The 64,298-nt window shown below is 35.7% G+C and overlaps 2 protein-coding genes across 3 annotated transcripts in view; one reads left to right on the forward strand and one right to left on the reverse strand.

The window, feature by feature from the left end:
• Positions 1-11,376, forward strand: part of LOC136030534 (uncharacterized) — a 55,074-nt gene extending 43,698 nt beyond the window's left edge. For both annotated transcript variants that reach the window (XM_065709577.1, XM_065709578.1), the window contains exons 3-5: positions 1-4,463; positions 7,620-7,831; positions 11,182-11,376. The exon at positions 1-4,463 is cut by the window's left edge and continues 1,456 nt beyond it. In XM_065709577.1, the coding sequence (XP_065565649.1) occupies positions 1-4,463; positions 7,620-7,831; positions 11,182-11,307 (4,801 nt within the window). In that variant the 3' untranslated portion in view covers positions 11,308-11,376. The remainder of the gene's footprint in view (positions 4,464-7,619; positions 7,832-11,181) is intronic.
• A 4,928-nt stretch (positions 11,377-16,304) lies between these two features.
• LOC136030535 (carboxypeptidase B-like) lies at positions 16,305-45,304 on the reverse strand. Its single transcript, XM_065709579.1, has 6 exons — positions 45,118-45,304; positions 38,644-38,844; positions 29,596-29,896; positions 26,154-26,412; positions 23,777-23,963; positions 16,305-16,561 (listed from the first exon to the last, which is right to left on the reverse strand). Exons 1-6 carry the CDS (start codon positions 45,275-45,277, stop codon positions 16,395-16,397), a joined length of 1,275 nt encoding a protein of 424 aa, XP_065565651.1. The 5' UTR covers positions 45,278-45,304; the 3' UTR covers positions 16,305-16,394.
• Between the last annotated feature and the right edge of the window lie 18,994 nt (positions 45,305-64,298).

Consider the following 64,298-nt stretch of genomic DNA (forward strand, 5'->3'; position numbering starts at 1 on the left):
GCCTATTCCTTCACAAATTTATACACCTCCTACAATAGAGTACTATCCACCAAGTCCTCGAATGCATTTACCAAAATCTAATGACTACATAAGTGATACTGTGGAAGATTACATAAGATTTGATGAATTCGGAAGAGAAACAGCTGTCGCTAATACTAGGATTGTTTCTAGGGATGAAATACAAGAAGAGAAAAATAGATTGACAAGCGTTGATAGATATGAAAAAGAAATGAAAAGAAATGAAAATGAAAAAGGATATGAAAAAGAAATGGATAAACAATATGGATCTGGTGGAGAATTCAGCTCAAGCAGTCCTCAACAGAACTTCAACAAAATAGTAAATCCAAGTGCAGCAAATAGCAAAAATCATAAATCATACCAAAGAGTAGAATACCCTTTACCTCCTCCTCAGCATTCTGTCCCTGTTAACCGCTATTCACAAGGAGAAGGCTTTCGTTTCCGAGACACTGAGTTTGAATCGTCATTGTTTAAAGGTGGAGGTGATCACTCACTTGCTTTTGAGCACAAGCAAAAATTTCGTGACGATTCTCCTTCACAACTACACAACTTTAAAGGAGAAACGATCTCCACACAGCCCAGTGATTACAAAGTTCCGTCAGCATTTTCTCCGGTAGAGACCAATCGTGACAGATATATGGATGATAGAAACTGGGGCTCATCCAAAGGCTTGTCCTCGGGATTCAAAACTGTCGTTAAAATGTCTGGCTCGTCATCTAGACAACCGACAAGGCATCAGTCTCAGAACTCAAGGCAAGATTATGATGAAGTACTATCATACGGTGAAGAATCTTACCCCGAAGCACCATCAGCTGTGCCAAATATTATAAGGCAGTCATTTTCAGCTTCTCTCGAACCTAGTCTAGGTCATTCAGACAAGGATATTTCTAAATATGCTGCGGGTACTTACGTGAGTAGTGCAAACCCTAATTCTCCACTTGCGCTTTATGAAAATATAACAAGAAAGACTCAAAACAGACCTTTAAGACAGGGAAGTGCCAATAGACGAGGTCAGATGCCTTTAAACGAAAATAGAAGATCAGTCTTCGCTAAAAATTCAGAAAATGAGGTATATGTACAGAAAAGTGAGCCTTTGGTTTATGCAGACTCTGCATGGACACCAGATATCAATGTTAAGAAGCCACCTTTACGGCCAGAGGAAGAAATATTAGCTGCTCTCACTCGTCTTGGACCAAGAAAAGAAGTGAATTCTCAAGATGTGAGAACAATTAGAGAAGAAACAGTAACAATACCACGTGGACAAATACTAATTAATTCAGATTCACCACCATTATCTAGGCAACAAATAAGCTCAGGGGTCTCAGAGGAATCAAATAATTACCAATTAACTGGTACTACGGAGAGGTCAAGAGAACTTCTGAAGATTTTGGAACAGATGAATCAAGATGAAGACCTTTATCAACTAATTAAAGACAATGGTGAAATTTTCTTTGAACAGTCTGGCGGTAAAGGAAATGGGCCAGATGATGTAATAATACGAGCACCCATTCGCCAATATGCAGTTGGATCTATTTCTGGCAATCAAGATCGTGAAGGTGATTCACTTTTAGATAATGCGCAATTTCAACTGCAGGAAAGTCAAAGATCGATACCTTCTCGGCAATATTCTCTTGACGAAATTAATGCACCTTTATTGCAACCTCTTGACGAAGATTTATTTAGAAACCAAGGAAATGGTGACATCCCACAGGTTTCCCTTAAGAACACAGAAGAACTTCCGTTGATTTTCCGTGAAAGTGTTGAATTGCCAGTTGAAGAAATAGAAGTTCTTCAGCCAGTTGAAATACAACGACTTCCAACTAGACAGTTTGTTGTCAATGACCAGACCCGTGAGAACCAGCCCTCCAGACAATATATTCTCAATAGAAAGACACCAGAGACAGAGCTGGCCAGACAATATTCTTTGAATGAACAGATCTTGGCAAGACAGCCAACCCGACAATACGTTCTTAACGAGGAGACTCCGGGAGAGCAGTTGACTAGACAATACACTCTGAACGAACAGATTCTAGAAAGACAACCAACTAGACAATACGCTCTTAATGAGAAGACTCCGGGAGAACAGTTGACTAGACAATACACTCTGAACGAACAGATTCTGGAAAGACAGCCAACTAGACAATACGCTCTTAACGAGCAGACTCCTGGAATACAGCCAACAAGACAGTATATTCTAAATGAGCGAACTCCAGGTGAGCAATTGACAAGACAATACATTCTTAATGAACCTCTCCCAGATAAACAGCTTACAAGACAATACATTCTCAATGGTGAAATCCCAGAAAATCAACTGACGAGACAGTATGTTTTGAATGAAAATAATCCAGAACAACTTATAAGAGAAAATCAAAATGGAGGTGCTGCAGATGCAGTGACTGAAGAGCGAGGATTAAGACCAACTAAGCAATACTTACTTCAAGTAGATTCAGAAACCGAAAAGCTATCTGGTGGAAGATTAATTGAAATAATTGATTCATCTGTCAGGAGCATACCAAATCGTCAATACACGATAAATTCACCTCAAGAAGAATCGGATATCAATCAGTCTCAAAGTCAAATTGATCAATCTATGAAAGACATAAAAGAAGGACCTTTGTTTGAAAATTTAAAAACTAATAAGGATGAAACACCGGGTCGACAATATGCAGTAAACACTAATACCCCAAATGAAGCACCAAATGATCTTCAGAAAACTCAATTGACGCAACAATCGTATGCCACAGACAAAGATAATGAGGCAAAGACTTTAAGAAACCAATATTCAATAAACAATAATAATAGTCCATCAAAACAAAACAAAGAGCCGTCACCCAATAACAATCAGAAAAATAATTTTAGTTCAGAAAGTATCCCCGGGAAAACCTCAAGTGGGTCAACAGAAACTGAACCTAGTGAGCAAAATAATGATCCACCCTCACCAGAATTATCCCGGCAGTATAAATTAAATGAAGATGAGTCATTAAGCGAGCAATATAGAGTAAAGAGTGATAAATCAAAACCAATGATGATTGACACCTTGATTCCTACACGTCAATATTTACTAAACCAGGACAACAAAAATGAACAAAAAGATGTAGAATCCTCCAATCTATTGCAACCTTCAAGACAGATATCAATTAACAATGCAGAATCTAAATCCAATTCTGAGTCAAGTCAACTAACTAATCAGCCTAGCAGAGGCTACAAAACGGGGGAAATCATACAAAAAGAGCAATCAGAAGTAATTTCGAGCCAATCCATAAAAAGTGACACCAACAATCTTAATGAAGAGCCTGCTAAAGAGCTGACAAGGCAATACAAGGTCAATCAAGATAATTCATTGACTCGCCAGTATAGCGTTAGTGATGGAGAAAAAAATTTGTTAACCCTATCCCGTCAGTACTCTTTGAACAGTACGGACGTTCAAGTTGATATAGGTCAAAAAGATTCTGATGACCAGTTTGTCTTCTTCCCTCGGCCTGACCCCCCGAAACTAGAAGTATCGTCAGATGTTAGGCTAAGTGAGTCAAAGACAACAAACTTAAATGACAACAATTTCGGATTGACTAATAAAGACCCTGAGATTCCACTACACCCTGTAAAAGAGATTGTTATTGTCACCCCTAGACCTGAGAAAGGATTAATCCGTACAGAAGAACCGTCTTTTATTTATGTGGAGAAGAAGGTAAGACCAGATAGAGTTATATTGGAATCACTTAAAGGGTCTGGATCTCCATATCAGGAAAAGAATAGTCCAAGTTCAACTCTTATAAGGTTGCCAAATTTGGATTACATTGATGGCCCTGTGACATTAGTACTTCATGACATTAAAGATTCTGGCAATCAAATAGGAAATACCGATATTCAAACATATGCACCCTATTTTAACAAGGAGCCAGAATATGTCACATCTTCAACTCCTTCGTATTTTTCAAGAGTATACTTTAGTCCTGTGCCATCTTATCCTAGTTTCACTTCAGAAAGAAAAGTTTCAACTCCTCTTCCAATTTCTCAATGGCAACCTTTCAATGGTCCAGTAACACCTCCGCCTCCAAGAAAAGCTGCGTTGCCTAGGCCACCAATAAAGACACCGGTGGGCTTACCATTAACTCAGAAGAAAATAAAACCATCACCATTACTACATCAAACACATCACAAGGCAAAAATCTTACCAGGCAAACACCCCCATCCCCGTCCAGTGAAAGCTTACAAACCGCCAAAGTACGGCTACCCAAAACCAGTAAAACATAAAAGTTTCTCGGAGGTACCCATTTCTGCCCCCATTACCTGGAACTCTGGTCCAAAATGGAAAGGAACAGTGATGTCTTCCGCGGTTGTCAAGGCTCCAAAATTAACAAAAATGGTGGATCTTTTTAGTCCAAATTTAATTAGGTCTTCAAGAACGCCAAGTAAGGACAGTGGGCTGAAAGCTCCTGATTTTATAAGTAAGTTTGATTTCAGATTTATGATTTGTTGTTCCCCATTCTGACTTTACGACACAAGCATAAATAACCGTCTTTGTATAGGATTAAGTTTTTGTTTTTACTCATTATCTAAATTATTCTAAACCTTGCAAATTATGCTAAATATGTACTAACTTATTCTTAAGACACAAAATTTTTGAATAAGAACCCTTCAACTTTCTTTGTTACTGAAAGCCATAGAAATTAAACATAAAAAGAGATATAAATTAAAAAATTAAACATAGACATAAAAAGAATATTGCTCCGTTTTTTTCTAAAGGTGTTGTTTTTGTATATTTGAAAATATTCAAATATTCCAGGTGAAAAATCTCAGCAAGATGTCCACGGAAATCTTTTTGTGATGGAAGGGGAGATGTTGGGAAGGGAGGCCAAAGGCTTTAAAATAAAGCTTTTAATGCAGAATAAGATAAGATAAGATTTATTCGCAATTAATTTTCATACAATGAATACATTCTTCTAACCCCACAAAGCCTCCTAGGCCTGTAAAAGAGGGGGTATACACACGTTTCAGTTAAGCACTAAAACAATAGAAGAAAAATGTTAAACATATTAAATAAATAAAATATAATAAAATGAATTAAATAAAATTTAATCAATGCTACATGAAATAGAGACAAAAAACATATAGGATATAATATATATGACCAAATAGAAACAAATAATCAATAAACCAGTTATAAGGAAAAGACCTTATAAATAAGAGGAAATATTAAGGAAAGATTATAAATGAAAAAAAAATCAGCATGTAAACAAATGAATAAAAGAATTATGATAAAAAGTATTATCTTTTTAAGAAGTCATGTTCTTACATGTTTGTCTATTTTATTCGGTTTTAGTTTTGAAAAATGTTATTTTCTTTGTCCATATGTTATTTTGAAATTTATTGAAATAGGCAGATCAGAGACATTTCTCTTTTCGGCTTTTCGGCTTTTTTTCTTTCTGAAAAGTTTGAAGTCTTTCGCTTTTCTAAGCTACGGTAAGGTGTGCTATATGCTAATTTCACCAAAGTATTTGAACATGAAATGCTATTGGGCCACGAAAAGTTTGACTGGTGGAAAGATTGGAGGAACAAGTTACAAAGGTAGTATAATCCAGCTGAAGCAAACGTTATGAGACATAAATCTCACATGATATTATGCTCAGGTGTGCCCATTCACGAAAGTGAAGAGGGGAAGCGGAAGTATATTTCCCATTTTTAAATAAGTCAAAACAGGTACTTTAAGAAAACCTAGGGGAGGGGGTAGTTTTGGGTTTTTGACATTTCCAATAAAAATACCAAAAAGATTTTTCAGAATTCTAAAGGGACTATTTCCCCACCCCTTCTAATTGGCACCCCTTCTTAAGCTCTGGAGAAGCCGTCCTTGTCACAGGCTCCAAGGCAGGGAGGAGGGTATAAAAGAACTTTTTCTGAGGGTTTTACTATAAGAAAAAGAGTTAAAAAACGATCAGAAATTGGTTCATATCCATTTTTTACCTTTTTACAAGTCGGACAAAGATTTCGAGGGCGGGTCAAACCTCCTAAGCCCCCTGGATACGGCCTTGCTTCAAGGGCCTTATGAAGCTTACTGTTGCTTCTCTTGTTTTTTTGCAGCTAGGCTTTCTTAAATCTGAGTGAATTAAACTAGGGATATTTCTCCCTTCTTGGACAAACGTACACCTGCATTTTTTTAAAGATCAGCATGGATATTCTTGAGGCTTATGGTCTAATAACAAGCGTTCAATTATAAATTTGGTCGTTTTCCAGGACTTTGACTTCCGGTAAAAATATATTCAGGCAAGAATCTTTAATTAAAACAAAATAATCGAACGAGTTGTAGCCAGTGGCACAAGAAATCAGAGACAGAGAAAGACTAAAATCAACCCTTCGATAATAAGTTGGTAATTTTTGGAATATAAAATTAGGACAAAAGCTTGCTAGTTTTAGTATACAAGAAGTTCAAAATTACATACCTTTATAATACTGGTACCCAAGTAAAAAAAAAAAAAAAGAAGAAAAAAAAACTTGCACATGGCACGACTGTACTTTCATGTAAATAGGGTAGGCTACTAGTAGCCACAGTTAAGCACAATGAGGCCTTTGGTCGATGATTAGCCCAAAATATCAACATTTTTGCGATTGTTTGAGACAAATGTTTCCTTTCTGTTTATATTTCCAAATTAACCAATTTTGGTGCTTTTCAAATGTTGCCGCATAGGAGCCAGTCTGTGGAGAAAATATTTGGAGATAAAAATCGGCACACTATAAAAATGGGTCAATGTTGTAGGTAGTAAAAGCTAGAGTTTCTTGGAAGTGATCTCTCGGGAGGTATGTCTTCCCCCTTCAAAGAACAAGCAACAGAAAATTATAACGGTAAAAATATTTATGAAGCTAAAAATTATCCATGGTTGGTCTAACACAAAGTAAGAACAGATATAAAGTTCCCTAAGGGACCCCTTCCTTCCTTGACCAAATTTCAAAACATACCGCAACTAAGAAATTATCTTTCTACCCAACACCTTATATAATATACCTGATGTCGGTATTTAAATCAATATAGTTATCTTCGCCAGGTACCCGTAAATGTGTAGCTCTTTTCCTGATTTAAGATCTTAAAGGGTTGCAAATCCGTGCCAAAGAACCAATTTTAGGGAGAAAACACACAGTCAAACTAAAATTAATGCTTGATTAAGGATGTGGTTAACCCCTATGGTTAACCCTATGTGGTTGACCCGACTATGTGCTTCGATACAGGTACCTTAGGAAAATGATTTGCTTAATTTCGATGGAATAGTGCTGCCTTCATGCCTAAATAGTCCCGGAGACTTTAGATACATACCCAATGGGATGAATGGACCACAGTCCTCAACGATGTGTCGTGATTTTTCCAACTTGTCGTAAAGTTTCTTACATTTTCCAAAACGAGTATTTTTGGTATTTCTTTTTATTTAAGTTTTGTAAGTTATATTTTCTAAAGTGTCACATACTTCAGAGATGAAGCCACAAGGCTACTTGGAAATGGGTAGAATAATTATTCCTGTCTTTTTATCCATAAAAAAGTTCTGTCTTTTCCCAAAAAGTCAAAAGAAATCTTGATCAGTCCTGCGAACCAGTTTTTTATTGTATAAAATAAATTTTAGAAAAGATAAAGCCAAGAACATCAGAAGAGGAGGAAGGTTTCCCAATAATAAAGCTTCGAATACCCATACCAGTTAATTATACAGCTGATGGAAAGTCTATTATTGGCAAACCTGGAGCTGACTACCCAGCATATGACCAAGTGCCACAGACACCTTTCACTTGTCAAGGACCAGGACATAAACTTGTGGCAGATAATTTTGCGAGGTGTCAAGTAAGCTTTTAAGACTATTAATTTTGTGTTTTATTACATATTGTTGTATCGTATTTAAGTGTAAGCTTCTTGAACTATGTGATAAATACCTATTACCAAAATTCGGAACTTCGAAAAATACAAATTTAAATTGTCCATATATACAGTTTGATTTTTCTCAACCAAAGAGCGCGACAAAGTTATACCTCGGAGGAACAAAGGGAACACTAGTAAACAATCTATGATTAAAATGGTTTTTTTTTTTTTTACTAGCTTAAATTCTTACATAGAAGAGCCAATAAAGTGAGTTAAATTTATGTTCTTTGTACTGGCTTAAAATTTTACTCAGAAACACAGGAGGGCAAATCAGGCTTTTAAAAAGTAGAATTATTTGTCTTTTTTCTGACATAGATTTAAGGATACATTTGCTTCAGTTTGGGTTCTGTATCTCTGTAGTAAAGAAGAAATAGTCAATTAAAACTTTTTTGAAAATCGAAATATTAATGTTCTTTTAATGTTCGAAATATTAACGGTTGTGTGCAAGAGAATTATCGGCATCTTATTGTGGCCTTGATAATGTTCATGGTTTTAATAGTCGGTCAGAATGGAATAGACTCGAGCACATCATAAGAGGTTGATTCGAAAAAAAAATTAGGCTATAATCAGAAGAAGAAGTTTTTTTTAAGTAGAATAAAACCTTAGCTTAAAGATTGAGGGATTGAGGAGGGATTAACCCCCATCATAGGGGTTAACCACCCGCAGTTGAAAACAATTAGCTTTTTCTACTTAATTTCTGACAGTTTTTCAAATCAAGCCAGAGAATCCTCCTACCCCTCCATGAAAATCTCAACAGCTTGAGCTTAAAAGCTCTACACTAGGGTTGTCTAATATGCCGAATCTGATAGTATGGTCTTAGTGAGATCCCTTGACTATTTACTGATGTTTACCCAATTCTCGAAAAAATCTGGAAAATTTTCTTAAACTCATAGATTTTGACTGGTAAAATTAAAATTTACCGTTTGTTACTGTGGACTGTTTCATCTTGCATGTTCCTCAACCAGTTGTTAACGATAAATAATTACGGATAAATTCTTAAGTTTTCACAGAATCACCGGTTGTCTTTGGCTAGCTAACCGTTGTAATTCCCGTTTACCGAACATCATCTTTATGGTTGTAAATATTTAAGTAACCGTGTTATTTTATCTTTTATACATTTCTTTTGGCTAATCTAAAACATGATATGGTAAAATTACAACGTTTACTAACTTAGAACGAGATTTCGACACATAAAATTTCACTGGTTGTCAATTCAATTTTTTCTTCTTGTTTAGTTCACCTGAAAATTTCCTTCTTTCTGTTTATTAAATTTAAATAAAAAGCCGGGAAATTTGGGGCGCTTTGTGCTACGATTACTACCGACTCACGTTTTTTTTTATTAAGGTACTAAAAATACTGCGGGTTCTTTACCTCCCCCATCCCCCTCCCACCATATGTTTTTTAGGAGTCGTTCTTAAAAAATTGGGGGGGGGATTCAAACCTTAGCGTAAAGAGCTCTGAATTGAAGAGGCAGCCCCCTTACATATGGAAAAAAGCTTCTGTCTACTTTAAGTTATAATGTTGATCCTTACTGAAAGTCAAAAAACTTTTTTTTATTATTTATTGAATATCAGTAGTTAGTTTGAATTTTAAGTGCAAAGGAACAATGAACTGAAAACAACAACTGAGCTTAATAGTTGTTTTAACAGCAGCAGCAGAAGTAGTAGTGTCAGTAGTAGTACGCATTAAATACCTTTAGGTTGGTTCAAAATCCTCCTCAACGTGCGTTGAAAGTTTCAATTTAGTGTTTTAAGCTGTTTAATTCTCTAAACTAGCTGTTATGCCAATGTGATGGGCAGCACCATGCCCTGCTAGGAATGGTGCTGCAATATATTGTTGTTCTTCAATAAACTTGCAACTACGTAAAAATAAAAAGGGACAATATTTACACATGGACATACCTGACTGGCTACTACTTCTACTGCTACTATGTCGTGAAGAACAATAAAAATGTTGCGAGCATACCTCTCCTCACTTAGAAAATTAAATCCAAAACACACAAAATTTCAATGTTTTCAATTTCACACCAGTATTTTTTTTATGTGAGCGTTTTGTAGGTAAAACCCTCTTTAAACATTGCCCTCTCCCCCACTAAGTAAAGTATTCGTGACTCTTGTGTAGAAGGGGAGAAAAGGAATGCTAATAAACGGAAAAAAGAAAGGATCTTGAATCCTTTTTGGATAAATGTGATGTAAATACTTCACTTTCATTTGAATTTATGTATGGGCTTAACATCTTTTTTAAAAATTAAGGTGAAAGACTTTTTTTTACATAATTATCTAAGACATTTAGAAAGTATTGTAGGTTATATTATAAAGCCCTGTGGCTTTAAGTGAAATAAATGAATAGATATACTTCTAAATAGAAAATAAACATGCTAATTTGAAACTAGACTCATTTACTGAATTTCATTTATTGAATTGATTTATTAAATTTGCTTTAAATTAAAGTTAGGCTTAAGGAAATGAATTTTATTCTAAAGATTAACGTTCACTTCAGATAAATAAAAAAAAGGGTTAACGAAGACGACCAGGCAAATCTTGGGGTTAGACTGGTTGCTTTTTAGCCCAAAATATTGAATGACTAATTAATGAATATTGGTATGTTTCTTCAGTTTTTACAATATTTTTTAACCTCTTTTCTTTAGAAAATCGCACAGATTAAGCAAGCTTTAAGGGTGGTAGACTTTGGCCCCACAACCCCTTTCCAAAAGCTAGAGATATCATAATGATAAAATAAGATATTACGAATAAAATTTCAAATATTGTAGTATTATAATGTATTCTATAGACAGCTATTATATATGACAGAATATTATTTCATAGCATATTATAATATGAAATGTTATAATAAATAAAATATGATATAATCAATATAGAAGTATTATTAATAAACAGATAGGAAAAAATATATTTTGGTAACAAAGATATTGCAATGATAAAAAATAAAAATGAATAAAAATAAAATAAAAAAGAATAAAATTAGCAAACAAAAGTACTATTAATAAGCAGATTGAAAAAATATTTTAGTAACAAAGATATATCAATGATAAAAAATAAAAATGAATTAAAATAGAATGAAAAAAAATGAATAAAAAAGTACTATTTACAAACAGATAGAAAAGGAAGATGTTGCAATGATAAAAAAAAGCGACTTTTGGAGAAAAACTAAGAGTCTTTGAGATAACTTGTCTGTTTCATCTTTGTGATCCTTTGTGACTATCTTCTATTAGAAGCATGATATTATGCTCTTTCTTACCATATTCACTTTTCCAGGTATTTCACAAATGCGAGGGCGCTACTAAAATTGGTTCCTTCATTTGTCCACATGGTACTGTTTTTGACCAGCAATCAGGGATTTGTGACTGGTGGTATGATGTAACGTGTCATGTATCAAACTAAATATTTAATTAACTTATTGTATTTTTATAGAAATAAAATTTTTGATGAATAATCAAGGAAAGTACAGTAGGGGTTAAAAAAAAATGAATATCTGTCAAACCTCACAAAACCCATAGAAGACGATATATTATAACAATACCCAAATACATAAAAAATTCCTACATGGACAAGTAATTTAAAATTCAACAAAATATGTGTGAAGTTATTGACTTTTGAAATTCAGTAGGCAGCAAGTCCGATGCGTTAAAAAAAAGAGGGGAAAATACAAGTTTATTAGTAGTAAATATTTCCCACTACAAGTAGCGAACCTAAACATGCACGGTCTTATTCACTCACCTGTGGACCTTTGAACATGATAATTGAGCATGTCTATCAGGATTGCCACCTGGTGAAAAACCACTAGATTTTAGTGATGTTTTGTTGATTTTATTATTTTTTTTCAATATTCTAGGGATTTTTATGCTGATTTAGTAATTTTTTAGGAAATACTAAATTCACTAGAAAAAATATAGCAGCAAAGATATTCCACTGTAAGTATCGAACCTAAACATGCAAGGTCTTGATCACCTACCTGCGGACCCTAAATCATGGTAATTGAGCATGTCTATCAGGGTTCCCAACTGGTGAAAAAATCACTGGGTTTTAGTGATTTTTGTTGATTTTGTGATTTTCGTTCAATATTGCAAGGATTTTAATGCTGATATAGTGATTTTTAGGCAATACTAAAATCACTAGAAAAAATATAAATTCATCAGTAGTAGAGATTTCCGCAGCAAGCATCGAACCTAAACATGCATGGTCTTATTCACTTACCTGCGGGCCGTAGATCATGCTAATTCAGCTGTCTATCAGGGTTGCAACGTGGTGAAAGAAATCACCATATTTGAGTGATTTGTTATTGATTTTGTGATTTTTTCAATATTCTAGTTATGTAAATGCTGATTTAGTTATGTTTTTAAGGAAATACTAAAATCACTAGAAAAAATATAAATTTATCAGTAATAGAGATTTCGGCTGCAAGTATCGAACCTAAGCATGCATGGTCTTATTCACTTACCTGTAGACCGTAGTTCATGCTAATTGAGCTGTCTATCAGGGTTGCAACGTGGTGAAAGAAATTAATATATTTTAGTGATTAGTAGTTGATTTTATTATTTTTTTTCAATATCCTAGTTATTTAAATGTTGATTTAGTGAGGTTTTTAAGACAATACTAAAATCACTAGAAAAATATAAATTTATCAGTAGTAGAGATTTCTGCTGCAAGTATCAAACCTAGGCATGCATGGTCTTATTCACTTACGTGCGGACCGTAGATCATGCTAATTGAGCTGTCTATCAGGGTTGCAACGTGGTGAAAGAAATCACTATATTTTAGTCATTTGTTGTTGGTTTTGTGATTTTTTTCAATATCCTAGTTATTTGAATGCTGATTCAGTGATGTTTTTTAAGGTAATACTAAAATCACTAGAAAAAAATACAAATTTATCAGTAGAAAAATTTTCCGCTTTAAGTATCTAACCAGAACATGCATGGTCTTATTCACCTACCTGTGGAACCTAGGTTATAACAATTGAGAATGTCTATCAGGGGTGCCACCTGGTGAAAGAAATCATTAGATTTTAGTGATTTGTTGTTGAGTTTGTGATTGTTTTCAATATTCTACTAATTTGTATGCTGATTTACTGATGGTTCTTTTTTTTGTAGGCAATACTAAATTAACTAGAGAAAACTCAAATTTATCAGTAGAAAAATTTTCCGCTTTAAGTATCTAACCAGAACATGCATGGTCTTATTCACCTACCTGTGGAACCTAGGTTATAACAATTGAGAATGTCTATCAGGGGTGCCACCTGGTGAAAGAAATCATTAGATTTTAGTGATTTGTTGTTGAGTTTGTGATTGTTTTCAATATTCTACTAATTTGTATGCTGATTTACTGATGGTTCTTTTTTTTTGTAGGCAATACTAAATTAACTAGAGAAAACTCAAATTTATCATTAGTAGAGATTTTTCTGTGCAAATATCGAACCTAAGCATGCACGGTCTTATTCGCCTACCTGCGGACCCTAGATCTTGGTAATTGACCATGTGTGTCAGGGTGGTCACCTGATGAAACAGTCACTAGATTTTATTGTTTTTTTTTGCTGAATTCGTGATCTTTTTCAATGTTCTAGGGACTAATATGCTGATTCAGTGATTTCTTAGGCAATACTAAGATTACTAGCAAAACACAAATTTATCTGTAGCATAGAAAACCACTAGATTTTAGTGGTTTTTTTGTTGATTTTCTTCAATATTCTAGTGATCTATATGCTAATATTGTGATTTTTTTAGACAATATAAAGAATCGCTAGAAATATTAATAAATTACTAGGGGGGAAGGCAACACCGATGTCTATCCATATTAATTCTTCTTCTTTTCCAGTGCAGTTACCAGTCTCACAATATCCATTGATGCAAATAGAATTTTTCTTATCTGTCAATAATGGTAATCTTATGCTTTAACGATGCATCTGTTGGCTGAACACTTTTATGGTGGTTTTCCTAGAAGGGTATAATTTTGAAGAAGGGCAATTTTATACTTAATGTTTTCAGTAGAGTTATTCCGGGAAGTAAGTAGCTTTCATATTACGTACGAAATGTTCTAGGCTAAGCGGTCAAGCTACGCTACCAATGGCGTCGATTATGGAAATTAGGGGGGTACATTTTCTAAAATCTAGAGGGGGGGGCTATTTTGCTGTTTGTAGCTTTTTGGTGACAATAACAAAAGAAGTTTTAAAAAAATGTAAAAAAGGAATCTTTCAAAATGGGGGGGGGGAACAGATTCTATATTGCTCTTGATGATGGCTAGTTGCCTGGGAGAATTCGCTAATGAACACTTTGTATTTCAGACGGTCAGTCCGTTGGGCGGGAAGACTTAGGGTGAAATTCATCTATCTTGTTAAAGAACTTTGTTTTATTTTGTTTTACTTACTTTTTTCCCAGCACCATCATAATATTGGCCCGTAAAATGTAGGAGAGGTTTAAATGGTCACGAGTTCAAAATTCTAATGCCCTTTCTATGGGCCAAAACCAGTATGAAGACAACTTAATGCCCATTCACCATTCAACATTCAACAACGTAATGCCCATTCAACACGCATCCAGGTATCCCCTCTAGCTCAGATGGAATCAGCTCAAGAATTCTAATTGATCCTAAGACAGAGGGTCCCAAAATATGCAAATATCCCGTACAAAATAAAATCTTTGCTGTTACATTTAATAGAAGGAAGACTAATTTGTTGAAGCTATGTTTGAAACTTTTGCTTAGCCCCAAGCCCCCCAAAGAAGCCCCATTCTTGAAGTTCGGGGAAATGGTATATTTTTGAGAATTGTTGGCAATAATTGTCCTTATAAGATTATTATTATCTAATGTAATGTAAATTGTACATGACATGCAGATCTTCAATTGCACAGATGCTAGGCTGGAAGTTGCCGAACGTTTCCAGAGGTAATAACAATAAATGTTAAAAGTTAACGGCACTGCACAAGACAAAAGATTTAGGTTCTTACTTTAGCCCTGGTTTCAAACGCGATTATTTAGCTACTAATGGCGTTATTCTGTTTTAGCTCGTGGAAACATAAATGTTGAATAAAAATAGTTATTTCTAAACATTCATGGAAATATAAAAAGAGTACAAAACTTTATACTTGAGAACTAAGCCACTTGCATGGCTCTGACTTCAAAAAGGTAACGTTTCTATTTTTTTTATTAAAATACATCTACCAAGCATACACTAAATGCACTCAATCTCTGACCCTCTATTGTAAAACTGTATTGATACTGGTCAATTGTTCTTGGTCATATTTTTGATCATGTTTAGTCAACCAGGTGTAAGCTGGAATGCACCTAAAGCCGTCTTTAGTCAGCCCCTTTAGTCAGTAGTGCGTTATCCCCAATGTGTATACTTTATCTTTCACCCCATTTGGTAAATAGCGTGGATTCTTCGTCTCTAGCCCCTGCAGAAAACTGTGTGGTAGACCCTCCTTTTTGGTAACAGTAGGTCTTCAGTCTCTGTTTCCCTATGGTCAGTAGTTTGCACGCTCCTTCTCCAATCCCATTTAGTGAAAAGCAGGTATGCTCCAGCATCAACCGATTTTGTAGTGTGACTGTCCTAAATAAATAAAAAAATAGGTGCATATTTTATGAATGATGTTTTTATTTTATTATGAGGGTTCAACTGTGAATTATTGTGATACAATTTTATTTACCATGTTTCAGACTTTGGAGGCATAGGGAGTGATTTTCACTTTATTAAAGTTGCAATACAGCGTCAAAAATTAGAATATTGTGAAGATATATTTTCATATAACAGGATTAGCAAGCTACTACCCCCATTTTAAATTTCAAAGTTAATAGCTTAGTACCAAAGGACAGACTTCAATTACCCATGGATAAAATTCATAAAAGTCTTCTAAAGCCTTTTATGAAGACATAATATCAATAAAATGTCAACGTTTTTATAATATTTGGTTCGGTTCTGTTTTGGTTTTCTTTTGTTCCAATGAATTGGCAACTCAAAATAAAAATCTTTTAAAAATAAAATAAACAGTAAATAAGGACCGAGCATGTCTCGATAATAGCATCTCTTTTAATGGCACATCAAATCGAACTTCGGTAATTAGCCCCCATTCTATAGCTGAAGGCATCTAGTTAGATGAATGATTTTTTCCAAATATTCTCATGTAATTCTTTTGTTGGAGGGAGAGGCACTGAGGAACATTGCTTGTCGCCTAAAAATAATACACTAATTGTGGCTTTTGGTGAGTAAGAATCTAAAAATTTTGCCGCAAAAGTATATTTTCGGTTCAAAACATTGACACGTTTGCAATGACGAGAAAAAACAAATGAAATTTTGTTTCATGTCACGATGACAAAATAAAAACCCTGGTACTTTTTATAATAGCACAATTGGCAGTGATTGAAAAATCGAAGACACACAAAATGATGACAAATAGTTTTCGATGGACTGTTTAGTTCTAGTTAATGCCATAAAAATGTAAAATAATTTATTAGCTATATAATAAATAAATTACTGGCAAGTATTAAGCAGTTAGATGCGCCGAAACAGCCTTTAAGGCGGAAAATACTTCCCTTCCTGAAGTTTTTATATATTTAGCTGGAAGTATGAATCCATGTTTGCCTGTGTCTCGCAATTCAATTGTAAAACTGTAGGGAATGCCAATGGATTTTGCCCAGTCGTCAGAGCCACCTATGATAATTAAACAGACATTAAAGTGATCTTTACAATAACATACGTACATAATTTTCTATGCCAAGTTGTTAAGTTATGCAACTTAAGCATAATCTTTCACTGTCAAACAAGTTATTTCATACTAGGCTAACATAAAAATTGACTCGACCATCAAAATCATCGTCACAAATCTTCACAATAGTAATCAAAATATTCGAAGAATGAAACGTGAGATGGGGGTGGAGATTCAAGCTCTGATCAAGCATGAACGACTTTCTACGATTAATTTATTCTGGAAATTTTTTAACTGCTCATCCAGAAAATTATTTTGTTGCTGCTATAGTGACCTCTACAACGTAACAGTACTACGGAACGTAAATTTCTAAGTGAGCTCGGGTCTAGTTGGTGCTGCCTGGCTTACATACAAAATTCGCTCCTTAAGATTACGTAGCTTAGCATAAAGTCTTAAGTTATACCAGTGTCAAAGAGTATGAAAGAATCAGAAAGCACACTTTAAATTGCGTTTTAGTGTTACGTTCTCCCCTCCGCACTGGATTCTGCAAGGCCTATCCTACGTAAGACTTTATGTTAATGTGACCATAAGACGTAACAAACCATAAGAGCTTTGAATTTCAGTAAATTTCAATTTTCTACGTTTGAAACAGTTCGTGAAAACAAACAGTAAGTAAGGAGCTACTCGGTTAAATAGTAACCAAAATTTCAAAAAACGGGATTTCAATAATAACTGCATAAGAAAATGATTTTTAAAGTTGATTCCACATATATGAAGTTCATCAAGTTTAATGCTGCCCATCATAAGCTTGAAAATTTGAGTGTATTTTTGAAAAGGGAAGATAATATCTCTAAACAATCAAGTGGTTTGTTTGAAAATCACATCATCAGATTCAGCACATCAGCAAACTCTACTGTATAGGTTTAAAGCCCTAACTACAAAAATCTAGAATTTTGTAATTTTTACCAGAAGAAATAAATCAAAAGTTCTAGTGCCATTTTTAAGTGACTAAAAAGATTGGACGATGATTAGCTCCCTCCCCACACCTCTTTTTTGTCTAAAAACATCTAATCAAAATATTTAGATACTCAGTTGATTCAGCATAGTCAAAAGATCTAATAAATATACCTTTAGGGATGACATTTCCCACTATAGCATCTGGAGAAGGAACTGTAAGTAATGCAATTTGCCTATTGTTTACATATTGTATTTGCTATTGGCAACTGAACAGTATTTTTTGAGGATAAATTTTCTACAAGGGGAATTTCCACTGAGAGAATTTTCCGTAGAGAGCCAAGTTTAAGGGGGGAATTTTCGTGGGAAAGTTCAAACGACGGAGGGGGGGATTTCAGGCCATGATCTAAAAAATGGTCATAAAATAAAATTCAAAATCTATCTTTTTCAACTGAAAGTAAGGAATGTCATTACACCTTAAAAAGAACAGAAATTACTCCATATATTAGGGGAGCTGCCCTTTCCTCAGTTTTGATCTTTAGGCTAAAGTTCAACTTTGTGTCAAAATCCTTTAAGAAAGATTGCGAAAACCACACACAAGGGCCGTTAAATTTGAATGAGAAACGTTTTTAAAGAGCTTTAAGAGTTTAGCGTAACGAGAAAAAGTCAAAAAAAGGGACAGCACCCCTCCTATAAGGAATAATTTATGTCCGTTTAAGTTTTAATATTGCTCCTTACTTTCAGTTGACTACAAATGCCTTCCTTAGTTTAACTAAATGAAAAAAACAAGTTTTTTAACTGAAAGTAAAGAGCTAAAAACGAAAGTAAAAACGAACAGAAATTATTCCGTATATTAAAGGGGCTTTTCCCTCCTCAACACCCCGCTCTTTACGCTAAAGTTTGATTCTTTCTCTCAACTTTACTTTTTAAAACAGTAAAAAACTTTAGCGTAAAGAGCAGGGTGTTGAGGAAGGAAAAGCCCCTTTAATATACGGAGTAATTTCTGTTCGTTTTAAGTTTTAATGTTGCTCCTAACTTTTAGTTAAAAAACTTGTTTTTTCATTTAATTTCTGAACGTTTTTGAACTAATACATTTTTGATTTTTGCTGACCGCACATGAATAATTAAAACCAAATTTGCATATTAATTTATTTTTTTTTGCTAAATGGCTTTCTCTTAGCTTTTATCGGAAAATTTTGAGAAAAAAGGGGTGGTGGAGGAGGCCTTGTTGCCCTCCAGTCTTTTGGTTACTTAAAAGGCAACCAGAACTTTTAATTTTATACGAACGTTTTTATTAGTAGAAAATATACGTAACGTTACGAATTAACTTACGTAAGGAACTTCCATATTTGCATATTTTTATTACGTATACGAGGGATTTAAACCCCCTTGTTAATACCTCAATCTTTGCCCTAAGGCTTAAATTTTGTCCCAATTCTTTAAGAATGACCCCTGAATCACAAAGGCCGCAGAATAAATGGTTCAAGTTACTAGAAATACTCTAGCGTAAAGAGCGGGGTATTTAGGAGGAGATGAACCCCACATATGCTTAATAATTTTTTTTTTCGTTTTAAGTTTTAATGCCGCTCCTTAGTTTCACTTGAAAAAAAACTTTTCAATATCTATTTTTTAATTTTTTTGTTTTTGTTTTAAATAGTGTTAGAATATCCTGCACCCCCTTCATGGAAATTATCTTCTCCAATGACAAATTCCTCCATGGAAATATCCTCCCACGTAACCACCCTCCCCTCTACCCCCCTCCCAACCAAAAAATTCCGCTGAAAACGTCTGTACACCTCCCAATAACCATTACTATACCTAAGCAATGGTCAAATTTTGTAACTTGCAGCCCCTCCCCTTAGGCTGTGAGGGAGTGATTCGTCCCCAAACACATTGTTATTAGGTTTTTTGACTATGCTGAACAAAATGGCAATCTAAAAATTTTGATCTGTTGACTTTGGGAAAAAATGAGCTTGGGAGGGCGCCTGGCTACCACCAATTTTTTAGGTCACTTAAAAATGGCACTAGAAATTTTAATTTCCATTAGAATGAGCCCCCTCGCGAAATTATAGTACCACTGTGTCGATACGATTACCCCTGGGAAAAAAAAGGAAAATAAATAAACACTCACCCGTGATCGGTCTTCTGGCAAAGAATATGAAATTCCACATTTTTGTAGATAGGAGCTTGAAATTTCTACAGTAGGGTTCTCTGATACGCTAAATGCGATGGTGGGATTTTTTTTTAAGATTATATGAATTTAGGGGATGTTTCCCCCTATTTTCAAAAAAATAGGCAAATTTTCTCAGGCTCATAACTTTTGATGGGTAGGACCAAATTTGATTAAACTTATATATTTAAAATCATCAGAAAAATTCAATTCTTTTGATGTATCTATTAGTGTCAAAATTCTGTCTTTTAGGGTTTCGTTTACAATTGAGCCGGGTCACTCCTTACTACAGTTCGTTACCACGAACTGTTTGATACATTCATAAGATAAAAATGGATCTTCTTGATGAAAAAGTTATTGAATCTGTAGAGGCTATAAAGTATGTGGATATTTGAAAAGAAAAAATCTGATCAATTAAAGAGATTCTTACTAAAATTAAAGAGAACTAAAACAGAAGAAAATTTTTCCCCTACGAAAAAGGCAAGATATTGGGATAACATACTATTATCAACTAATTTTCATTTATCCCTTTTTTTGTTATCGAGTTTTTTTATTGTTTTTTTTATTTGCAATTGAAGTATGGATATATGGTAAAAGTAGGTTAAAAGCACGGGTAAAAGTCAAGTTTAGCTATGTTTCGCTATTATATATAAATTAAATTTGATATATGTTTACATAAATTATGCCAGTCAGTTCTAAGGTCAGTCCTATCTTACAACAACATAGAGGTCTAAAATTAAAACTAAAAGTCACTAATTAGAAAGGCAAAAGCTTCAATTATAATTAGACTCGGAATTACATTCTTTTTATCTGTTATAGGTCTATTCTAGAATCATAAGTTACATTCAAATATAATTTTTATAATACATTTTACTCTAAATTTGAAATTACTATCAGATTTTTCACTGCAGACTCTTTTTTAACCCGCTTAATATAACTATTTAGTGAATTTTGGGATTGTTAGTTATTGGGAGGTTTTAGTATTACTTTAACTATTTTTCATCAAATCACCGACTCATATATTGTCACATAAATTTTCGTACTTTTGTCATTTAAATTTGTTAAATTTTTTTACTATTTCGACCGCTTCCACATATTCAATTGCTTTTAAACTTTATCAATTTATACACTTTTAATGACAGTGTAATTATACAGCATTAAAATTCCCCCCTCCCCTTGTATACTCCCCATTGTATAAATAAAATAACATAAAGAAGTGACTAGGCAAAACAAGAACAGTAAGACAAACACTGACTTGATAGCGCAGCAGCATAAGCATTTTATCTTTGTCTATGCTAACTTAGAGTCTTAAGGAAGACTAAATAGTCAAAAATAATAAATATTGAGCCAAAACTTAAGCTTGTTTTCAAAGTGGACTATAGGTAGAAAATAAACTTTTTCGTGAAAATCTATGAGTAAAAGTTAAAACAAGGATTAGGGTTTACCTAACCTCGTCTTCTCAACTTATTGTCCTCAACTCTCTAACTTTGTTATGGGTAAATCAATTTTATATCTCTCTTAGGTAAAGTTCAATCTGTTTTGCATCCCTTCTTTTCACTTATATTCACAGATTCTCTCTCGAAAAAGAATCATTTTTCTAATTTTTAGTTCATTTTAAAATTATGTTTTTTCAAACAATTTTTTTTTGATAATTTGGGTGATTTGGACAAGAAAAAAATCCAAATTATTAAAAAAAAACACAAAAAAAGAAATGCTGTATTTATACTGAAGTGAATAAGTTATCTGATCTCTCCCAACAAGCTCTAGGAAAATTATGTTTCTATCCCGCTTTCTATAGCTATATTAAAAGAAATGTTGAGATGGCTTGGACATATCTCAAAATGGAAAGCAGGTCATCCTAAAATTTGCCGGGAGGAAGTTGTATTATAGAATTTAAATAAAATTGAAACTTCATGGGATTGAAAAGCCAATCTGTGAATGGATTGGGATGAAGGACGAGCTTGTAGAGCTGTCTTAACTTCAGGGAGCTTGGTTCAAGAGTGAGTTGTTAATAGGAGTTCATTTCTGTAAACAACTGTGGTGAGTTGTGTTTATTTCTGTACGTTGATGTTTAAAAGTTTATTTCCTGAAACATCAGTTGACGAATCTATGTTCGCTAGAATGTTTCAGTTTAGTATACAAATTGTATTTGGGACCATTCATAAAATGTCCGAATATCATTTTAGGAATTATCACCTTCTGAGCCTATGTTCGATATTATATTCAGATATTCTTCAACAATCCTGCATCTTTCAATTTTTCCTGGTTCGACTCTCGTGTAACCCAAAATTCCCCCCCCCCCGTAAAATATTTCTTTGCAGGTGCCTGTATCGCTGACTGTTCAAAATAATGAAAAAAAAATAGTAAGACTCACAGTTGTAGTAAAATTGCAAAAATAACTGACCATTTATGATTATAGTTTTTTTTGGCCTTTTATGGTTAGGGTTTATATTACAAATGTAGCAGTGTACAGTTTCCTTGTTTAAAAAGATTCTAGAAAGCTAAAAAAACCTTGTTTATATTTACAATATACACTGTTAAGACTATTTATAATTGTATTTAAAAAGCTTTTCGTGTTTCAAGTTGTATGTACTAACTTTTGTCTGTACGACAGTGTTTTGCTGCAGTGTTGCAGTATCATACCTTTTCCCGTTACTGAAGGTTTAAATCTCTATAGAGCAACCCTTATAGATCTAAATTTATTTTCTGTAAGAAATCTAGAGCTCGTACAAAATCCTACTATAAGAAATCAAGGAATCTGTGGGAGAAAATCTTGAGTATGTCCAGCGTGACGACATCACAAGACGCGTATATAGATCACAAGTCTGTAGCCAGGATTTTTGTTCAGGGGGGTTATTTTCACAGCCGAGGAGTACAAAAAAAAATTAAAAATGAATTGAAAGTTTGTTACAATGCGTTATTATTGCGTTTTACGAGTCGATTTTTTTAGGGGGGAAGGGTTCCAACTCCCTAGACCTCACCCCTTAAGATACAGCCTTGGTAGAAGCTCTGATGACATCAAAGATTGATAGGTGGGCAGCGCAAATGAAGAATATGGTGGATGATTGCTTACTACCAGAGCTATGAAATTATAGACTAGGTTTTTTTTTTAAGGAAAGGAAGTTACATTTTGTGTCAGAAAGAGGCTATGGAGGCTGGATGCTGAATTATGGCATACAAAAGCCATTAGAACCCTCACAGTCAAACCCTCGATCTACTAACAAAGACCAAAGAGGAGTGAGAGAAGAACTGTATTTTCAGGGTGAGAAGAAGTTAATATTTATTATTTAAAAGAAGAAGTTAATATTTATCATTTGCCTTAGATCTGAAAGGTTACCACTTGCTGAAAGAACAAAATATTTAGGGGGGCTCTGCAAGTCACTGCTCCTTGTTTCTGTCCCATTTGCGGGAATTAGAAAGATTTGATTGTGAGGATAAATTGTGAATTATTAGATCTAAGGAAAGAAATTTTTGGGCTAGAGATTAGGAGAATGAGGAAATAGTAAATTTACTGTGTAGGTAAGATGTAAAAGGTATAAAGAGACTTGAAAAGTTCTTGACTTTGGGTATGAGGCATAGAGAAAGGTTGTTAGAATATTAAAGATGAAGTACCGGGTTAATTAGGCTAGGTTATATCACCGTGGCAGTTTGTCTTTACATGGAAGAGTCTCTGTTTTTGCATTTGTTTTGGTGAACCCGACCCTTGGGCTTTAGCAGTAATAAATTCTATCCTATTCTACAAATAGTCTAGTGGTTACTTTATACATATAAGGGTTGTAAACAGTTTTGAACAAGGGATGAAAGGATTATTATCTTGAAAATATTTCAAAAATCTCAATGATATTTTGGAGCCTCTGTTGAGCTCTATAAAACTTTATATTCCTTGAAAAAAATTCTTGTTCTAAAGCTTTGTATCCTTTAGGAAAAAATTCAAGAGGAATCCTATTTTTGAACTTAGAATTCGCTGTGAGGCAACTAACCGTCATGCCTGTGGTCTGGAAAAATTACTTTAGAAGTATGATTTTCAAAAAAACCTTAAACATTAGAAATCGTTCTTTTTTTCACTATGCATACTTCGTCGTAGTATAAGCCTTACCAGCAGCAGGATAGAGCAGATCAGCTGAGTTTCCAACGGTAAATTTAGACCCTCCTTCTTTTTTAATTGCATCAGCCATTAAATCTGCTAACTCTTTCATTTCATTGTAATCTTCTGGACGTTTATTATTTCTGTAGCCCCATGGAATGAGAATATATTGACCATAACTGTGAAAGGTCAGGTATACCTGAAACATAAAAAAATTGAAGAGTTCTTAACGATATGTTAGTTTTTGAGGTTTTCTTCCTGCCAAAAGGAAACCTAGACCTTTTTCAAAATCCCTCCCACCATCCTCAATTGATACCTTAATATTTTTATGATGACACTTCGGTGAGTTTAAAAAGTAGACTATATACTTGATCTGTTTTAATTGTTTGGTTATTCAACAGAATCTAGCCCCCATTCCCCCAGAAAATTATTGCAAACTTGACTGTCACAGAAGTTATTCCCAAACATATACTAATCAAGTGCAACACTTTCGTTTCATTTCTCGAGTTTTCTTGCGCTTTGTGCACTCAGCCAAAATAAAATTAATAGACATCTCAATCAACCATACACATTATGTGATCAGAAGTAATGGGGTTGTGCTACAAGCTTTATTTAAATATTCGATATATCTATATATATATATATATTTTCTTTCCTTCTAACTACTTCTTGAAAAGGGTTTTTGACACTAAATTCAAATTGGATCTGGTGCGTTTTTTTCTTGAAATCTAATGTGCAGAAATAACCGTACTGGGATGCCCACTTAATTAGATAATCTGTCTTGGCTTTTATCTACAATTGGCCATGACTTTGACTTTTCTCACAACTATTCCCTTTTTTTTAATTCAAACAACGGCAATCAAAGGGGTCAAATTAACCTTGACTGGGATGCCCACTTAATTGGATAATCTGTCTTGGCTTTTTTCTACAATTGGCCATGACTTTGACTTTTCTCACAACTATTCCCTTTTTTTTAATACTTTCCCATTGACTCAGTAGTTAAATATGTCTACACAGCAAACTCAAGTTTTAACTTCCAGTTTCAAAGAGTTAAATCTACTTCAAAGGATGTAAAAGTATATAGTAATCATGGCCGCTGAAGTGTTTTCAAGGACAGCTTCTCTGACAATATAGTTTTTTTTGTAAATATCTTTCGTCTCTTATGGAAGCTCTTCGGCATTAATACCGTCTAGATGAGTCACAATTGTTCTTAGACTCCTTTAAAGACCGTTAGAAGGATGTGCTGCAATATATTGACAATAAACTTCCATCAATAGCTGTAGCACCAATTACTAACATAGTACACACATATTACATTTTGCAAGCACATATTACCGCTGCCGAAAACTTAAAGGCGGTGGGTGCAGAAAAACATATTCTACGGCTTGTTTTTTTCTTCAAGGCCGCTGTTAGTGTGTTTGTATACTTTTCCCATGAGATTTTGACTTGGGAAGGACAGGGCAATGGATTTTACAGACTGGCTGGTCTTTTTTAACTGACTGATTTGGGTGATATTACTGTTAAAATTCTTTTCACCGAGTGGCGTCACCCAGTGGTAAATTCAACTACCCAGTGGTGTCAGTTGCCAAAAGTTTTTCTAGGGAGGAGGATAGAGCAATAGATATTACCGACTGGCTGGTCTTTTTTAACTGATTGATTTAGGTGATTTTCATGTTAAAATTATTTTTACCCAGTGGCGTCACCCAGTGGCAAATTCAGCCACTCAGTGGTGTCAGTAGTCAAAAGTTTTTAAGGAGGAGGATAGAGCAATGGATGTTACCAACTGGCTGGTCTTTTTTAATTGATTGATTTAGGTGATATTACTGTTAAAATGATTTTCACTCAGTGGTAAATTCAACCACCCAGTTGCGTCAGTAGCCAAAAGTTTTTTTTCAGGGGGGGATAGATCGGCAACGGATTTTGTAGACTGGTTGTTATTTTTTAACTGAATGATTTGGGTGATATTACTGTTAAAATGACTTAATTTTTTGTCTTTACAGACTGACACTGTTCTTTTTTCTTTTTTTTCATTGATTTTACGTTATACACTTCCATCAGCCCATTTACCCAAATAAAAAAAATGAGCCTGTTAAGAAGTGGCACTTGGCGCCACTATGTTACAGATTGAATTTTTTTGCTGAAAAATGGGAGGGGGTCTGAATAAGCGGACACCCTTACATCCCCCTCTTCTCAGTTTAAAACTGGTAGAAAAGGATTGAACCAAAAAAAAGCTATTTGAGTTTTGTGATGACCTTTGACAATTAAAGTAGTAGAGCTTAGAGAGGAACGATATTAATAAAGCCTTAAAAATGGCATAGTTGGCCTTTTCTTATGGACCAGTATTGAAGTTTTGATAATTAAAAAAGTAGGGAAATAAATGTTAACACACCTTCAGAGTAGAACTAATATCTTCTATAAATTTGGCCATAGCAGCAGTTTCGGGTTCTGAAAACGCCTTTTCTCCTCTATAGATTTCGCTGCAAGGCTCATTGCTCGTACCCAGTCCACCCCATTCATAACCAAAGTTTCGATTGGGATCTGCACCACGACATCGAATCGAGGATTTCTTCGAACGAGTTTTTCTCCAAAGTCGATTCTCTGAGAACGTAAATTCGTAACCATCAGGGTTTACTACCGGTAAGAAATACCTAGAGGATCATTCAAACAATATAATAAAGAATAGAAAAACAGGTAATTTAGACAAACAATGGGTTAATTTTATCTAACACTTAACTACATCAAAATATTCTTACTAAGAAATATGTACTAAGAAATGTATTTGAGCTAAGTATTAAAAGTATTAAGTAGCTTCAATTGCTTGAATACTCAATAGAAAACATTAAAAGCAAGCCCATGTCCAATCATAGAATCATTTGCTAAATCAAGTCATTTCTTGGAATGTAGTTCAAACGCAACTTGCAACATGTTATGTTTTTTATTTGGGATGACTATAGTGTTTTATACTTGCTTCTTCCAAAGTTCTTGTTTACTTAATGATGATTGATGCAAATTATTGAGGGTTTAAGTCACAAAAATACTTATGTTGAACGGTTATGAAAGGTTTTGAGCGTTATATAACAGTGCTGAACAAGTCATGTTGAACGAAGATGGAGTTACACGCACAACCTTAAGAAGCTCAAAGCTGCTGTAGATAAGCAAATTATTCCCAACCTTTATCTAAGTTCCACAAAAATGGTAGCTCTTCAGTTGAGCATCGCACTGGCTTACAAAATCAAAAAAGCTTTGGATCAGTTCAGCTCAGTGCAAATCCATGATTTTTTGGCTAGACTTTTAATACCTGATGCCTTATACATCATGACGAATTTTTCATTCCATATCAATAATAGTAGATAAAGCAAAAGCTTCGTTTGTGCGCCATCTACCAGCATTTGCTTCTATCTTCTGCGTTTACGTATCAAAGTTACAAAAATACTAAACTACCGTTGTCTATAATAGTGGTAATTTATTCTGGTAATCTGTAATAGTAATTTATACTGACCTTTATTCTGACTAACTACTATTTGAACTAAAGAATGATGAGGAAAAAGAACGTACAATAGGAGAAAAGCTTACATAGGGTCTAGCCCAAGTTTACAATCTTTAACGATTAAACGTCAAAGTTGTAACTGAACTTTCATAAAGATATTGGTAATGAAATAAAATATCAAAAAATGACAAATTCCGCTCAAATCAGTTATGCCATACCACTTTGTACAAATGAGTGCATACAAATTTCTTCAACCTCTCTCTCAACTATAATCAATTATGGTTTCTGAGATAGAACAAAGAGAATAGTTTTGGTTTTCATTTGGCTGTCAGTAAAGCTCTCACTAGAGCCTCCTTTTGCTTTCGATAATTAGCTCCCTGGATGATTTATTCACTTAAATTTACGCTTAACGAATTTTATCATAAGAAATCACTCGTTTTAGAATTAAAACCACTAAAATTCACTACCCAATAAAAATCACTAGGCAATAGAAAAACCGCTAGAAAAAAGTGATAAATCACTGGGAGTAGCAACCCTGGTTGTGTGCTGATTGTTTTTAACAGGGCTTAAAATCAAATAGGGCGTAAGCCAACGTTTCAGTTCCTAGGTATATTTACAGGGACAGCACACTGAGAAATATTAATGAAAAATTAAAGTGTTAAAACACAGTGCGTAAATTTTTAATATTATCATCTTATCTCTTCCCCATTGTGAAGGGAATACACCAAGGGATTCTTACTTCTCCGTTATGGTTTAATAATAGTATTATTATGCCGCACGAACCAGTCCAGTCAACATATATTTTTAGAAGTTTTGAGTGTGCCAATTAATATTACTCTCGGATCTCATGACCCAAATCAATCTTCATTGCATACCAGACTAACATAAATGTTTCTTCATTGCTAGTTTTGTCGTTATTGATTATATAGTTTTGTTCATGTTGTCGAGTCTTGTTTTTCACCCTTTTTTTCTTCTTTTTTTCTACTCTATTTGCGACATTTTGTGTGTTTTGTAATGGGTAATAAAATAATTATAACAGTAATAATATAACCTAAAAGCCCTTTTGACAATTTAGATACACATAGTACCTTTTGATTCAATTACACATCCCCTTCAATTTTCCCAGAAAAATAAAACTTAATATCCTATTTTGTTTACGAGACATTGTATCTATGACATTCCGATAACCTAGATGCACTTAAACCCTTTTGAAATAGTTTAATACTAGTAGCATTATTAGAGTTTCAGCCCAATACCACCAGCCGTTCCTGAGATATTCCTGACGCATTCTTTTGACAACTAGCCACCACATGGTGCTTTTGATTTAATTTTATAGCAGCAAAAACTTTCCTTGAAAATTTTACTTTATACCCTATTTTAGTCTTAAGATACCATTTTGACAACCAAGATGTACTTAAACTATTTTGATTTAGTTTAGCAATAACACTAGTAGTTGTAACAATAGTAGCAAAAGTGGTAGTGACATTTTTAGCCCTGAAAATTTTATCTTAATGCTCTAAGTCATTCCTCAGATACTGACGATACGTCTTTTTAACAACTTGCATGGATATAGTATATTTTACTTTAGTTCGAAACCGCCATTTCCATTCCCTTCATTCCAGATGCTAAGGGTCTTAATACCCTTAGCATCTGGATTAGTAGCAGTGGTAATAGCAGTAATAGTAGAAAGAGTGGGAGAAGTGATATTAATAGCAATAATAGTTGCAGTAGCGGTATTCAAATAGTGCCTTTCTGGTTAGTTCAGTATCTCCCTCAACATTCCTTAAAAACTTGACTTTATTGCTCTTGGTTTTAGTAATATTGGCACTAGTTCAGTTCAATCCGGTTCACTTCAATTCACTTTTACTTACACTCAAAAAACAACGTTCAACTAAACTGCTAGTGCCCAAAAAAGGCAAAAAAAAGCACTTGCGACTGCGTAGGTAAATTTAACATACTTTCTTACTATTGATAAATAAATACAAAGAGATAAAAAAAATACGATAAAAGACTACCGATATAATAATAATTTCGACTCATAATAATAATAATAACTTCGGAAGACGCCCATAGTTTCAATCTCAACAAAATTAGAGAAGAAAAATTCAATCAGATAAAATATTTGGTATTTCTTGGCTCATGTTTGTAAGAAAACACATAAAAATTTACTCCAGGAGGAAGAGCGAGAAGATAAAAATTAAAAAATGAAAAGAGGATTTTGCAGGGAACACAAAAGTTACAAGGAAAATCTTCATATTTATAATAAGTCTCAGTTAATGATTAAATATAGGCTCAAAGAACACACGAAAATTAATCTACTCAAAGGTCAGCTCAGCAAACTTACCAGTCAAAATTTTGGATCAGTTCTGGATGGTCTTCGTAGTTTTCAACCAGCTCTCTCATTGCATACGTAACAGAAGCAGGGGATATCCACTCTCTAGCATGGATGCCTGCATCGATCCAAATTCCTGGCTTTGTCCGGGCTCCTTTCTTTGAAGAAACTTTAAGGACAAGAATTTTTCGTCCTTCACTAGATTTCCCTATGTTTATTACTTCACAGATATCAGACTTGTATCCAGCAAGATAATTCATGTATCCATAAATATCTTTAATACGGTGATAGCGCTCCCAGCTCATACCGTGACCTAGAAAAATTTGAATCAAAGTTTCAAAATATTAAGAAATACCTTAATCGACCTTCTCCAAATTTAAATATACAGTTAGGCTGGATGTTTAGCAATATATATATATATATATATATATATATATATATATATATATATATATATATATATATATATATATATATATATATATATATATATATATATATATACTAGCTGTTGGGGTGGCGCTTCGCGCCACCCCAACACCTAGTTGGTGGGGCGCTTCGCGCCCCCCCCAAGCCCCCCCGCGCGCGTAAGTCGTTACGCGCCATATTAGTTACGCGCCATTGTAGTTGTGTCCCTGTGTCCCACCTGTGAATAGAGATAGATATAAATATATGTTTTTAACTACGTAAAACATGCGAATATACAACATTCTTCGCTGTCCCATTGTCTGTGCATATAAATATATTGTCAGGTTTACTGACTCTTGAACATGCAACATATAATTGTCCATGGGAAAAACAATCCGTATTCAGATCTATACCTCATTATTCTAATGATGTGTCCCTGTGTCCCGGTCTTCATTTATATTCCCTGTGTCCCGGTCGTCATTTGTGTCCCGCTGTCCCAGTTTGTAATTTCTCTTTGAGTGTCCCGGTCGTCATTTATATTCCCTGTGTCCCGGTCGTCATTTGTGTCCCGGTGTCCCGGTCTGTAATTTCTATTCGAACAATCCCTGTGTCCCGGTCGTCATTTATATATCCCGCCTGTGCCCCCGGCGTCCCCGTTGTAGTTGTGTCCCTGTGTCCCGGTCGTCATTTATATTCCCTGTGTCCCGGTCGTGATTTGTGTCCGGGTGTCCCAGTCTGTAATTTCTCTTTGAGGTTCCCGGTCGTCACTTATATTCCCTCTTTCTCGGTCGTCATTTGTGTCCCGGTCTGTAATTTCTCTTTGAGTGTTTTTTCTTTTTAGTTTTTTTTTAGTTTTTTACCTTTTTTTCTTTTTTCAGTTTTCTTTTTCTTCTTTATTTTTCAGCGTCACTATGACGAACCTTTGTTTTTTTAACTTAAATCTGGTAGGCATTGATAACCTTATCCAAGTCAAAATCCGAAACCCAATCATCATCGCTATCATTTTCAGTTTTGATATGTTTTGACTCTCGCTGTCCAGGTGGATTTTCATCTAACTGCGCGGTTTTGCGTTCTTTAGCCGCAAGCCTGTTTTCTTGCTGTTCTTGTGATTCCCCGGCACGCTTTCTTTTCTTACTTTCTCTATCAGCTGCAAGCCTGTTTTCTTGCTGTTTTTGTGATTCCTTGGAACGCTTTCTTTTCTTACTTTCTCTATCAGCAGCAAGTTTTTTGGCATAAGCTCTTTGAGCAGCTTCCTCGGCTGTTGCCATTGTAGGTTCTTCAGTCATTTTACAATTAAACATTTTTCCGTGAACAAATGTCTTAAATACCATTAATGACGTCACCGTCATAGCAAAAATGACGACAACTAATTTCATGACGTCAGTCGACACAGAAACATGACGTCACCTGATCCACAGACAGACAACTTATTTTTATATATATAGATATATATCGAATGTGCCCTTAAGCTGTGTTGATGGTGATTGCTAATTGAACATTCCCTGTGTCCCGGTGGTCATTTATATATCCCCCCTGTGCCCCCCAGTGTCCCCGTTGTAGTTATGTCCCTGTGACCCGGTCGTTATTTGTGTCTCGATGTCCCAGTCTGTAATTTCTCTTTGAGTGTCCCGTTTGTCATTGATATTCCCTTTTTCCCGGTAGTCCTTTGTGTCCCGGTGTCCCGGTCTGTAATTTCGTCAGTCGACAAATATGACGTCAGTCGACAAATAACTTCATGACGGAATAATACTCAATCCTCATAATGACGTCAGTCGACAAACATGACATCAGTCGACACAAAAACATGACGTCAGTCAACAGACATAAAAACTTATTTTTATATATATATAGATATAGATATAATTTCTGTTTCAGTTTTTCTTTTTTTAGTTTTGCAGCTTTTTTAGGTTTTTTAGCTTTTTTTCTTTTTAGTTTTTTACCTTTTTATGGCACGTGGTATTAACCAAGTGACATATAGCAATCGCAAATTCTGTCGGTCTTTCGGTCAATGTTCATTCTAACATTGACAGTTGGAAAAATCTTCACGTGCCAAGTATGCTAAAGCTCAACAATTTATAATAAACCTCAAATTTTAAGTATCTGTTTTAAATTTTTCGAATTACTTTAATCTAATGTCAAAATATTTTCAAATATTTATGCAATGCCCAGTTTTTACATTTTTAGTTTTCTTTTTCTTCTTTATTTTTTAGACGTAAATACATATCGCCGAACCTTTGCTTTTTTAAGTAAAATCTGGTAGGTATTGATAACCTTATCCAAGTCAAAATCCCAAACCCAATCATCATCGCTATCATTTTCAGTTTTGATACGTTTTGACTCTCGCTGTCCAGGTTGATCTTCTTCTAATTGCGCGGTTTTGCGTTCTTTAGCCGCAAGCCTTTTGGCATTAACTCTTTGAGCAACTTCCTCGGCTGTTTCTTCTGTTGTAGGATTTGGTAACATTCTATCTTTTTCAATGTTTTTCAATTTGTCAGTGTTCATTATAACATTGACTGTTAGAAAAAAATTTACGTGCCATGCATGCTAACACTCAGCAATTTATAATAAACCTTAAAATTATAAATATCTGTTATAAGGTTTTCGAATTACTTTAATCTATTGTCAAAATATATAGAAATGTTTATGTAATTCCCAGTTTCTACAGTTTTAGTTTTAGTTTGCTTTTCAGTTTAGTTTCATTTTATATATAGATAAGATATGATCTGGCGTAACTGACAGACAATTTATTTATATACATATATATATATATATATATATATATATATATATATATATATATATATATATATATATATATATATCTATATATATAAAAATAAGTTGTCTGTCTGTCTGTGGATCTGTGGATCTGTGGATCAGGTGACGTCATGTTTCGGCTGACGTCATGAAATTAGTTGCCGTCATTTTTGCTTGAAGGTGACGTCATTCAAGTTATATAAGACATATGTTCGCGTAGAAATCTATTAATGTTTAAGTTTACAATGACTGATGAAGATGCTCAAAGAGTCTATGCCAAAAAACTTGCTGCTGATAGAGAAAGTCAGAAAAGAAAGCGTGCCGAGGAACTACCAGAGCAACGCGAAAGCAGACTTGCTGCTAAAAGAGAAAGTGAAAAAAGAAGGCGTGCCGAGGAATCAAAAGACCAGCAGGGAAACAGGCTTGAGGCTGATAGAGAAAGAAAGAACAGAAAGCATGCCGAGGAACTACCAGAGCAACGCAGAAGCAGACTTGCTGCTAAAAGAGAAAGTGAAAAAAGAAGGCGTGCCGAGGAATCAAAAGACCAGCAGGGAAACAGGCTTGAGGCTGATAGAGAAAGAAAGAACAGAAAGCATGCCGAGGAACTACCAGAGCAACGCAGAAGCAGACTTGCTGCTAAAAGAGAATGTGAAAAAAGAAGGCGTGCCGAGGAATTACAAGAACAGCAAGAAATCAGGCTTGCTGCTGAAAGAGAAAGTAAGAAAAGAAAGCGTGCCGAGGAATCACAAGAACAGCAAGAAATCAGGCTTGCTGCTGATAGAGAAAGTAAGAAAAGAAAGCGTGCCGAGGAATTACAAGAACAGCAAGAAATCAGGCTTGCTGCTGATAGAGAAAGTAAGAAAAGAAAGCGTGCCGAGGAATCAGAGCAATCTGAAAGTTATCGCCTGGCATTCAGGTACAACCCAGTCGATGATTATAGCTTGAGTAGATGTGTTCAAATCGGGACAATGTCTAAAATTTGTCCCTATTGCAAGGCCTTGAAATTCAATGGTGAAACAATGGGAATGTGTTGCGCCTCAGGAAAAGTTAAACTTCCTCTATTGGCTGCACCACCAGAGCCATTGAAGACTTTCCTTACTGGAAATACGTCAGAATCTAAGCGTTTTTTGTCAAAAATCAGACAATACAACTCATGTTTCCAAATGACGTCGTTTGGAGCCCAAATCGAAAATCCAGATCAATTTATGTCTACTTTCAAAGTAAAAGGGCAAATTTATCATAAAGCAGGGTCCCTTCTACCATTCTCAGGCGAGAATCATAAATTTTTACAATTGTACTTCATCAGTGATAGAAATTCTGAATTGAATGCACGTTGCGAAATTTCTCCCAACGTTGAAAGGACAATCGTTTCCCAATTGCAACATCTTTTCCACGAAAATAATAATTTAGTGCGTCTGTTCAAAACAGCCATCGATTTGATGCCTACTGATACTCATAAAATTGTTATTTCCGCTGACAAAACGCCTCCTGGCCAACATGTGCGTAGATACAATTCTCCGACTATCGACGAAGTGGCAATCGTTATGGTCGGTGATCAGTTTTTACCTCGAGATATTATTCTACATAAGCGAAACGCTCAGTTGTTAAGAATTGCTGAAACTCATCGATGCTACGATGCCCTACAATATCCTATCATTTTTTGGGATGGAGCCGACGGCTATCACTTTAATATTAAATTGATGAATCCAGCCACGGTAAACCTGACAATCTATTTATATGCAGCGAGAATTGGACAGCGAAGAATGTTGTATATTCGCAAGTTTTACGCAGTTAATTTGTATTTCGGAACCAAATGAAGCGGTTAATTATCCATCTGAATTTTTAAATTCCATAGATCCTTCAGGGTGTCCACCACACCTGCTACAACTAAAAATAGGCGTACCAATAATACTTTTAAGAAATATCAACCCACCAAAGCTTTATCAACCCACCAAAGCTTTGCAATGGCACGCGACTTGCCGTAAAAAAAAAACAATGGAAAACCTAATAGATGCCACAATCTTGACAGGGCCTTATGAGGGTGAGGCTGTTCTTATTCCTCGCATTCCCATGATTCCAACGGATCTGCGTTTTCAATTTAAAAGATTGCAATTCCCAATTCGATTAGCATTTGCAACCACCATCAACAAAGCTCAAGGGCAATCACTAGAAAAATGCGGTATAGATCTTAATACAGATTGCTTTACCAATGTACAATTGTATGTTGCATCTTTGAGGGTCGGTAAACCTGACAATCTATTTATACGCACAGACAATGGGACAGCGAAGACTGTTGTATATTCACAAGTTTTACGTAGTTAATTTGTATTGTATCTATCTATCTATCTATCTATATAAAAACGAGTTGTGTGTATGCATGTTTGTTTGTTTGTAAAAAGAGCGTTTGCATATGACGTCATTATTAGTACATACGGCTTTGTATATGGACAGACAATGGGAAAGCCAAGAATGTTGTATATTCGCAATTTTTACGTAGTTTGAAACACATATATAAATCTATCTATATTCACAGGTGGGACACAGGGACACAACTACAATGGCGCGTAACTAATATGGCGCGTAACTAATATGGCGCGTAACGACTTACGCGCACGGGGGGGCTTGGGGGGGCGCGAAGCGCCCCACCAACTAGGTGTTGGGGTGGCGCGAAGCGCCACCCCAACAGCTAGTATATATATATATATATATATATATATATATATATATATATATATATATATATATATATATATATATATACTAGCTGTTGGGGTGGTGGGGGCGCCCCAACATCTAATTGGTGGGGGCGCTTCGCGCCCCCCCAGCCCCCCCACGCGCGTTAGTCGTTACGCGCCATATTAGTTACGCGCCATTGTAGTTGTGTCCCTATGTCCCACCTGTGAATAAAGATAGATATATATATATATATATATATATATATATATATATATATATATATATATATATATATATATATATATATATATATATATATATATATATATATATATATATATATATATATGTTTTTAACTACGTAAAACTTGCGAATATACAACATTCTTTGCTGTCCCATTGTCTGTGCATATAAATAGATTGTCAGGTTTACCGACTCTTGAACATGCAACATATAATGGTCCATGGGAAAACAATCCGTATTCAGATCTATACCTCATGATTCTAATGATTGCCCTTGAGCTTTGTTGATGGTGCTTCACCATAACGCTTTACCAACTCAGCTACTTCGGCTTGAATACATTCGTTTTGAGCAGCTTCCTCGGGTGTTGCCATTGTAGGTTCTTCAGTCATTTTACAATTAGAAATTTCTCTTTCAACGGTCTTCTTACAATTAAAAATTTGTTTTTGAACGATATTCTTAAATACCTGTGTCCTGGTCGTCATTTATGTTCCCTGTGTCCCGGTCGTCATTTGTGTCCCGGTATCCCAGTCTGTAATTTCTCTTCGAGTGTCCCGGTCGTTATTTATATTCCCTCTGTCCCGGTCGTCATTTGTGTCCCGGTCTGTAATTTCTCTTTGAGTGTTTTTTCTTTTTAGTATTTTTTAGTTTTTTACATTTTTTCTTTTTTCAGTTTTCTTTTTCTTCTTTATTTTTCAGCTTCACTATGAAATACATATCGCCGAACCTTTGTTTTTTTTAACTAAAATCTGGTAGGCATTGATGACCTTATCCAAGTCAAAATCCCAAACCCAATCATCATCGCTATCATTTTCAGTTTTGATATGTTTTGACTCTCGCTGTCCAGGTGGATCTTCATCTAACTGCGCGGTTTTTGTGTTCTTTAGCCTCAAGCCTGTTTCCTTGCTGTTCTTTTGATTCCTCGGCACGCTTTCTTTTCTGACTTCCTCTATCAGCAGCAAGTTTTTTGGCATAGACTCTTTGAGCATCTTCATCGGCTTTTGCCATTGTAAGTTCATCAGTCATATTAAACTTAAGCATTAATAGATTTCTACGTGAACATATGTCTTAAATATCTTTAATGACGTCACCGTCATAGCAAAAATGACGACAACTAACTTCATGACGTCAGTCGACACAGAAACATTTTTTTGTAGTTTTTACCTTTTTTAGTTTTTTTCTTCTTTTGTATTAATGCTAAAGCCAAGGTTCAAACCTGGAGCCTCTCGGACCTAGAACCTGAAACATAACGCTTTACCAACTCAGCTACTTCGGCTTGAATACATTCGTTTTGAGCAGTTTCCTCGGGGTGTTGCCATTGTAGGTTCTTCAGTCATTTTACAATTAGAAATTTCTCTTTCAACAGTCTTCTTACAATTAAAAATTTGTCTTTGAACGATATTCTTAAATACCTGTGTCCTGGTCGTCATTTATATTCCCTGTGTCCCGGTCGTCATTTGTGTCCCGGTGTCCCAGTCTGTAATTTCTCTTTGAGTCTCCCGGTCGTTATTTATATTACCTCTGTCCCGGTCGTCATTTGTGTCCCGGTCTGTAATTTCTCTTTGAGTGTTTTTTCTTCTTAGTATTTTTTAGTTTTTTAGATTTTTTCTTTTTTCAGTTTTCTTTTTCTTCTTTATTTTTCAGCTTCACTATGAAATACATATCGCCGAACCTTTGTTTTTTTAACTAAAATCTGGTAGGCATTGATGACCTTATCCAAGTCAAAATCCCAAACCCAATCATCATCGCTATCATTTTCAGTTTTGATATGTTTTGACTCTCGCTGTCCAGGTGGATCTTCATCTAACTGCGCGGTTTTGCGTTCTTTAGCCTCAAGCCTGTTTCCTTGCTGTTCTTTTGATTCCTCGGCACGCTTTCTTTTCTGACTTTCTCTATCAGCAGCAAGTTTTTTGGCATAGACTCTTTGAGCATCTTTATCGGCTTTTGCCATTGTAAGTTCATCAGTCATTTTAAACTTAAACATTAATAGATTTCTACGTGAACATATATGTCTTAAATATCTTTAATGACGTCACCGTCATAGCAAAAATGACGACAACTAACTTCATGACGTCAGTCGACACAGAAACATGACGTCACCTGACAGACAGACACACAGACAGACAACTTATTTTTATATATATATATATATATATATATATATATATATATATATATATATATATATATATATATATATATATATATCATATTTTCGATTTTGTTTTGTCAAAATGTGAAGAGCATTTCCAATGACGACCCGGGTTGTAAATCATTAATCTGAAATATAAAATAATTCTGTTTAAATACCGATCCCAATAACAAAATTTATTTTAGGGAATAAGATATCAAACTGAATAAATAGTGAAAGATTTACGACCCTAAAATGCCTCACTTAACTTAAATAACTTAAGTCCTTTTCGCAGTCAAAGGTCGTATCGGGGTCTTTTATTTCTCATGTTGTTTGATGTTACTCCTGTATGAACTTCTATCTTCCGTCAGGCAAACAAAGTATTGCATGTTGATTTGTAAGTAATTGTTTTTCAATTTCTTTGGAGGGTGTTCTCTATAGCAACAACCGTATATATAGCTTTCAAATGATGTTATTGAGTGACATGCCTATTCTATACGATAGGTGAGTAGCGATAGGACCAATACTTAGGAGTTAAGCCACTGAGGCTCTAAGGATTGGGAAAATACTCCCAGAAGAAACCCATGCGTATAACCAAATTAGCACAAAATTTGTATAACCGGTTTAACTAACAACCATATTCAGTCATTGGACATGCCCTAGCAACCAGATTGTGTATATTACAGATGGGTACACTTGTTTTGCATACTTCTATTGCAGATGGGTAATTAAGTTAAAACGAAAAGTAAAAGCTTTGTTAAAAAAAATTTAAACTGAAACTTTAGATTCTAATTCTAAGAAACTTATTTATTTCTGCTATACGATGTAGGTAGAATTAAAATCTTACTTTTTCTCACAGTTAACTTCTCTAGGTCTCCCTCGATGAAAGAATGTTCTTCTTCAATTGCTTTTCCCAGATCAGATATGGCAACATCAATTCTGGCTCCACTACTATTTAATTGATTTATAACATCATTTGCATGAAAAGGTGCCACTAGAAGGTCTGATGTAGTGTCAAAGCCCGATCTGGACTTCCAAATTTCTACATCTACAATTGAAAAGTAAGCATTAGAGTTAGTTCCTATGATCCTAACCAGATGAAGGATAACTTCAGATGAAGTAAGTAAACGGAGTATATACCCCACTCCCTAAATTTCTAAGTATATACCCAGAGTTGCATCTTGAATCCAAATATAACATTTACTTGCGTCGGAAATGATATATACACCCACCCCGCTGATGTGCAAATATATTTTTAGAGCATGTTCAATTTTAGAGCATGGATTCATTTTAAACACTTGAAAATCAAACAAATTATCGGCGGTAGTCGCAAACAGCCAGAGTTTGTTCTCTAAGCTGAGCGAATGTTCTGATTTGCATATTAACTGTTTGAACTAATGGTAACTAGGGTAAATATGCTTAAGAAATAGCATAAATACTGTTTGAAATAAAAAGTGTGGCCTAGTGACTTTAGACACCATCTATTCTTGATTCTTATTGAAAATAGTCAGTGTTATCCGACTGGTGTGCCTCTGGAACGAACCCTGGGGCAACAATTAGCTAATTCTGAGATCCAATAATGGTTGCTGCATTTAATGATTTGTTACAAATAGCAGTAGAAATAGTAGTACAAATAGTAGTGATTTTTTCTGTTATCCAGTGTTTATCGTCCGTATAATATTCATCGAATAATTTTTCGATGGAAATACTCAAAAGAAGATTTTCCAAAATCATGGCAGGTACCACAGTAATGGTACTCGCTCAACTAGAGAAACAAAAATAGTTTCTAATTTTTTAGGCCTTATATTGAACAAATAAAATACTCTAATAAATAAAATGTAAACAGATTGGTATGATAAGCCATGGGAGCCAATTTAGGAAAAAGCAAAGGTAGGGACAATAATTTTCTCCTAATTCATAATTCGCTTTAGAAAAACATAAAACACAAAATAAAGATATTTTTCAAAAGTTAGGGGGGATCTTCACTCATCCCCACCGGCACCTCTATGTTGGACATGCAAACAAAATATTCATATTGATAAAACCCAAAAAAAAGCCGAAGCCGGTGATGTCAAAAGAAAAAAAAATATTCACATTGAAATAACCCAAAAAATAACCGAAGCCGGTGATTTCAAAAGACAGATTATGCTGTCCGTTGGAGTAGTTGACTTTTAATTTTAGTGATTTTTCAAGAATTTAGCGATTTTCTCTTCAGCTGGTGGAAACCCTGCTCAAAATAGCTTTGAAAAGTTACCTTTCAGAATTTATTTGGAAAGATAGATTCTAGTCTAATTTGTTGGATCTTATACCCATCATAGATTATGCCAAACTCCCCTTGCCAAACCAAAAAAGAAATCTATTCAACCTTTCGCTTTGGTAACAATGATGTGCAACTTTCTAAGACGAAGTTAATACAGTCTGATACTGTAAGTTAGCTAAAAAAAAAAATTAAATCTGGTCACAGATACTTTCAAGTTGAAGCGTAACCATCTGCTTACAGTATTCTTTTTCCAAGTTTTCAGAAGATATGATTTTAAGTCAGTGCGTAGGAGCTTATACCCGTTCTGCTACTATTACAACTACTACCAACAATTCACCGCAGTATCAAATACATTGAGTCTAATAAAGCTGCAATTGCTTCTTCTCTAACTCAACCTATTCAAAGTTTCACTCTTTCACCCGCTCATAAAGTTCCAGTTCCGTGTAAAGCCTCCCTTGTGAGCTTTACCCAGCCCATTCAGGAACGACCTGGGATTTGCTTGGCCACATAGGGGAATAGCCCTTAGCAATGTGTCATTCTTCTTACAAGTGTCATAGCCATCTCAAGTTTTCTTTAATTATACCCATATAAAGTGGGAAAGAACCACTTTTTTCATACATCTTGTTGTCTGATACAAAGTTAGTCAATTGGGAAGCTAGAACTATCCGTACACAATACCCATGGAAAACATTTAAAAATCTTCCTCCGCATTTCATACCCACGCTTCAGAACCATGCTTGACCACTGTAATTGTCATAGCTTCTAGTACTTTAATCCTGGTTCGCAGACTTATTTCCTTTTTCTTCAAAACCTTTTTTAACAGAAAAAAAACATCCTGGTACCATTCTACTTTTAGATATCCTCACCACATTAATCATCTTTACTAATAACACTACCCATGTCAGTAAGGCAGTGAACTTGATCGATTGTTTTGTTACACAAGAACCGCATAATTACCTTCAATTATTCCTAGTCTAAGCTACTTATTCTTCTTATCATTAATTTTAAACCTCTTCTTGCATCCTGAACTCTCATAACATAAGAAAATTCGTTTACTTTTCTAATGTCCTTTATTAAAGACGCCATTCATAATAACGTCTTTGATAAAAGACATAATGCCTTTTGACTTCCCATTCCATTCTATCCTCTACTATAGTCTTTACGGTGTTCCATAGGATAAGATCCAACAAAACAATCCATTTAAACACGAACAGGACAGAACCCTGTTTAACTCCTTCTTTGACGCTAAACCAGCTAGTAGCCTTAATTTCTACCTTAATCTCTGCAACATTGTTCTCATATATAACACTCACCAACTGAATGTACTTATTCGAAATACCATACAAGGATTGGATCTTCATAGAAGCTTATTCCTATTATGCCTCTCTCGCAGAAGAAATTGTAAATATCAATCCTTCTTTTTATTACGGTAGACGATGATGCTTGAGTCTTCTTATGATTAAGTCACTATAGTCTTAAATTGGTTAGGTGTTTCAAAGTACAATGTCTTAATAGATATAATAAGCTAAAACGAAGTGTCTACTAACCGTGCTTTTCCATTATTTTTTTTTCCAGGATAAAGTCCATCAAACCAATCCATACAAACAAGGACCATACACAACCTACCTTAACTCCTTATTTGGGGACAAATCAGTTATTAGCCTTACCTCCTACCTTAACTGCAATAAAATTGTTCTTATACATAACACTAGATCACGAAATTTTAAAAATAGGTTCTAACCTTTTGTTTTGGTAAACGATGATGTGTGACTTTTATGATAAAGTTGCTACAGTTCAAGATAGGATGCTTGAAAATAACAGTCTCTTTATAGATTAAATTTTAAAAAAACAAGTTTTTTTTAACTGCAAATAAGGAGCGACATTAAAACTTAAAACGAAGAGAAATTATTCCATATATGAAAGGGGTTGGCCCCTCTTTAACGCCTAGCTCTTTATGCTAAAGTTTGACTCTTTTCATAAATCTACTTCTTAAAGCAATAAAAAACTTTAGTGTAAAGAAAGAGGCGTTGAGGTGGGGACAACACCTTTCATATACGGAATAATTTTTTTTATTTTAAGTTTTAATGCCGCTCCTTACTTGCAGTTATTTAATTTCTGAACGTTTTTGAATTAACACATATTTTAATTTTGGTTCACCCCATGTGAATAATTAAAAAGAAATTTGCATATTATTTTTTTTGGCTAAATAGCATTTTCATATGGGAAAGGAAGTGTAGTTGCCCTCCAATTTTTGGCTACTTTAATTCTTAATTCTTCATCTGATTCTCAATTCTCAATTCTTAATTTAATTCTTAATTCTTTAAGAATGACCCCTGAATCTGCAAGATTGGTTCCCCTTTATAAAGGAGGGTAAAAAGACGACCCATCGAATCGAAGACTTACATCTATTCTCCCATTTTTTTCCAAGTTATATGAGAAAGCGGTACATGCCCAGTTAAGCTATTGTATTGAAAGGAATACAATTCTAATGGAAAACTAATTTGGGTTCAAAAAAGGGCTAATTACGGATATGGCAGTTCTGAAATTGGATTAATGATGCATTTGAAGCTGGTCTCATACCTGCTGCTGTGTTTTTAGATATGAGAAAAGCGTTCGATACGTTTGGCGACTCATTGGTTGTCCAAGCTCAAACTCGATTGGGGTGAAGGGTTCAAGCCTGGAGTGGTTTTCATCATATCTACGCAATCGGTATCAGATAGCACCGAATTGTTCATTTTATGTTCAAAAATGAAAATAGAGTACGGGGTCCTACAAGAGTCAATCCTGGGACCCCTCCTTTTCATCATTTTTACTGATCGAATGAAGCATTACTTGTCGGAGGCTGGTGTCATCCTGTTTGCAGATGACACTTGGCTCTTTCTAGCTGCGCCTTCACGTGATGTTTTGTATAATAAAATTCATAATGCTGTCTCTGAATTTCTAACTTTTTATCAACAAAATTTGTTAACCCTAAAATCTTCTAACACTTTTTTATGTTTTTTCTAGACTTTCGTCAAGTGCTGGAAATGGTCAAATTAATGGTTCGGCTGGAAATGGTTCGAGGAAATGAGACAAAAAGAGTAGCGACAACGAAGTATTTAGGGTGTTTAATTGATGAAAACCTGTCGCTCTATATGGGCAATTAATTTTGTAACATGTTTCAAAAGAGTATAAGAACTTCAGAAAAGAGTTGTAAAATAATTATCGGAATTTTATGATTCTGATGAGGTTCCTGCTCATGAGCATTTTAAAAAGAATAAGTTAATGGATGTATCCCAAATTTGAGATTACCAAGTCGCGATTTTTGCGTATAAATATTTGAATTGCCTGCTCACTCCTGCTTTTGAGACTCTTTTCACTTTTAATAGAGATCGTCATGATCATAACACAAGAAAAGCTGATAACTTAACTCATGAGCTTAGGAGTACCACTCAGGTATCTTTTTGATTTGGCATTATGGTCCCCATGTTAGGAATATATTACCCCAGTGTGTGAAAAATACGTGTATTTTTTCGGCCTTCAATTCACGGGCAAAGAAGTTCCTCTTACCTCGTGAGGGATTTTGATGTAAAGCCCGCTCCAAGTTGTCATTTCATTCAAAGAATTTCTTCGATTTTTTTGCTGTTAATTTTTTTTGTCTTTTTCTTGTCTTTTCATATTTCTCTTTTTTCCTTTGTTCCTTCATCAGTTGAGTTTCTTTTGTGTTAATTAGCGTGATATGAATGTTAGCTAAGGGTATTAACCTCGCTTGCCCTTCTAAGCTTATTGCCTTTCTTGGCTGGCGAATGGCCAGTAGTATTTGTTTTCTTTTTTAATAAATTTATATCTAAATCACAAAGGCAGTAGAATAAACAGTTGAAATTACTAAAAATAACTTAGCGTAAAGAGCGAGGCGAACCCTCTTATATACGTAATAATGTCTGTTCGTTTTAAGTTTTAATGATGTTCCTTACTTCCAGTTGAAAAAACTTGTATATATTTATTATCTCATTGTTTGTTTAAATAATACTAGAAAATCCTGCGCCCCCTTCATGGAAATTCTCTTCCCTCATGGTGAGTTCCTCTATGAAAAGATCCTTCAACGTAGGCCCCTTTCCCTGAACTCTCCCCTCCCCCTCAACGGGAAAAAATCCCCTGAAAACGTCTGTACACTTCCCAATAACCATTAATATATGTAAACAATGGTCAAAGTTTGTAACTTGCAGCCCCTTCCCCAGGGACTGTGGGGGATTAAGTTGCCCCAAAGACATAGCTATTAGGTTTTTTGACTCTGCTGAACAAAATAGCTATCTCAAAATTTTGGTTTGATGCCTTTGGGGGAAATGAGCGTAGGAGGGGGCCTAGATGCCCTCTAATTTTTGTCACTTAAAAAGGGCACTGGAGCTTTTATTTTCCCTAGAATGAGCCTTCTTGCGACATTCTAGGATTGTTGAGTCGAAACAATCACCCCTGAAAAAAAAAACATGCATCCGTGATTTGTCTTCTTGCAAAAGCCTGAAAATTCTACAGTAGGGTTGTTTGATACGCTGAATCTGATGGTGTTAATATTCTACGACTTTTATAGTTTGTTTCCCCCTATTTTCTAAAATAAGGAAAATTTTCTCAGGCTTGTAACTTTTGATTGGCAAGACTAAACTTGATGAAACTAATATATTTGAAATCAGTATAAAAATACAATTATTTTGATGTAAGTATTCTTATCAAAATTATATTTTTTATAATTTCGTTTACTATCGTCCGGGTCGCTCCTTACTACAGTTTGTTGCCACGAATTGTTTGATACGCTAAGTTGAAACAAAGTGTCTGCTTACCGTGCCTTTTCCAGTTTTTTCTTGAATTTCCGATGTTTGGTAAGAACGTAGGAGCTTACAAACATCACAGCTTATACCCATTTTACCTTTGCCCATCAAAAAAAGTTTATAAGCTAATTACGGCTTTTCTCTTTGGTAGTAATGATATATGACTTTTCTAAGACGAATTTAATTTAGTCCTATTTTACTAAGGTTGCTAAAAATACAATCTGTTCACAGATACTTTTTTGAAACGTGGGTATCAGCTTACCATATTCTTTTTCCAGGTTTTCCAGAAGCTCTGATGTTAAGTTAGTGCGTAGGAGCATATACCCATCATAGGATACTCTTGATGTTTTCTCTTCAGGGATGGGCTCAAGTAGCCCTACCCAAAAAGAGCTAAATACAACAATTAATACTTCACGCCACATTAGCAATGACACTAAAACTGAATATTGAGCTTTTGTGTATTTTGATTAGAAATTTCAGGTTTTACAAAGAGAGAGTGATTCAATCAAACAGGATCTTGTATTTTCTGAGCTGATTTTAAGTTGCTAGTCAAGTAACTTGTTGCTCAAGATAGTAAAAACAACAAACCTTTGACGGTAAACATTCACTGGTTGGTTGAGGCTGAGGCCGACATATTTCGCTCACACACGATGAGCTTAGATCTTTAATACTTTCATAGTCCTTGTTTAAGAGAATAGCCCCCTCCAATATCTAAATCATGATAAAAATTAAGTAGGGAATACTATTGAAAATATTACTGTTTAGTGAATATTATGACGGACAAGTACTGCTTTATCCGAAAACGACCGACAAAAGTGAGTCTAATTCGTGTTTTGGATCGAAACGAAAAAAAAATAACAGCAATACGTATGCTAACGTCACCAAGAACAGAGGCCAGGCCCGTGGCAAAGTAATCCCACCCCATCTACGGCGTCATAAAAACCGGAGAAAAGAATTTGCTTCAAACAACAAAAGTTTATTGATATCTATTACTTCTTGTTTTATCAAAAAAAAAGAAAAAAGACGCTAGTCATTCTCTTCTGAACTGAAATAAATAAATAAAATCTTTAGATGGTAAGTACTTTCTAAATCTTTAGAAAGTAAGGAGTATTACAATTAACACTTGAAAGGAAAAAAAATTATTTTGTGTAACTTGGCTTTCTCCTCATCTCCCCACTGTTTACGGTAAATTTCTATATTACTTTACTAAGTAACAGAGTTGCTATTATTTTACTAAAAAATATTCTCATATATTCTATTAAGGGTATTAGTTTTTCTATTAAGGGTATTAATATATTCTATTGAGGGTATTCATTATTTATTTAGAGGGTATTAATGAGTATTTATGGGTGCAACAGAAGTAGTTAAAAGGTAGGTTGCAAGGGTTTTATGCAATTGTGTTAAAAAAAAGTGAAATTCTGTTATATAATTGAAAAGCGTTCCAATAGGCTCTTTCGTCCTTGAGGCATTGTGAAAAGCACTTTTTATCCCTTTCTGATATTTTTTGTTTGAGCATTTGCTCTCAAAACCCTGAGGCGAAAAGTCAAACTATACCGCAAAGTGAGGGGTTTGAGAAGGTAGATTGCCCAATATTAGGAAAGTATTTGTTCGTTATGGTGTTATTGTCTTTTTTTACTTTTTTGTTTAATTCCTTTCCATTTTAATACCTTGCCAAGGATTAAATGAAGAGAAGTGTCACCACTTCCTATGTATTTTCTTAGCTTGAAGTTCAGCTTTAGCAGAGAAATACTTCAAGAAAAGAGCTTTTTCAGCACATTATCCATTTCAAGTAAAGTGCTTATCAACAAAATGATTTAATTTTTCAAACAGTTCGTGCTAACAAACTGTAAGTCAGGAGCGACGTGGCTAAATAGTTATCAAAACTCTAAAATACCGAATTTTGATAACAATAGATGCATCAAAAGATGTATCAAACCTATTAAAAGTTACAAACCTGAGAAAATTTGCAAAACAATTTTTAGAAAGCCTGGAAACACCTCCAAAATGTTAGCTGATTTTAATAAAATTTACAGCATCAGATTCAGTATATCAGAGAGCTCTACTGTAGAAGTTTCAAGCTCCTTTATACAAAATTGAGGAATTTTGCATTTTTACAGTAAAATTTTAGCGAACATACATTATTCTATATTTTATGGACCGCCCTCTCCTCGGTATTTCACTCTTTATGCTAAAGTTAAACTTTTCTCCCAACTCCACAGTAACGACGCCTGAGACATAAAGACCGTGTCAGTAGAATACAAAGCTTTTTTGAAGTGCTAAAAAAAAATTTCACGAAGAGCGAGACAGTAAGGATGGGGCAGCCCCCTTCACGTATGAAATACTTTCTGTTCATTTTAAGCTTTACTGTTGCTACTTATATTAAATAGAATTTTTATTATTATTAAATCCATAATAAGAGGCGTACTCTTATTATGGTTTGAATACTTGGAGCATAGTTGATCAATCAACTATCTAGGCTATAGTTTATCAATACAAACTACATGAGCCATGACTTTCTTATTTGGGAGTTAAGATGGTCCTCCCCTAAACTACATTTTCTATGTCAAGTTATCCTGAAACCCTGAAAACGTTCCTGAAGACCAGCTTTGTGATTCAGTGACCAACTACATCAAAGCCTCGCGTGTTGGCAGTACTATGTCTTATAAGCTTCAATTTTCATGCCGTGATGATCTCACTGCCGCCATATCGGCTCCTGTTGCCATCGAATATGAGCGGGTTCACGTGGAGGAATACGTGCCCCTGCCACCCCGCTGCTATAACTGTCGAGGCGTATTGTCATATATCTGCCGCCTGTAAGGCTACTGCCTGTTGCTCACGCTGTGGACAAGAATGAAACTCCAGCAAACGTGATTCTTTCTGGCTGAAAAATGTCCAGTGTGCCCTTTGCTCCCAGACTGATCACCCGTGTTATAGTTAAAAGTGCCCTGTTGCACAAGAATTCATGCATCCGTCAAAAAGAATCCTGGGCTACGAGTCACATCATGGAATATTAACGTTGGTGTCCAGCTAAAGCTGTCAATTATTCAGACTCTATGCAAAAAAATTAATGTGATTTGTGTGCAAGAGCAACTGCTTACCTCAGATAGCTCCCCTCTCCTTAATGTTGACGCTACTACTATCACTTACTATCGTGCTGCTAAATATAGAGGTATGGGTAGACCGAGTGGTGTCACTGCTGTGCTCGCACGAAACGAACTGATGCCTCAGCTCTTTCGTTATAGTGACTATTTCATTGCAGTTAAAATCCTGGATCTTGTGATTGCATCAGTGTACTTGCCTACTGATTACCGCAATGCTGACTGCGAAGTGCTCTTTGATAAAGCGTGTCGAGCTCTCAGCACCCTTACCTCAGATTGTGAGTCTCTTAATCTTGCAGTAATTTTGGCTGGCGACATGAACTGTTATCTCCTTGACGACTGTAGTAGTGGAACGAATATTCTAAGTAGCATGTGCCCCCAGCTTGTGTCAGTAGAAAATGACCAAGACTTTACATATATCCATCCCTCAGGAAGCACATCATTCCTTGATTTTATGTTTCGCTCTCCCGAAATAAAACCGGACTCAAAAACCAGAGTTATCACTTCCTTTAAGACCTCTGACCATTTGACGATCAGTAACATTTTTCCCATTAATCTGATGCCTCCCGAGCCTACCCGGTCAAGCAGTTGTAGCATGTGGTGCAAAATAAGTGAGTGGGAAAAAACCGATTTGCTCACATTCCAGGGTATAAGTGATGGTATCCTTACTAAAATCAAAGTGCCTTTTCAGCTTCTCTCTCAGAAATCTTCTATTAGTGTGCATGAGCAGCAAATTCTGCTAAATATTTATTATGCTGAAATTGTCCATGCCTTACGTGTCGCTGAGCATGCGAGTGTTACAGTCCGGAGTTTTCGAGTAGGAAAAAGTCAAAATTCTGGTTCCATATCTGGAGGGAGTGTGGCAAGCCACGTAGTGGAGTAGTGAATGAAATCCGTCTCTACACAAAGCGCTATTTTGCAAAAGTGTTAAAACGTCACCAGGCAAAGTCAATAGCCGAAATGTCTAGTAAGGCTAAAAGTTATCCCAATTTTATTTGGAAAGTTCTAAGGCATGATAAGTCTAAATCTTGCAGCGATGTTCAAATCAGTACTAAACAGTGGTACAACTACTTTAAAGGTGAATTCTCCAGTCCCGATCCATTGCTTGAGACTAAGTTTGAGAAAGAACTTGACGGGCTCTTGCTCGAATCAGCTAATGACCTCGGTTTCGTCGTAACTCAATCAATGGTCACGAAATGCATCCTGAAACTACGAAAAAAGACTTTCCGTGGCGGATTCGATTTGTGCGAAGCACTTGGAATTCGGTTCTTGTGTTTTAGCTGAACATTTATCACTACTTTAACAAATAATTTTTGTTACTGGTATTGTCCCCAATTTATTCAGTACTGGTTTAATTAGTCCTATTTTGAAAAAAGGAAAGCCAGCTGACTATTGTGCCCCCTTTAGGCCAATTACTGTTTCTTCCGTTTTATGCGAAGTATTTGGGCTAATGGTTTTTAATGAAATTTCTAGTAAGTGTTACACACCAGAGAACCAATTTGGTTTTAAGAAAGGTGTAGGTCGTGAACATGCTCATCACCTCATTGTAAATTTGTTACTTCATGCTGCTGAAAATGATGAAGTACTGTTTTTTGCTAGGCTGGACGTTTCTAGAGCGTTTGACTCTGGCATACATGCACAGATACTTCTGATAGCATCTAAAATTGGGACAGATCCTTCGGTAGTTAGGGCTATGCGCGACATGTATAGAAAGCTGAATGCTAGAATAAATGTCCCTGTTTTACCTGGTGTTGTAGATCCTACCCTGCCAATACCCATTAAAAAAGGTATTAGACAGGGAGCTCTGGCCTCCCCACCCCTCACAGTGTAATCGAGCCCCAGCAAAAAGCCCTTACGACAAGTATTTTTAAAGGGATAGATGTTTCATTAGTAAATTACGCAGATGACGCATTGAATGTAAGTAGAACACATGCAGGGATTGAAGAAAACTTTCTTATATTGTCAGATGAATATAATCGTATTGGTATCAATTTAATCCTAGTAAGAGTGAGATTCTAGTTTTTAATCGCCGTTGCCAAGATCCCGTTGCTGTATCTCTTGGTGTCCACGTCATACAAAACCAAGAAGGTCTTACGTACCTTGGAGTCCCAATTTGAAAAAATCTCCGATCAACACTGGTCTTGCTTAAAGATTTTTTTGCGAATAAAACTAGGAAGGCATATGGCCTATTGGTAGTGCAAGTTTAACCGCGCATCCTTCCTACTTTATATAATGCTTTTGTAGTTCCCCATTTGCTTGCGCTTGCCCCATTTTGGTCTCTTTTCTCGCAGACAGATGTCAGCGACATAAAGAAGTGTTTTGCAAATATGCAAAATATCTGCTTAGATTGCCTCTATGAACCAGTAATGCAACTCTGTCATCATGTTACGGAGTAGCTAGTCCAGTGCGTACAGTAGAAAAGCGAATTAGCGTTATATAACACACCTGGGCAGTAATAGCACTTTGCTAGGTGTTTTCCGATATATTTTTCTTTAATAAAAGCTGAATTTGAGTTCGTTTTTAGAAGTGTACTTTTTGGTCTTTTCTTTTGTTTTTTCTCGTATTACTCCGTCAGTTTTGTATTTTTTGCAATATGACGGGAAATAAACATATACATACATGCATACATAGCAATACTCCAATCAGGCTTGAATGGTTATAATCCCTGGAAAATTAGACCCCTGATTTAGACCCCTAGACCCTTAGACCCTGGTCCTAAACCTTCCCAAAATTAGACCCCTTTGGATCAAAAGTACGAACATTCTTAGAGTTATTATTTTCACAGTTTTCAACGGAATTCCTCCGAAAAATTTTTTTATTGTGGATTTCCTTATCCCATTCTTTTTCTTTGCAGATATGCATATACATTTGAAAGTTACATCTAGGTTGAATTTTCAAAGGTTTGAAATTTTGAATTTGACGAATAGTTTCGAATAGTTCAAAATATGAAGGGCAGCAGTTACCACATAAAAAATTCTTTGTCAGTAATCTAGGTGTCTCTGGAGGCACAGGAGGATCTAAGGTAAGGGGATTCCCCCCGACCAAGCCGCCATATTTTAGGCTTCGGATAGCAAATCGCAACCCCCTCTCTTTCCTTCTCTTTCGCTCCCTTACTCTTCTTTCCTTACATCTGAATGCTTAATATACGCCAGAAGAAGATTTAATTAAACAAAAAATAGTTTTTGAAACCCCAGGCACTCAAACCACTCACAGAGAGATTCACTAGCCCTCTTTCCCAACAGTTAATGCAAAACTACATACTACTTTAAATAAATCTAGTAAAGCCACGAATTAACAAAATCAGGTCAACGAAAAGTAAGTAACATTATAGGTTTGTTTTTGTATAGACTAAAGAACAAATACTCTAGGAACAAATACGCTATCGAGCGGCACTATGGATGGAAAAAGCGGGAAGCTGAATAAATAGCATTCTAACAATTGTAAACCAATTAGCAATCTCATAATTTTTACACGAAAGGATTTTAGCCCTCTGAGGCTCAAAATTACTATTTCGTACCTCAATACAGCAGAAAATATTATTTCACTGTAGCGTGATGTCTTTTGCTGCTTAAACAGGGCACTAGACATCTTCCGTTTGAATAAATCCCGCACATTATCCGAGGTTCAATAGGTTGATACGATCATCGCTAGGAAAAATAAAAGAAAAGACAAACAAACAAACCGGCGTCTGGGACCAACCTTCTCAAAAATAAGCAAAAATTTGCATTTTTGTTGACAGAGGTTTTAAACCTGTCTGCTAGGATTTCTAAGATATACTAAACTTGACGGCAAAATTTTCATCAAGATCAATCTCAATTTTGGGGCATTTTCCCTCGTTTATCCAAATTTCTCAAAACTTTTTCCAGCTTATAAGTTTTGATAAATAATTTAAAGGTTAAGGAGTTTAATAATATTGTGAATTATCATAAATAGCCGATTCTTTTGATGCATGTACTGTCATCAAAATTTAATTTTTTTTTAGAAATTATGCTATGGTTAGCACGAGTTGTTTATTACATTCAGAAAATGTAACGTTTACTAGATTGTTTTTTTTCTAATATAACTTCGTCCTGTCCCCCTTTCCTACTGCCATAACATAGCCCAAGGCAATATAAAAAAATTTGATCATTATGTAGTTTTTTTCAATTTGGCATTATTTGGCTTCCTGAGCCAAGTGTTGATAGTAGTAGGCCAGTCTCTATGACTGGCCGGAACAATCCCTCAGGCCATTTACATATGCCGAGAGGAGCACAATTTGCATAACCGGCTTAGCTGGCAACCAGGTCCGGTCCTGAACCTTCCCAAGCAATTCTTTAGAATCATGAAAATTCTATGAATAAATTTTTTATTTGGGTGGAATGAAACCGGTTTCCATCTTTATGTGTTTCCTACACTGAGTGAATATAAAGAGGGATTTTCAATGCATTATATTAAATGACATCGATAAAAGAAAATTAATATTATTTAATTTAAAAAACAAAAGTAAATAAATAAATTTAAAAAAAATCAAGTCCAAAAAAAGAAACATCACCACTAATATTGTTTTTCTAAAAAAAAAATCAGGAGTTACGTATTTATACCATTTTCATTTTGTATTTCAAAAATATCACAAATTTTTTTTTTGCTATTGGCTCGAAATATCCTCTTGTGGTAATACATTTGTGCACTTTTGTTATTATCGGGGGAATATGAAGAAATTCATTGTTATCACTGGAAATTGAATTGTATTATGTTCGAGTGTGATGAAAGCTAGTGAAATACTACATTACGCCACATGAATTCTTATGTAAATATATGGTATTGTATCTACCATCATTTCAATATGAATACTTCATTGAATTATTTTGTATTTTCCCAGCATTATATGCAGCTGTCCCCATGGTACTCTATGGTTGATCTTCGACATTAGATTGTTTATTGTATGTTTTAATCAATTTTAATTGTGCAATGAAAGGATAAACACATACCATATTTAAAAAAAGTGACGATGAAATATTCCAAGAAAGTGTGTACACATGATAAAGTTATCGATTCGTTGAATGCTGACAAAGACAAATAATTGAACTATGAAGCAAGCAATAATGGGATATTATTGATATTGTATGCGGGAATTGATATGACAGTGAGAGATTAAATTTCTTTACAGTACCAAAAAGATTCAACTCTTATGATGGTGAATATGCGAGAGTAACAATTCCAGAGATTATAGTGCTCAGAGAGAATTCCAAACATAAAACAAATAGTTGATAATAAAGGCCAGCTTCTGGCTACTAAAGGTGGTAACACGCTAAACATTAATAGATCCTGTCACTATCTTTCTGGTATTAGCATTCAAATAACAGCAAAGAGAAAAAGAAAGGCCTACTGTTGCACTAGTATCATAAGCCATATCTTGTCTATGGGCCGAAACTGCAATCTATATAAAAAATAATGTAGTAATGGACAATGCTATCACAAGTAAAATAAAAGGGCATTGGCAGACAAAATAACAAAGGAATATATAGATGTATTAATGAAGACCAAGGCACGTACAAAAATTACCACTAACATCAACAGTTTACCAATATACACAGTCAATGAGCCCAATAATACCAAAGAAGAAGTGTGTGATGAGGTTGCATCTGAACTCAGGTTAAAAATAATGTATCACCTCAAAATAGAATAAGTGCCATGGCAAGAAAAAGAATAATGAAGCATTTTATGCAACGGATTTAAAGCATTCGTTTTTATGATGATATTCTACATGTCATTATTTCAACAAAAAAGTTTTATGCATTACTTATTTATGTTTCCATTATTTTTAGGGTACGCTAGTGAGTCGAATGTTCAGAATGTTTATTAAAAAATTGGAAAAGCATGATAAGGAATTTTCAGAGACATAAATACTACTAGTGGGCTTATAGAGGGTAAATTAGAATCTGAGATAGATTATCAGGGCTTTTGCCAAATTCTGAGAGAGATGAGCTGGAATATTTCCGAACTCCATACAGGCAAGCAAACAGCAGTTCAAACACACAGGTACAGAGAGAGAAATAGATAGACAAAACAATTAAAAACAGACTGACTCAGACACACAAAACACAAGGACAGACACAAATACAATCAAACACCAGCTCAGACACACAGGCACAGAGAGAGTTAGAAAGAGAGAAGCAAACATTCGCTCTAAGACACAGGCACAAAGAGACAGATAGAGAGAGGTAAAACGCATGCAAGTGCATAGTCAACCACAAAAACACAAAGATAGACACAGAGACAAGCAAACACCTGCTAAAACATAGAGGCACAGAGACGCAAAGAGAGAGAGACAAAAAAACATACAAACACACAGACTCAGACTAACAAACATACGAAGACAGATGCACAAGCACAGAGAGAGAGAGAGAGAGAGAGAGAGAGAGAGAGAGAGAGAGAGAGAGAGAGAGAGAGAGAAACAGTTGCTCAGACACAGGGGCACAAAGAAAGAGAGAAAACCAAAAACGTACACACAGAGTCAGACACACTAAACAAGCAAACAGTCGCAGAGACACACGGGCACAAAACGACAAAACACGATAAAAACACAAAAAAACACAAACAAACACAGAGTCAAACACACAAAGACAAACACGGAGATAAGCAAGCACCCGCTCGGACTTACAGGCACAGAGAGAAATAGATAAACATAAAGCCGTTCAGAGACACAAGCAAAGAGAGAAAGAGAAAGTCCAAAACATAAACACATAAAGACTGAAATACAGACATGCTAAGAGCCACTCAGACAAACATGCACAGAAAGAGGGAGATACAAAAACTGGTACAAACACACTGAGACCGACACAGAAACATGCAAACAGATGGTCTTTACACAGGTACAGAGAGATAGAGAGAGGTAAAACCTAACAAACACACAGAGTCAGATACACAAACAAGTAAATGCAGACACAGAGACAAGCAAACAGCCACTCAGACGCTTAGACATAGAGAGACAGACGAAAAACACATAGAGTCAGACACACAAAGACAGAAACAGAGTAATGCAAACACCCACTCAGACAAAAATACACGGAGAGAGAGAAAGAGACAAGCAAACATCCGCTCTTACACACAGGCACAGAGAGAGAGACAAAAACAAATACAAGCACAAAGTCACCCCTGGATTTCATTACCCCCTCCACCAGATTTCCTAGATTTCAAAAACAATTTTTTTGTATTTTCATTAAAAAATGCCTTGTTTTGAAATCTTCTTTGATAATGCAAAAAACAACGAATACCCCCTCCCCTATAATTTAGAAAATAACGTTTGCCGCCCTTAATTTCCGTAAATATATTAGGTTTTTCCAGCCAATAGCTAGGTTTGAAGTGTACATACGTGTGGAGGCAACGGGCCTCTGTGGCCTGAGACAATCTTTCAGTGTATGGAGCCCTTAAGGTTAAAAACCAAAAAATTAAGGTTAATATTCTTGAAAGCCGTTTTTGTTGTTATTAGTCGAGTATTGCCACGACCCTTTTAATATAAATTACTCGAATTCACTAGTTATCCTATTCAGTCTAGAGAGTATAAATGACTGGATGCTCTATTATATAAAACACTTGCTACATCTATGAAAAAGCAGGTGCCAAAAAAAGTTCAGTCGAGCATTTAAAAATGATATAGGTAATGGATATTTTCTAAGGAATAAAGGCCATTTTGGCCTATAAACATGACCATAGACACTTATACTCAAGAAGAGATTTAAAAACAAGAGCTAAGAGCCAAGAGATCATATGGTATGAGCTCTAACAAAATTCTATGAATCAATAGATTGATTTAAAAAAGAAAATAAGAGACTTAATGCCGGTCAGGATTTAAAATAAGAGCTCTGAGTAACGATGTCCTTCTAAATATCAAAATTCATTAAGATCCGATCACCCACTCGTAAGTTATAAATACCTAATTTTTTCTAATTTTTCCTCTCCCTTTATCCCCAGATGGTCGAATCTGGGAAAACCACTTCATCAAGTCAAATTGTTCAGCTCCCTGACACGCCTACCAATTTTAATCGTCCTAGCACGTCCAGAAGCACCAAACTCGCCAAATCACTGAACCCCTCCCCCCAACTCCCCCAAAGAGAGCGAATCCAGTACGATTCTGTCAATCACGTATCAAGGACATTTGTTTATTCTATCCACCAAGCTTCATCCACTCCAAGTGTTTTTCCAAGATTTTCCCTCCAACTCCCCCCAATGTCAAAAAATCTGGTTGGGATTTGAAATAAGAGCTCTGAGACATGAATTCCTTCTAAAAATCAAATTTCATTAAGATCCGATCATCTATTCGTAAGATAAAAATACCCCAATTTTCACGTTTTCCAAGAATTCCGGTTTTCCCCTCCATTCCCCCCAATGTCACAGGATTTGGTAGGAATTTAAAATTAGAACTTTAAAGCAGAAGATCCTTCTAAATATCAAATTTCATTAAGATCTGGTCACCCTTTCGTAAGTTACAAATACCTCAATTTTCAAAATTACCTCAAATCCCCCAAATTTACCAAAATAGTCAAAATAGACTCAACAACACACAAAAACGGCGACAAATATAACCAAAAATCCGCTCAGACACACAGGCACAGAGATGCAGAGAGAAAGAGAGAGACAAAAAACATACAAACACAAAGACTCAGTTGAGAGACATCAAAAAACAGACATATAAAGACAGACACACAAGCACAGAGAAAAAGAGCGAGAGAGAGAAAGGGAAGAGAGCAAACAGTCGCTCAGACACAAGATACCGAGAGAAAAAAACAAAAACATAAACACAGAGTCAGACACACAAAACACACAAAGACAGACACAGAGACAAGCAGACACTCGCTCAGACCTGCAGGAACAGAGGGCAAGAGATAAGCAAACTACCGTTCGGACACAAAGGCACAGAGAGAGAGAGAGAGACAAAAACACATACAAACACACGTAGGCAGACACAGAGACAAGCAAACACCCGCTCCCCAAACACCAGACACAGAGACAATCAAAACCGCATACAAACACACAGAGTCAGACACACAAAGGCAGACAAATAGACAATCAAACAGAAAAAAGCAGATATAAACACAAAGAGTCAGACATACAAACACACGAAGACAGACACAGAGACAGTCAAACATCCACTTGGACACACAAGCAGAGGGAAAAAGAGAGAGAGAGAGAGAGAGAGAGAGAGAGAGAGAGAGGGACACAGAGAGAGAGAGAGAGAGAAAGAGAAGCAAACTAGTTGCTCAGACACAAGGGTACAAAGAAAGAGAGAGAAAAACCAAAACGTACACACAGAGTCAGACACACTAAACAAGCAAACAGTCGCACAGACACACGGGCAAAAAGAGAGAAAACACAATAAAAACACAACAAATACAAAAAACGCAAACAAACACAGAGTCAAACACACAAAGACAAACACAGAGATAAGCAAAGACAAACACCGCTCAGACTTCCATGCACAGAGAGAAAGAGATAAACATACAGCCGTTCAGAGACACAAGCAAAGAGAGAAAGAGAGAGAAAGTCCAAAACACAAACACATAAAGACTGAAACACAGACATGCTAACAGCCACTCAGACAAACATGCACAGAAAGAGAGAGATACAAAAACTGGTACAAACACATTGAGACCGACACAGAAACATGCAAACAGATGGTCTCTACACAGTTACAGAGAGAGATAGAGAGAAGTATAAACTTACAAACACACAGAGTCAGATACACAAACAAATAAATGCAGACACAGAGACAAGCAAACAGCCACCCAGATGCTTAGACATAGAGAGAGAGAGACGAAAAACACATAGAGTCAGACACACAAAGACAGAAACAGAGCAGTGCAAACACCCACTCAGACAAAAATACATGGAGAGAGAGAGAAACAGACAAACAAGCATCCGCTCTTAAACAAAGACACACAGAGAGAGAGACAAAAACATATACAAGCACACAGTCACACTCAAAACACACAAAAACGGCGACAGAGACAACCAGACATCCGCTCAGACACAAAGGCACAGAGATGCAGAGAGAAAGAGAGAGACAAAAAACATACAAACACAAAGACTCAGAATGACAATCATACAAAGACGGACACACAAGCACAGATAGAAAGAGCGAGAGAGAGAAAGGGAGACAAGAAAACAGTCGCTCAGACACAAGAAACCGAGAGAGAAAAAACAAAAATATAAACACAGAGTCAGACACACAAAACACATAAAGACAGACACAGAGACAAGCAAACAATCGCTCAGACCTACAGGAACAGAGAGCAAGAGAAAAGCAACTGCCGTATAGACACACAGCACAGAGAGAGAGAGAGAGAGAGAGAGAGAGAGAGAGAGAGAGAGAGAGAGAGAGAGGAAAGAGAGAGAGAGAGAGAGAGAGAGAGACAAAAACACATACAAACACACGTAGGCAGACACAGAGACAAGCAAACACCCGCTCCCCAAACACCAGACACAGAGACAATCTGAACCACATACAAACACAGAGTCGGACACAGTAAGATAGACCAATAGACATTTAAACAGCCGCTCAGAAACACATGCAGAGAGATAGAAAGAGAGAAAAAAGTAGAAATAAATGCACAGAGTCAGACATACAAACACACGAAGACAGACACAGAGAAAAGCAAACATCTGCTTGGACACGCAAACAGAGAGAAAAAGAGAGAGAGGGAGAGGGAGAGAGAGAGAGAGAGAGACAAGCAAACAGCCGCTCAGACACACAGGAACAGAGAGAGCGAGATTAAAACGCATACAAACACACAGAGTGAGACACAGAAACGCACAAAGAAAGACACCAAGACAAGCAAATACCCAGTCAGACACACAAGCACAGAAAGAGACAAGCAAATAGCCACTCAGATACACAGGCATAGTGAGAAACAAAAAACATACAAACAAACAGAGTCAGACACTCAAACACACAAACAAAGACACAGATCCAAGGAAACACCCACTCAGACTCACAGGCATAGAGAGAGGAGAGAGAGAGAGAGAGAGAGAGAGGAGAGAAACAAATACAAATGAAGAGAGTCAGACACAGAAACACGCAAAGAAAGAAACACATAAAATTAAGCACCCTCTCACACGTAAAGGCACATAGAGAGAAAGAGAAGCAAACTGCTGCTCAGACACACAGAGAGAGAGAGAGATAGAAAGAGAGAGGGAGAGAGAGAGTTCAGAAAACACATAAAAACACATAGAGTCAGGCACATAAGCACACAAAGGCAGACACAGAGGCAAGGAAACACACGCTCAGAAACACAGGCAAAAAGAGACAGAGAGACAATAAAACAGCCACTCAAACACAAGGGCACAGGAAAAAAAGGCAAAATCACATACAAGACATAGATCCAGACAAGCAAACATCCTCTCTGACAGACTCAGTGAAAGAGAGAGAGAGAGAGAGAGAGACAAAACACATACAAACACAGAAAGTCAGATACACAAATACATAAAGACAGACACAGAGACAAGCAAACAGCCACTCAGATACATAGGCATAGAGAGAGAGAGAAAGAGAGAGAGGAAGAGAAAAAAAGAGAGAGAGACAAAAACACATAGAAACACACAGAGTCAGACATACAAACACACAAAGACAGAAACAGAGACATGCAAACAGCCGCTCAGACACACATGCACAGAGAGAGAGATACAAAAACACGTAAAAAACCCACAGAGCTACAGACACACAAACAACACACACACACACACACACACACACACACACACGCAAGGCAAAAACACACACACACACACACACACACATACACACACACACACATACATACACACACACATACACAAACACACACACATAGAAAGAGAGAGAGAGAGAGAGAGAGAAAGAAGAAAGAGAGAGATAGAAAGAGAGAGAGGAAGAGAAAAAGAGAGAGAGAGAGACAAAAACACATAGAAACACACAGAGTCAGACATACAAACACACAAAGACAGAAACAGAGACATGCAAACAGCCACTCAGACACACATGAACAGAGAGAGGGATACAAAAACACATAAAAGCTACACACACACATACACACACACACAAACATATATATACACACACACAGAGACACACAAAGACACCGACACATACACACACACACACACACACACACACACACACACACACAGAGAGAGAGAGAGAGAGAGAGAGAGAGAGAGAGAGAGAGAGAGAGAGAGAGAGAGAGAGAGGAGAGAGAGGAGAGAGAGAGAGAGAGAGACAGAGAGAGAGAGAGAGAGAGAGAAAGAAAGAGAGAGACAGAGACAAGCAAACTGCTGCTCAGACACACAGCCACAGAGAGAAAAATACACACAAACACAAAGAGTCAGACACAAACACACAAAGACAGGCAACGGTCTGACACACAGGCCGAGAGAGAGACAGAGAGAGACAGAGAGAGAAAGAGGGAGAGAGAGAGAGAGGGAGAGGGAGAGAGATAGAGAGAGAGACATATATAGAGAGAGACAGAAACACACACAAACACACAAAGGCAGACACAGACACATGCAAACAGATGGTCGGACGCACATGTACAGAGAGAGAAAGAGAGACAGAAACACAGCCAAACATACAGAGACAGACACAAACACATAGATACCGACACAGAGACATACAAACAGACGGTCACATACAAAGGCACAGAGAGATAGGCAGAAACATGCACAGATACACAGAGACAGGTAACCAAATGGTCAGACAAACAGGCACAGAAGGAGAGAGACAGAAGGACACATGCAAACAAACAAAGACAGACATAGAGACAGTCAAAGGGATGGTCACACACACAGGCACAAGCACTCAGGTGCCTACAGCCAACCTACCACCGTACCCTGTTTCAAGTAACTGTATTCAAGTTAGGTTCAATTAGGTGTCAAACTGAGATATCCTATATTTTTATTTTGAGCTGAGTTGTCAGTCAAGGCTTTTTGAATTCGTTTTGGTTTTTGGCCCTACCTTTAGGTAGAGCCGTATCTTTCCATTTGGGAACATACGCCTTTGGTTTATCAGAACATTAAATCCCTCAGATAATTTAAATTCGCTTTTGCATTTACTCTGACTTAATTCCTTTGATTAAGGCATTTTATTAAGCTCTATTCTGATCGTAGCAGAGAGCTATGATTTCTTTTTAAATACCTTAAGGTCCCCTCTTAGATTTTTACTTTGATTTGACTATGTATCTTATAATTTTCTCTTATTCCTTTTTCTTAGTTAAGGCCAAGTCAGTCAAATCTATAGCATTATTGGAAGATAACTCAATTTAAAAATTTATAAATTTTAAGATTTCTCCCTTTTTAAAGACCTCGGAGAGTACTTTCCAAAAAATTTCTGTTAATTGTGCAGTTGTGAGAATTAACTTAGAATAATCAGTTACTAACGTAGTGGGTAGCAGAACAACAAGGAATAGAAAGCTAATAGAATCCCCCCCCCTCAGCTTAGTGTCTCTTGGAACTTAAGCTCAGTGTTTATAATAAATATCACACATATAATTGATATTTCCTAGACACGGCCTCTTGTTTACTTCCTAGGTAAGTTCTATGTTGTCAATACGGTAGGATTTGAATCCTGGGGAGAGGTCTAACCCCTCCAAGCTCATTCTTTTACCTACCCAATCCTTTCTCTGCTAGTCGTTAGGGCTAGGCTAGCCGTTCTGTCTATACAGAGGGGCTAGGGAGTGGGAAGCGTTATTTTCTCTGACACCCGGGTACAGAAAAAAAAGAGACAAAATCATATACAAGACATAGATCCAGACAAGAAAGCATCCACTCAGACACTCAGGCTCAGCAAGAGAGAGAGAGACAAGACACGTACAAACATAAAGATACACAAATACATAAAGACAGACACAGAGACAAGCAAACAGCCGCTCAGACGCATTGGTATAGAGAGAGAGAGAGAGAGAGAGAGAGAGAGAGAGAGAGAGAGAGAGAGAGAGAGAGAGAGAGAGAGAGAGAGAGAGAGAGAGAAAGAAAGAAAGAGAAAGAGAAAGAAAGAGAGAGAGAGAGAGTTGCGAATCTGAAATTCCGTCGACAAACTAGGGAAATTCAGTTAATGACATCAGCCTTGTTGAAGTTATACTTTACCTAAGATCCGAGGGGTCTTTGTTCTTGCTAAGTGAAATAAGTGGTAAATACCCTGTTTCTAATTGAAGCGATAAATTTAAGTCTAATCATGTTGGTTATTCCAAGTCCTCTTAGCTCCTTTTGGAAACCCTTTATTCTTCTTCTCCCATCCTATTTGAAGAAATAGTATTACCACCCTTCTCCACCTAATAGTCAGAATTCACCTTATCTGATAATTTAAATTAAAAGATTCTAATACTTTCAGACTCGGGCCTTGACGAATTAGACAAGTGCATTGTAATAGAAATGTTCAGTAGTTAAAAACTTCACCATAATCCTTTTTTGTCAGTGAAGACACCCGGCTAGCGGAGATAATCTCCTTGGATAAATGTTGCGTGCAAACATACCAATTGACTTCGAAAAAAAACCTTGCTGCATACTAAACCTGACAAAAGATATAGTTTGAAAAATGCTATGCCTAAAAAGAACTGATTAGTTATAAATTCTGGGGAACAAATTAGAGTTAATGTAAACTTTTCATACCAGGCTTCAAACTTTTCAAACTTTCAATGTTTACCCTTCTGCAGTAAAAGTATGAAACAAAAAACACAACAAACACGGTTTATTTCTGAACAGCAGTTTAAATTGAAAAATGTAGAGAGAGTGTAAAGGGGGTCCACCTCCAGATGACAAATTATATTTATAAAGTTATGAATTTTTACTGACTACAAATATTCATAAAGCTATGCATTGACACTATACAAAATTTATTTCAAATAAGATTTTGATCACTTTTTTACATACACTGTAAAACAAGCAAATTGTTGCCATATTTTTTATAGCTTTCATAGCTAAACAAATACAATCAATCTAACAGAAATTACTCAAGTATAGAATTATATGTATGTACTGTTAATTTTAGTCTTTCATTAACATGGCATATTTTCAAGGTGTTCTTAATTTGATCTAACCCGCTAGGAAAGTTTCTTTCAATATCCTGCACTTTTTCCGTGGGGAATAATACAATCATAGTTCCGAAATAGTCAATCAACCTATTTATCAAGTCAAATTATAGAATTATAGCAGTGCTCATCTTCTATAAAGAAACATTAAACTGGCGGATAATTCTCAGCTGAACTTGCTTGGAAAGAAATGGTCTATATTTTCCATTTTCCCACGTTTACAACATTTTTTTTTTTTTTTGAAGAACAATTTGAAGCCAATTTGAAAAATGCAGTCGATAGAAGGATTTAATCTCAGCTTTCTATCAATGGCAAAGTTTCCATCTTACAATCAAAAACCAAAATTACTGGACTGCAGAGAAAAAGCATACCATAAGCATGACAGGGAATATGAACCAAAAAAATTATCCGATGGTATATTGTCATTTCAGCAACATGCTGTCAGTCAGGTATCCAAAGGACGTATCTCCATACTTATAAATATCTAGAAGAGCATGAAAAAACTCACAACTTTTTTATTTCTCCTCCGATAACCGCAAACCAAAAACAGATTGATATATGATTATGTTACTCTTTACTTCCAGTTGAAAAAACATGTTTTTTTTTAAATTTCTGATCGTTTTATATAATGCTGGGAAAACTGGCACCCCTTCATGGAAAATTCTCTTTTCTTATGAAAAATTCATCCGTGGAAAGATATGTGGAAAAAACCCTGAGCCTTGGCTATTGTACTTTTAGCATCTTCATTGCTCCCACCGTCTTTATGAATAATACTACGAATGTAAGTCAATCGGTTCACCTGATCAGTCTTTTCCTTACCCAATGCCACCTTTTCATCTTCACTTATTCCTAGCCTTAGCGACTTAACCTTTTTAACATTAATTTTTAAACATTTCCCTGAACTCGCAAAACCACTAAGAGTTCATTCGTTTTGATCACAGTTTTATCTAGGATGCTTAAATCCTCGGCATAATCTAAGTCTTGAAGAGTTGTTCCCCCCCCCCCCCCCCCCATATGTTTCTGTGATCTCCCATTGCCTTTCCTGTGCACCTTAAGATACAGTCCATCAAAATGATCCATGCAAAGGGGGAGTAGAATGCAACCCTGCATAAATCCTGATATAATATAAAACTAGCTGCTAACCTTATTTCCTACCTTAACCGCAGCCCTGTTATTCCCGTACATAGCACTAATCACCTTAATGTATTTGTCTGGTATACCATGCGAGATCTTCGCTAGAGCTCTTCTATCAACAGAATCAAACGCTTGCTCATAATCTTTGAAACTGTGGGCCAAAGGTATTTGACAACTCG

This window comes from Artemia franciscana, chromosome 8 (genome assembly GCF_032884065.1).
Source record: "Artemia franciscana chromosome 8, ASM3288406v1, whole genome shotgun sequence".
NCBI lineage: Eukaryota > Metazoa > Arthropoda > Branchiopoda > Anostraca > Artemiidae > Artemia > Artemia franciscana.

What these genes read in the sequence shown, in the direction of transcription:
- LOC136030535 (XM_065709579.1), bottom strand. Translation starts at nt 45,277, where the DNA reads ATGTGGCGTGAAGTATTAATTGTTGTATTTAGCTCTTTTTGGGTAGGG. An exon ending in AAACCTGGAAAAAGAATATG is followed by an intron (nt 38,845 to 45,117) that starts GTAAGCTGATAC and finishes TTTCAATTGTAG; the next exon opens with ATGTAGAAATTTGGAAGTCC. An exon ending in CTGATCCAAAATTTTGACTG is followed by an intron (nt 26,413 to 29,595) that starts GTAAGTTTGCTG and finishes ATGATCCTCTAG; the next exon opens with GTATTTCTTACCGGTAGTAA.